The sequence below is a fragment of the Mauremys mutica genome, chromosome 12 (genome assembly GCF_020497125.1).
Source record: "Mauremys mutica isolate MM-2020 ecotype Southern chromosome 12, ASM2049712v1, whole genome shotgun sequence".
In the NCBI taxonomy this organism is placed as follows: Eukaryota; Metazoa; Chordata; order Testudines; family Geoemydidae; genus Mauremys; species Mauremys mutica.
In genome coordinates this window covers 31,087,734-31,157,882 of record NC_059083.1, presented here as the reverse complement: position 1 = coordinate 31,157,882, position 70,149 = coordinate 31,087,734, and the positions used below count along the sequence as shown (strand labels likewise).

Genomic DNA, 70,149 nt, shown 5'->3' with positions numbered 1-70,149 from the left:
GGCCGGATTGTCTCATTCCCAGATAGTCTCACATTACATTGCTGTAAAGCATTGAGTGTTTGTACATTTTCTTCCTTATGCACCAGAATTAACTAGATGCTAAAAAAGTGGGAGCAGGGACTCACTCCACTCTCCACAGAGCTGCCTCTGTCCCAGCAATGGACAGTTTTATCTTCCCCTCTGCCTCTCAAGGAGTCACTTACCACCGTGTCCCTGGCTCTCCATGCCTAGGAATCACAGGTTTGATGTCTGTGATCCTAAGTCAGACTCAAGAGGGCTGGAGAAGAAAGTGCCACAGAGCCAGGAGTGGCTGGGGAAATTCCATGGACTCTAAAGCACAGTTTGACCTTACAGATCCTAGAGCCCTGTTTGCATCTATTGGTGAAATTAGTTCCCGGGTTTTTCTAGGTTAGTCCAGATCATTTGTAGATGGGAAGACTTGTGTTTCTTTCTCTTTCTTTTAGTATAATGATGCTAAAACTTTTGCAAGTAATACAACCAAATAATGAGGCGAGAAATGAAACTGGTTTAGCCGCTACAGAAGAAAATGGGTAGAATAGTGAGATTTTACTGTATGTTTGTTACTAGGGTGACCATATTCCACGTGCCCAAAAAGAGGACACTGACGAGGAGTGGGAGCTGGGGGGTAGAATTGTGGGTGCTGGAGGGTTGCGGGGGGAGTACTCACGAAGTGAGGGCAGTGTCTGTCACTGTCACAGTGGCAGGGCGCTGATACAAGCCCAGAACACAGCAACAGCCATCCGTCAGCACCTGCCTGCAGGACCCGCTCCCCAGGGCTGGGAGCTGGGGCCTGGGTGGGTGGGATCTGGCAGCAATCAATCAGCTACAGATGCAGAGGAATGGACCGATCAGCTGTGGATGCCGGGGAATAGACCAGTTGGGAAGGTGACCAATCAGGGCTATTTCTGAGCTGTAGCCCATCTGCTCTGCAAAACCCCTGGACGTTTGCTGTTATGGGAAAATCACGCTCGGACAGAGAAACGAGTTCCAAAAAGAAGCTCTGCCTGGGAAAACCCGGATGTATGGTAGCTTTATTTGTTACTGAAATATGTTGACGTTCTGGGGAACACCCCACAGACTAACTCCTCAGAGACGACAAAGAACTGACCATCTATGTTAGAAAACTACTATCTGGCCGTCCACCAACAGGAGGAAGGCGGTAAACAAAGACATTTACAATTCATTTGAAAGACGGTTTAGAGCTCACATAGGCCATCACCCAGCAATGACTTTTACACTATAAAGGGTGGGAATATAAAGGGGGAGGAAGGCCTCTGGCCACTTCTCCTCCCCCATCTCTACTCACAGTAGCAAGATCTCTTGAAAGACAACAGGAGCATCATTGAACTGGGGGCAGTGATCCTCGCTGGAAGGCTTCCCAGTGAGCAGGGACTGCTGAAAGCTCTTGGGTGAGAGAAATCCCTTTGCTTGTAAGGGGCATCTACACTCCAAACCTAAGTTGACCTATATTAGGTTGACTTACAGCCGCCACAGTAATTACTGCAGTAGCTGATGTCCACACTACCCTCCTTGGGTTGCTGGGGCGTGTCCTACCGAGGAGCTGTTCCACCGACCTAAGAGGGGCAGTGTGGGGAGCTGAGAGCCCAGTCTGTCATCTCCAGCGGCAGCTCCCTCCATAGGCGCCAACTTCCCCGCTGCCCGGTGGGTGCTTGACCTCCCCCTTCCCACACCTGGCCCAGCCCCTGCACCGCCCTCACCCCACCTCCATTCCACCCCTTCCCCAAAGTCCCCACCCCAGACCTGCCCCAAGTCCATCCCCTTCTCCCAGGTTCCTGCCCCTGCCCTGCCTCTTCTCTGCCTCCTCCCCTGAGCGTGCCGCGTCCCCACTCCTCCCCCTCCCCCCTGGAAAGTCCTAAGTGCCACCAAACAGCTGTTAGGCAGCGGGGGATGGGAAGCGCTAGGAGGGAGGGAGAAGACCTGGGATGTGGCGAGCTGGGAGTGGTGAGGAGCAAGGAGCTTGGCTGCCGGTGGGTTCAGAGCACCTGATAATTCGGCTCCACCCCAGGACCCTAGCTGCCCCACAGGCTGTGGGTGGGCTGCCCCTCCACCACTCCTTGTTTTCTGTAAAGAGTGGGGGAAGCCACCTGGGGCTTTTCACCTCCCTGTTCCCTGCTGGGAGTGAGGAAAAGCCACCTGGGGCTCCTCCTCCCGTCATTCATATTTGGGGTCGGGAAGGAATTTTCCTCCAGGGTAGATTGGCAGTGGCCCTGGAGGTTTTTCGCCTTCCTCCGAAGCATGGGGCAGGGGTCACTTGCTGGAGGATTATCTGCTACTTGAAGTCTTTAAATCAGGATTTGGGGACTTCAACAGCTGAGTCAAGGGAGAAAATTATTTCAGGAGTGGGTGGGTCAGCTTTTGTGGCCTGCATCTTGCGGGAGGTCAGACTAGATGATCATAATGGTCCCTTCTGATCTTAAGTTCTATGATTCTATGATTCCCCTCCCAGTTTGACACCAGACCATTGATAACTATTCAGGGTACAGTCTTCAACCAGTTGTGCACCCACCTTAGAATAATTTCATCTAGACCAGTGAATTCCTCCCTGCTGGTCAGAACTGAGTCTAACCCAGGTTTTCCCATTGTTACTTCTCCCACCATAAGAAAGCAGAAGTTGTCCCTGGCATGTTCCCAGCACTTATTGCACATTGGGTGCTGCTAAGGTGTCCAAGTGCCCAGTTTTTGACCAGAAAGTCCAGTTAAAAAGGAAACCTGCCATTGTCCGGTCAGATCTACTGAGCGGACACCCAAAGTCTAGTTACTCTGGGTGGGGAGGCACTGGGTCATCACCCACACCAGCCCCTACTCAGCCAGGGCTGCCTCCTACCTACATCGGGCGGCTGCGGCTCCCAGGCCTGGCTCCACAGGCAAGTCCCTCCTGACCTGGGCAGGGAGGGAGGAAGAGGAGTGGATGAGGGAGGAGCCTTGGGGGAAGAGGTGGGCAGGTGTGGAGATTCAGGGGAAGAGGTGGGGCAGGGGAGGTTCCGGCAATCCTGCTGGAGTGTCTGAGGTTTTTAAATTGCCAGTTTGGCAACCCAGGTAGCTAGCTGAGAGGCTGTGAAAAATATTAACAAACGTTCAACTATCACTTTACACAGCGGCAGACTTACTAGCTAGCAGAAAATAAATTACAATAAAGACTGGGAGTGGATGGGCCATTACACAAAGTAAAACCATTCCCCCCCCCTCAACCCAGTTCCTTACATCTCCTTGTCAATTGCTGGAAATGGGCCATTTTTATTACCACTACAAACAGTTATTTTTCTCTCCTGCTGATAATAGCTCACCTTAACTGATCACTCTCCTTATAGTGTATATGGTAACACACATTGTTTCATGTTCTCTGTGTGTATATATATATCTTCCTACTGTATTTTCCACTACATGCGTCTGATGAAAGCTTATGCTCAAATAAATTTGTTAGTCTCTAAGGTGCCACAAGTACTCCTATTCTTTTTGCGGATACAGACTAACACGGCTGCTACTCTGAAACCGATTATTTGGATGTGTATCTGGGTAAGGGGACTGTTGGCCTCTTACTGAAACTTAGTGGGGTTTTTGGTTGGCCCTCTCGCCGTACCAAAAGCCAGGGGAAGGGCCAGTGAGAAATCAATACCCTGAGAGTGGTCCCCAGGGCCAATGGGGAGAGGATACTGCTCTAGGGCAGCCTCATTGACAGGGAAGGCAGGCCAAAGAGAGAGTCGGGAGCCCGTCCTTTGTGTGAGCTGGAGCTGCCTGCCAGAGAAGGGCAGAGCTAAGGGGAGAGCAGCAACCTGAGTGGGCTGGAGTCAGAGCAGCAGCCTCCAGAAGCAGAGAGGTGCAGCCCAGGGAGCCGAGCTGAGGCAGAGGGGAGCTGGGGCTGGGGCAGTCTGGAGCCGGGGGCTGTCAGTAGCTGGGAAGAGTGAGGGGGACCCTGGGCAGAGGGCCCAATGCAGTGAGATACCCCCTGCCAAGGGATCTTGCAAGCCAAACTTGGAGGGGGAGCATAACTCTGACAGGAAATGACTGATGCTGGGTAGAAGGGTCCTGCCACCTAGAGCCTGAGGGCATGTGGCCATCACTAGAGCATGTGTCCAACCTGCAGCACCCCTGCAGCACAGCCAGGGCCTGTGAGGAACAGTCTGTGAACTACCCTGACAATCCAGAGACACTGGTTGTGGTTCCCCCTGTGCCCACAGAGCGTGGTGATGTGTTTTCTTTTCACCTTTCCCATTATTTTTAGTTACTTGCTGTTTAATGAATTGTATTTGTTCTGAACTCTATGCAGTGGTCAGTGAAGATGTCAGGGAAGCATCCAGAGCGAAGAGAGTATCCCGCAGTGGGGACACTGTCACCCCTGTCCTGAGTGATCATGACAAGATTGGGGGTCGAGCCCCTCAAGAATCCTTGGCCCAGCCTTGTCCAGGTTATGGGGACTAGAGTGGATGGGGAGTCCTCGAGGTCCGACAGGCCCCTGGGTGAAGGGAGTGGGAACAAGGACTCAGATCCTTCTGCTATTCGATTCCACCAGGGTGGGGTGTATGAGCCAGGAAAGTTCCCCACAACAGTGGGGCCCTTCCCCCGCTTACCTCTGTGCAGGGGTCAGCACCACCATGTTGCACAATGGACACTTGACAAAAATACCAGACTCAGTGATGGACATTGAGGGGGCTCTGGGCTGGAGCAGGGGGTTGGGTGTGTGTGTGGGGGGGTGAGGGCTCTGGCTGAGGGTGCAGGCTGTGGTGTGGAGCTGGGGATGAGGGATTTGGGGTGCAGAAGGGAGCTTGAAGCTGGGACCAAGTTGTTTGGAGGGCGGGAGGGGGATCAGGGCTGGGGCAGGAGTGTGAGGTGCGGGAGGTGTGTTCAGGCTCCATGCAACTTTCCTCAAGCAGCTCCCGGAAGCAGCGGCAGCACAAGTAGGACCCAGAGGAGGGCTCAGAGCTGTGGAGTCAGCGCTCAGGAAGGGAGAACGGAGGCATAGTGCAGAGTCGCTTGGCCACGCCTCCACCAGCAACAGCAAGGACGGGGAGCAGCCCCCATGGACCTCAACATCTTTACTGTGGACACTTGTGTCCATGTACAGACATGTTGCCGACCACTGCCTGTGTGCACATCTCATGGTTTTTGCTAAAGTTAATTAAGTATTTTAGGAAATAGTGTTTGAGCAGCCACCAGCGAGAGTTGCTCGCTGCACTCTGAGGGTATGTCTACACTAAGAATTTAGGTCAATTTAATAGAAGTCAATTTTTTAGAAATCAATTTGATACAGTTGATTGTGTGTGCCCCCACTAAGCGCATTAAGTCGGCGGTGTGCATCCACAGTACCAAGGCTAGGGTCAACTTTCGAAGCGTTGCACTGTGGGTAGCTATCCCACAGTTCCCACCGTCTCCGCTGCCCATTGGAATTCTGGGTTGAGATCTCAGTGCCTGATGGGGCAAACACATTGTCACGGGTGGTTCTGCATACATGTCGTCAGGTCCCCCTCCCTCCATGAAAGCAATAGCAAAAAATCATTTCTCACCTTTTTTCCTGGGATACCCATGCAGACGACATACTATGGCAAGCATCCCCTTGCCTTCCCTTGTGGACGGCAGACAGTACAATAGGACTGCTAGCCGTTCTCATCGTCCTGTGGGCAGTCCTGGCCAACCTAGGTTAGGTTGGTCGGGGGTGCCTGGGCAGACATGGGTGCTCCTGGCCAGCCTCAGTGAGGTTGGCCGGGGGAACCTGGACAAAAATGGGAATAACTCCAGGTCATTCTCTTCTTTAAGTTTCATCTAATGGAGATTCAGTCCTGCCTGGAATATCATGCCAGCTGGAGGCTTCTGCCTCAGGCTGCTCTCCCAGGGCAGCACAACACGGTCGCACCTACCCCAGCCTATCCCTTGCTCCCATGGCTCATGAAGCCTGGACAGTAGTAAGGAGCAGTTCAACTATAGGCTGAGCAAGTGCATAACGGTGGTAGAACGTGCCTTTGGATGTTTAAAAGCTCCCTGGCGCAGTTTACTGACTCGGCTAGACCTCAGCAAAACCAATATTCTCATCATTATTACTGCTTGCTGTGTGCTCCACAATATCTGTGAGAGTAAGGGGGAGACGTTTATGGCGGGTTGGGAGGTTGAGGCAAATCGTCTGGCCGCTGATTATGCGCAGCCAGACACCAGGGCGGTTAGAAGAGCACAGCAGGACGCGCTGTGCATCAGAGAAGCTTTGAAACCAGTTTCATGACTGGCCAGGCTACGGTGTGAAAGTTCTGTTTGTTTCTCCTTGATGAAAACCTGCCCCCTTGGTTTACTCTACTTCCCTGTAATCCAACCGCCCTCTCCTCCCCCCCTTTGATCTCCACTTGCAGAGGCAATAAAGTCATTGTTGTTTCAAATTCATGCATTCTTTATTAATTCATCACACGAATGGGGGGATAACTGCCAAGCTGGCCCGGGAGGGGTGGCGGAGGAGGGAAGCACAGGGGTGGGGCAGTTGTAGGGGCACTCCCTAGAATGGCATGCAGCTCATCATAGAAGTGGCAAGTCTGGGGCTCTGCCCCGGAGAGGCCGTTTGCCTCTCTGGTTCTTTGGTAGGCTTCACGCACCACTAGGGTGACCAGATGTCCCAATTTTATAGAGACAGTCCTGATTTTGGGGGGCTTTGTCTTATATAGGTGTCTATTACCTCCCACTCTCATCCCAATTTTTCACACTTGCTGTCTGGTCACCCTTCGCGGCACTGCTGCGGGTCCCTGTTATAGCCTCTGTCCTTCATGCCTTTGGAGATTTTTTCAAATATTCCGGCATTTCGTCTTTTAGAATGGAGTTCAGATAGCAAGGATTCGTCTCCCCACCTCCCGTTCGGTCCATGCACCTCCCGATCGGTCCATGCTGGAGCTCTTTTGTGATTCTGGGACTCCATGATCAGCTCGCCAGGGTGGCCAAACAGTCTACATGGCCAGTGCATCGGAGTTGAGAGTGCTGTCCAGAGCGGTCACAATGGAGCACTCTGGGATAGCGCCTGGAGGCCAATACTGTTGAATAGCATCCACCCTACCCCAAATTCGACCCAGCAGGGGTGATTTCAGCGCTCATCCCCTCGTCAGGGAGGAGTACAGAAATCAATTTTAAGAGCCCTTTATGTCGACAAAAATGGCTTTGTCGTGTGGGCGGGTGCAGGGTTAAATCGCTCTAACACTGTTAAATTTGACCTAAACAGCTAAACTCATAGTGTAGACCAGGGCTGAGGCCACCAAAAATTTGGTCATGAGAACCCCTGGGCTAGATGCTCATGATGGGCCCGTAGAGCCTGGGAGTGGAACAGGAGCCGGACCCCGAGATGCTGCAGCGCGATCCCTTCAGCGCTAGGACCCAGGAGCAGCCGGGAGGCGGCTCCGGGCAGCGAGCGCTGGGCTCCGGCCCGGCCGCAGGAAGTGACTCGCAGCCGCTGCGGTGACTCTGGCTCCCAGGCTCCTGGCGAGATCCCCGAGCCCCGGGGGGCGGCTGGTGCTGGGAGCCCGGAGCCCTGGCTGCAGCCGGGAGAGCCCCCAGCCCGGCCCGGCCCCTGCCCCGGGGGGCCCCGCTCGGAGGGAAGGTGAGAGAGACCCGCCCCCCCCCCCGGCACCCTCGGGCTGCAGGGGGAGGTTTGGTCCCAGGCTGCTCCCAGCGGAGCTGGCTGCGATTCCCGCCCGGGGCCCGGGAAAGCTGCCGCCAGCCCCGGTGGGGGCTGGGTGGGGGGAGCCCGGCTGGGGGCAGATCGGAGTGGAAGCCGGGGTTCAGGCGTTGCCAGACGGGGCTGAGAGGGGTAATCCGGGGATGGGGGGTGGTGGCAGAGGAGTAAAAACCCCACCTCCCCCCGGCGTGAGCCAGCTGCAGTGGATGCAAAAACAGGGTGAGGGCGGGCAGAGCAGAGGGGCTTTTCCTGCCCCCTTTGGCAGAATCTCAGCTCCCATTTCCCAGGGCCGTGTCCTTAAAGACCGAGTGCATCGCAGAGCCTGGACAGGGCCCCTCTCCCCCCTGTATAAGATGTTACTGAGCTGCTAAAGGAGACTCGATCCAGTGAAATATTTACAGACTCTCCTCCTCCCCCTCCTCCCCACAAATGGTCACACCTCTTTTTAGTGTTTAAAAGAATCTGGTTCACGGTTTATATGCTCTCTTAGAGCTGCCCAGCACTTCATAAATGTGCCTGTTCCCCTGCGTTTGATTCCGCTTGTAAACCAGTCTATGGAGTTTCACGCCTTTAAATTATTTCCCTTTAAAATACTGTATTGTTTTTCTTACTCTGAGCTCTTCATCCTAAACTTCATTAACATTGTGCAGGTGAATGTCATTGTGCCCTGGAATTCATATTTTTAAAGGCAAATAGTCATGGAAAATATTGATAGTTGCTAGTAGCTTGGCAATCACATCTCAGGATGACACTGCAACAGTTCCTGTTTCTATTGCAATATTGTAATTTGAGTTCAGTGCGGACTGATCTCATGGGCTGGTCTCAAAACTCCTTCAGTTTGCTTTGATGCGCCAATGGGGGTTGCCTTAGCCAATTGCTTTGTCTCTCTGTCCAGCACCCCAGTGCTTTATCCCATGTCCCATTTTTGTGTAGAACTTGGTTCCCGAATATTCACTAAGGGCCAGAAGTTTCAAGGTTGAAGGCACCTGGATACTTTGTAATATGCCACTAGTGGCTGAAATCCTTTTAATAATCTGTCCCTAGGGGCCTTAGAGTATCTTGTATGAATTGCTTCCAAAAAGGAAATGTCTAGGGTATTGTTTACTAAGCACAGATATACGATCTCAAGATAGATCGACAACCCCAAGAATTCAAACCCCATGAGTTATGCACCCAAAAGTCTAGAATTTAAATAAAGAAAAAATAAAGTTTCTTTAAAAAAGAGACACTCCTGATGTTGGTTGGGATCTGTCTCCTGAGCGTTCAGGGCTGCTCAAAGCCCTGGTCTGATTTCCAGGCAGGATTCAGATCTGAGCCAGACCCATTCTGAGACCCGAGTCACTGCTGGCTCTGGCAGAGGGTGAGTGTGAATAGGCCAATGAGGTTATAGAATCATAGAATATCAGGGTTGGAAGGGACCTCAGGAGGCCATCTAGTCCAACCCCCTGCTCAGAGCAGGACCAAACCCAACTAAATCATCCCAGCCAGGGCTTTGTCAATCCAGGCCTTAAAAACCTCTAAGGATGGAGATTCCACCCCCTCACCATCTGCCTGCCTGTCTCTGGGGGCTGCAGGGACAGGACACGGAGACTCATCCTTATCTGCTGCCACCAAAGGGCTCCAGTTCTTGCTAAGGGAGAGGAGGATGCTGGTGTGTGCGTCTCTCCCTGCTCATGTTATGAGACCTCTAGAGTTGAGCTCCCTGGGTCAGAAGCTGCTGCCTCCTCCATTTTGACCGGGGACTCCAGACTGAGAAGCTGCTTCTTACCCAGCAGAGGAGAGACCTCTGTTAAAGCCTCTCTGTGCCCAGCCCAGGTGAGGACTTTCTCCGGTGGCTGGGACCAGTCCCTGGGGCAGCCCCTGGCTCTGCTGACACCAGCTCCTCAGCTGGAGCCTGCAGATGATGGAGAGACTTGGGGAAAGGGCTGGAGCCGGGCAGGGAAATGACTCTGCACAAAGGGCCCCTTTCTGGCACCTGCTGGTGAGTTTGGCCTACGTGGAGAGGGGGCTCCCTGTGTGTCTGCAAGTCCCAGAGCTGCTGCCCTCATGGACACAGGCAGGTTCAAACCCTATTATCAGTGTCAGTGGATGATCTGCCTGATGAGAGCCAAGGCCCAGGGCAATGGGGCAGTCGCCCGTTCCCGCAGAGCGAGGGAAGAAGATAAAAGGGGGAGCGGAGAGACTGGAAGGGCAGCAGGAGCAAGAAGTGGGGAGGGAGGTTCCCAGCTCCCAGCCCTGCCCGGCTCCATTCCCTGCACCCCCGGGGCAGTCAGCTCTCCTGGGAAGAAGGGGAGGAGCTAGAGGGGTTATATGATAATATCATGGGGAGCCCCCCAAAGTGGCTCTTTTGATTCTGCTCTTTTTCTAGCATTTGGCGCAGAGATGCTGTTCCCGGGAGGGTTTAAAAGTGTCCCCGGTGGGTTTAGTTCTGCTAGGAGGGGCCTGACCTGGCAGCATGGCAGAGTCCAGAGCGTCTGTCTGCAGGGAGAGAGCCCTGGGGGGAATCAGGGTGTGACATGGACTCAAGTCGCTTCTGTAACCTCCCCAATCGCCCCTCTCGCCCTGACAGGCTGAGGAATCACGTCCGCGTTTCGCTCCAGATCGTCCCGTCTTCCAGGAGAGAGGGAGGGGAAATGGCTGTGATGGAGCCAGCTCAGGTGGGGGATTTGCAGGGAGCTGTGGGGAGCGTGTTGTAGAGGGGGAGGGGCAGGAAAGACACAGGATGAAGCAGGGCCATTGACGGAGGGTGGTGGGGTGGTGGACATTCTGCCATTTCTCAAACAGGACATAACGCCCTCGGCAGGGCCAGGAACATTTTCCAGACTCCCAGGGCTGGAACCTGACCCCACTGGGCAGAGGCTGCTGTGAAATACGCAGGGAAGCTGTTGGGATTCCTGTCCCTGTCCCTGGCTCAGAGCTCTGCTTCCCGCATCAGCCTGTGGCTGGCAGGCGTGTGGGAAGTGAGAAGACCCTGCCCTGCTCCGTGTGCTGGGGGGACAAGGAGCTCTCACCTTCTCCCACCCCCTGAAGCCTCCTGGCTGCTCTGAGCAGGGTGGGAGGGAATTCTGCTTGTCTGGCCCTCCCAGAACTTCGGAGATGATTTTATTTTTTCTTTCTTCCTTTCTCGTGACTAGTGCGATTGTACCTGGGGCAGCAGGTGCTGAGTGAGGGACTCTTGTTGTTTCAGATGCCGGTGACCTTCGAGGAGGTGGCTGTGTATTTCACCCAGGGGCAGGGGGCTCTGCTAGACCCCACTCAGAGAGCCCTCTACAGGGACGTCATGCAGGAGAACTACGAGACGGTGACCTCTCTGGGTAAGAGATTACCATCCCCTCAGTTATTAGAAAATGTATGACGTACATTGCTGAATCTGATCAGGTTCTTGTCAGGTAGACTGAAGGGGAATGGGTTCTATAATCCACAGCTGCCATGTGAGAGAGACCTGCAACTCCATACCTTCACCAGTGGGATAAAGCTGTCAAACCTAATGGATGTGCTGAACCATCCCAACCCCTCCAGGTTTCAAGGGAGAGAAGCCGTGTATTGTCCCATCGATATTGTTTCTCATTCACACAGAGATTCCCTGTTCACCTGCCTCCTTGAGAGTTACTCCAGCTATAGGGAGGGCTCTGCAGGTTTAGAAATAGGCCGGAGTTTAAATCCAGAGCTATGTGTGCCTCAGCAAAGCCCCCAAAGTGCACAGATCCTGGGAACTGCTAGTGAGGGCGTAACAATTCCCCCCACCTCCCCAGACGTCTCCCTCCCCCAAGGGGGCTCAGTGACCATGTTCCCATCCCCTTGGATTCCAGATTCTCCCAGTACAGCACCGGGACATGGAGTGTCCTTTATGACACTCTCTCAGTCCTCCATGCACCCTGATCTGCTCTGATTTCACCCCCTGCACAGGGTTTCCCATTCCCAAACCTGAGCTGATCGCCCGGCTGGAACAAGGGGAAGAGCCGTGGGTGCCCGATCTCGAGACCTCGGAGGAAAGAGAGATCTCAAGAGGCACCCGCACAGGTGAGGACTGGCTTAGGGTATGGGTACACTTGAGAGTTCCAGCGCTGGTGGAGGCTTTCCAGCGCTGCAATTAGTAAGTGTCCACACCTGCAGGGCACATCCAGCGCTGCAACTCCCTGGCTGCAGCGCTGGCCATTCACCTGGGTCTGCATGGGGAATAAGCATGGTGTTGCAGTGCTGGTCGTAAAGTGTGGCCACACACCAGCGCTGTTATTGGCCTCCAGGGTTTTAGGAGATATCCGAGAATGCTTTTAACTAAATTATTCCCTTTGTTTTGTTATGCAGCCTCTCTTTGTTTTGTTGTGAACTCGGAGCTCCACCGGAGCTGCTTATCTAAAGAAACACAGCTCCTGTTTGCTGTGATCAATCTGTACCTGGCTGTGAACAATCAAATGAGATAACCCCCTGTGAATGAGGCAGGCAGGGAGTGAGTGTTTGCTTGACAGAGAAAGGGAGTCCGTTGGGATGCAGGCTGTTTGTAATTAAGAGTTAAGACTAAGGGGTCGGGAACATTTTCTGATTTTTCAAGGCAGGAAGCTAACACATAGTGTTGGCTCCAAAAATCCACTCTCTCTCTCTCCCCTCTGCTCCCTGTCACACTACACACTACACCCCACCCCCCTCTTTTGAAAAGCATGTTGCTGCCCATAATGCATCACTCCCAACAGCACTGCAAATGCTGCAAATGTGACCACACTGCAGCGCTGGTAGCTGTGAGTGTGGCCACACACCAGCGCTGTTCCTTCACAGCTGTACGACCAGCGCTGCAACTCTCAAGTGTAGCCATACCCACAGAAACGATTTGGCTAATGAAGGAAAAAGTTGAGAATCCCAAAAATGTGGTATGAGTAAAAGCCCTCAGTTCTTCTTCATCTCACCCAGAGCAGGGCTGGAGTCAGCAGATATTGCTCACGGCTTCCCACCTGTCCTGTTAGCTGCAGGGGTTTCCTTCCCATCTTTCCATCCCTCTGAGTGTTTGGGTGGGATGTGGAGGCAGAATCCAATTGCTCAGTCTTCGCAGTGTTAGCGTGTTGGGTTTCCCCCTGTGCTATTCCTCTTTCTCCCCAGCACAATGACTCCAGTCTGGATTGTCTCTCTCCCAGCAGGTGATGAGAGAGTGAGTGAGAAGGAGGAGAGGAATCATCATGAGCACATTCCTGGGGAAGTGGAACCACAGGGGACCTTTGTGGGAAGACCTGAAGGGAATTTTTCCCAGTGCTTGGAAGAGAGAGAAACCTGTGGAAATTGGCACAGGTCAGAGGGGCTGCTGGGAAACCACCCAAAGAAGAAAGTGGATGAATCCATTCAATGTTGGGGAGGAGATAAGGATCCCACAGCCCAGCAAACAAATCCCAAGGAAGAAAAACTCTGTCAGTGCCTCGAATGTGGGAAAGGATTCAGTCTGAGATCACAGCTTGTGACACATCATACAGTCCATGCTGGAGGGAAACCCCTTCAATGCTTGGACCGTGGAGAAACCTTCAATAACCGCTCAGACCTCAATAATCATGGGAGAAGCCACTCGGGAGAGAAACCCTATCAATCCCTCGAGTGCAGGAAATGTTTGGATTGGAAGTCAGTTCTAAGTACACAGCAGATAAGCCAAACACGAGAGAGACCCCACAAATGCTTAGACTGTGGAAAAAGTTTCATACAGAGGTCAGACCTTGTTAAACATCAGGGAATCCACACAGGAGAGAGACCCTATAAGTGTTTGAACTGTGGGAAAAGTTTCACATGGAGATCAGCGCTTGTTCAGCATCAGGCAATCCATACAGGAGAGAGACCGCATAAGTGCTTCGACTGTGAGAAAAGTTTTATACGTAGGTCAGACCTTGTTAAACATCAGGCAGTCCACACAGGAGAGAGACCTCATAAGTGCTTGGACTGTGAGAAAAGTTTTATACGTAGGTCAGACCTTGTTAAACATCAGGTAATACACACAGGTGAGAGACCCCATAAGTGCTTGGACTGTGAGAAAAGTTTCATACAGAGATCAGACCTTGTTAAACATCAGGCAGTCCATACAGGAGAAAGACCCCTTAAGTGCTTAGACTGTGAAAAAAATTTCAGAGACAGATCAGCCCTTTTTAAACATCAGGCCATCCACACAGGAGAGAGACCTCATAAGTGCTTAGACTGTGGAAAAAGTTTCATATGGAGGTCAGACCTTGTTAAACATCAAGCATTCCACACAGGTGAGAGACACCATAAGTGCATGGACTGTGGAAAAAGTTTCATAAGGCGGTCAGACCTTGTTAAGCATCAGGCAATCCACACAGGAGAGAGACCCTATAAGTGCTTGGACTGTGGGAAAAGTTTCATACGTAGGCCAGACCTTGTTAAGCATCAGGCAATCCACACAGGAGAGAGACCCCACAAGTGCTTGGACTGTGGGAAAAGTTTCATACAGAGGTCAGACCTTGTTAAACATCAGGTAATCCACACGGGAGACAGACCCCATAAGTGTTTGGAATGTGGAAAAAGATTCAGAAATACATCAGCCCTTGTTAAACATAAGGCAATCCACACAGGAGAGAGCCCTCATAAGTGCTTGGACTGTGGAAAAAGTTTTGTATGGAGGTCAGACCTTGTTAAACATCAGGCAATCCACACAGGAGAGAGACCCCATAAGTGCTTGGACTGTGGAAAAAGATTCATATGGAGGTCAGACCTTGTTAAACATCAGGCAGTCCACACAGGAGAGAGACCCCATAAGTGCTTAGACTGTGGGAAAAGTTTCACACAGAAATCATATCTTAGAACACATCAGAGGATCCACACAGGCGAGAGACCGCATAATTGCTTGGATTGTAAGAAAAGTTTCACAAACAGGTCATCCCTTATTAGACATCAGGCAGTCCACACAGGAGAGAGACCCCATAAGTGCTTGGACTGTGGGAAAAGTTTCACACAGAGATCACATCTCATTAAACATGGGAGAATCCACACAGGATCTAATCTTCTGTGACACACGGCCAGAAAGGGTTAAGAAACTTGCAGGATAATTGACCCAAATTCAACTTTTAGAGACGTTTGAAAAGTGTGTAAATGGTAATTAGAGCCATGCCACATTAGATAGATTAGAGCTTTGAAATGTAAACTTTTATTGTTAAAGACCTGGAAGAACATAGTAACTGTAGTAGAGTATAGTAGTAGAGCTAGGCAACTCTCCAACACCACATTCTACAAGCCATTACCCTCTGATCCCACTGAGGGTTACCAAAAGAAACTACACCATCTGCTCAAGAAACTCCCTGAAAAAGCACAAGAGCAAATCCACACAGACACATCCCTAGAAACCTGAGAAGGGGTATTCTATCTGCTACCCAAGATCCATAAACCTAGACATAAACCTAAATACTTGACACCATGCAAGGCACTGCATTTAGCCGTATGGAGTGGAAATCCATCAACCTCATGAAGAAACTTGCACAAATACAGACAGATATCATCTTCCTTTCCAAATGCAAACGGATGGACATCATACCTAATGGACTAAAGGTAAAAAATCCACTACTATCTACATACTACACAGACCACAGTGAGAGATTATGCCATACTCTATCGAAGAAACTGAGGAACCACCCGATCTAGAAATCCTGGAAGCCCCATCATCTCAGGCATTGGTACCCTGACAGCAGGATTGTCTGGCTATGTGGACTCCCTCCTCAGGCCCTATGCTACTGGCACTCCTAGCTATCTTCGAGTCACCACTGACTTCCTGAGGAAACTACAATCCATTAGTGATCTTCCAGAAAGCACCATCCTAGCTACAATGGATGTAGAAGCTCTCTACACCAACATTCCACACAAAGATGGACTACGAGCCGTCGGGAACAGTATCCCTGATAATGTCATGGCAAACCTGGTGGCTGAACTTTGTAACTTTTTCCTCACTCATAAGTATTTCACATTTGGGGACAATGTACACCTTCAAGTCAGCAGCACTGCTATGGGTACCCGCATGGCCCCACAGGATGCCAACATTTTTATGGCTGACTTAGAACAACGCTTCCTTAGCTCTCATTCCCAATGCTCCTACTCTCCTTGTGCTACATTGATGACATCTTCATCCTCTGGACCCATGGAAAAGAAGCCTATGAGAAATTCCACCACGATTTCAACAATTTCCATCAACCTCAGCCTGGACCAATCCACACAAGAGATCCACTTCCTGGACACTACAGTGCTAATAAGTGATGGTCACATAAACACCACCCTATACCGGAAACCTACTGACCGCTATACTTACCTACATGCCTCCAGCTTTCATTCAGACCACACCACATGATCCATTGTCTACAGCCAAGCTCTAAGATACAACCGCATTTGCTCCAACCTCTCAGACAGAGACAAACATCTACAAGATCTCTATCAATCATTCTTACAACCAAGGCACCCACCTGCTGAAGTGAAGAAACAGATTGACAGAACCGAAAGAGTACGCAGAAGTCACCTACTACAGGACAGGCCCAACAGTGAAAGTAACAGAACGCCACTAGCCATCACCTTCAGCCCCCAACTAAAACCTCTCCAGCGCATCATCAAGGATCTTCAACCTATCCTGAAGGATGATCCCTCACTCTCACAGATCTTGGGAGACAGGCCAGTCCTCGCTTACAGACAGCCCCCCAACCTGAAGCAAATACTCACCAGCAACCAAACAACAGGAACACTAACCCAGGAACCTATCCTTGCAACAAAGCCTTGCCAACTCTGTCCCCATATCTGTTCAGGGGACACCATCATAGGACCTAATCACGTCAGCCACACTGTCAGAGGCTTGTTCACCTGCACATCTACCAATGTGATCTATGCCATCATGTGCCAGCAATGCCCCTCTGCCATGTACATTGGCCAAACTGGACAGTCTCTATATAAAAGAATAAATGGACACAAATCAGACATCAAGAATTATAACATTCAAAAACCAGTTGAACACTTCAGTCTCCCTGGTCACTCGATTACAGACCTAAAAGTTGCAATATTACAACCAAAAAAACCTTCAAAACCAGACTCCAACGAGAGACTGCTGAATTGGGATTAATTTGCAAACTGGACACCATTAAATTAGACTTGAATAAAGACTGGGAGTGGATGGGTCATTACACAAACTAAAACTATTTCCCCATGTTTATTTTTCCCCCTACTGTTCCTCACACCTTGTCAACTGCTGGAGATGGGCCATTTTGATTACCACTACAAAAAGTTGGGTTTTTTTCTGTTTCTCCTGCTGGTAATAGCTCACCTTAACTGATCACCCCCCTTAGAGTGTGTATGGGAACACCTATTGTTTCATGTTCTCCGTGTGTGTATATATATATCTTCCTACTGTATTTTCCACTGCGTGCATCCAATGAAGTGGGTTTTAGCCCACGAAAGCTTATGCTTAAATAAATTTGTCAGTCTCTAAGGTGCCACAAGTACTCCTGTTCTTTTTGTAGTAGTCTATGTTTACCTTTAGCTTGTTAGAGGTTAACAATGTAAACAAACGGTTCCTATCTAGGGTTGTCTTTTGTTAAGTCAGAGATCAAAAGAGAATATTAACATTTAGATGAAACTTGGGTGTAATAATGTCATTGCATGTCTCTTTAAAGTTTGTAGTTAACTGTCTATGAACTGCTTTATGGATAATTACCTTATGTTAATCCTTGTAATTAATTACCTGTGACATTTAGGAAATAGAAGCTTACTTCAAAAGCCTATTGTTCACCCAAGGACTGCCTGCTGAGGAGAGGCTGCAAAAATCTCTAGAAAAATTCTTGGGATCTGATCCTTTTATCTCAGATCTTAAACTTTATTCGGGGCGGAGTTTGAGTCATAAGACAGGTCTCCAGTCCAGCTTCATTGCACTGATATTGAACATTTGGACAGAGGACTAGAGCCTGATGAAAGGATTCTGAAAAGGACTCTTTGCAATTCTAAAGCACCATCTCTGCAGTGAAACTGCCCTCAGGACTCTATCCATGTCTGTCTGTATAATGATCTTTTAACCAATATTCTCTCTCTTTTCTCCTTTTAATAAATCTTAGTTTAGTTAATAAGAATTGGCTGTAAGCGTGTATTTAGGTAAGAACTGAAGTATTCATGAACTTGGTGGGTGATGTGTCTGATCCTTTGAATTTGTAGAACTTTTTATATGATGAACAAGATTTTCAGGAATCACCAACATATTTCACTGGCTGTCTGGGAGGGAGCCCAAGGCTGGGTTGCTTCAAGGGAACTCTGCTTTGGCCTCTGTGTAGCCAGTAAGGTATAGTAGAGTATCAGGCATCTGCAAATCTGTACAGGGAAGAAACCTCTGAGATGTTCTGAGTGTGGAAAATGCTCCATGTGGCACTAACTCGATACTGCACACCAGGGACTCCTCCATACATGGGGGAAATTCTCTCAGTGCCCTGACTAGGTCTGGTCACAATGGTCTTGTTGTTGGGATTAGGCAGCGCATGTCTGTGACCCTCCACCAGATTTCCTGGTGTAAACTCTCTGGCGCTGGCAGAACAGGTGCCAGCACATGCCAGAGCCCCAGACCAATTCACTTGTGTATTAGGATAGATCAAAGTGATTGTTAAATGTATAAGAGTGTAGTTGGTGTTTAAACTTCATGACAACTGATGGGATGTTACTTGCATTGTTTTCACTTAAGTGTATCTTGTTATAATGTAGTAGGGAACATTTCCATTGTGTATACTCCATAACCAACTAACCCATCAAATGAGGAAGATAGCTCGTGGAATGCAAATGGAGAACTTTAACACAAAAGAGCTAATTTCAAAGCAATTGGGCATTGTGCGTGAGGACTGGAGGTCAAAGACTCAAAATGCGTTCCTCACTCTCTGTCATGAGAGGAAAAGCCCATGTGGGTAGTGACCCTGTCAGCCTTTTTTGTGTGTGAGAAGACGCCATAAGTATGGATTCAAGGAAAGAGTCTTTATCTCTGGACTGTTTGGATTCTTACAGGGAAGTGTACCAGATAGAAAGTGGAGCTCCTCAGAGACAATCTGGGTACCCTGAAATGACTTTTGGGAAGCTGGCAGTTTGTTAAATCACTGCCACCCTTTGGAATTACAGACTGTGACTCACCTATGCATATATTTTACCTGCTTTAACCTCTCAATAACTCTCACTTCCTTTCCTTAGGCAATGAACCTTTAGTTAGTTTACTGTAGAACTGGCTGCCTGCGTTGTCTTCGGTGTGGGATGTAGGGTACCAGTTGCTCTGGGGTAAGTGACTGGTCTTCTGGGACTGGGAGCAACGTGATTGGATGTGATTTTGGTGTAAGTGACCTTTTATCACAATGTCCAGTTTGTGTGTGTGGCAAGGCAGACTGGAGAGTCAGAGCGGGCTGTCTGTGAGTCTAGGGTGAGACTGGGATAGTGATCCAGGAGTTCACATTTGTTACTAGTTTGGTGAAATCTAATTGCAGAACACACCACCAGCTTGGGGCGTCTGCCTGGTTTTCTGCCAGGCTGCCCGGAGGTTGGGACTCATAGTTGTGAACCACTCCAGAGAGCGTCACAAACTCAGGCTGAGCATCTTATCTATTCTGATCCCTTCTCCCCTGATTAGCAGAGTGATCGTTAGTCCCTGAGCTCCCCCTTTTGGGACTGGATTGTCTCATTCCCAAATCGTCTCGCATTACCCTGGGCTGTGCTGAAAAGCATTGAGTGTTTGTACATTTTCTCCCTTATGGGCCAGAACTTAACAGTTGCTAAAAAAGTGGGAACCGGGACAGTATTTTAACCTCTGTGCTATTTCAGGGCAATGGGGTGAGTCTGAGGGATTCCCTCCTTCTCCCAGCACCATCACCCTCCACACTCAACACAGCAGCCTCTGTCCCAGCAATGGAGAGTTTTATCCTGTCCCCGTTTTACCCCTCCACCTCCCAAGGTGTCATTTAACACCCTCTCCTCTCCATGCCTGGGAATCACAGTTTTGATGTCTATGATCCTAAGTCAGGGCTGGAGAAGGAAGTGTCACAAACCAGGAAGGGAATCCAAGGGAATCTGAAGGCACATTTTGACCTTTCTGATCTTCTAGCCCTGTTTGCATCTCTTGATAAAATTGCTTCCGGTTTTTATTTAGGCTAAACCAGATCATTTGTAGATGGGAAGCTGGTTTCAGTTTTTGGTTTATTATCATGATGCTAAAACTTTTGTAAGTAACACGATGAAATACTGAGGTGAGAAGTAAAGCAGGTTTAGCCCCTTTAGAAGAAAATGGGTTCACTTATTTTCTGGATTTTGAGTCTTCAGATTCTCTGGAATTTCATGTTATGAATGTGAAAATGTTTTAGCGCCCACCCTGTATTGTGGGTTTTTCTCTGTTCCCGAAGGCTGTTTGGTCACGTACTTGGATATTAAATTAGTCTGCCAGGATGTAGCTCAGATTTATTGAGGGCTTCGTGAAACAAATGTTAATTTGCAAGAACAGTCCTTTTCAATTAAATGTTAACCTTTTTCTACCCCTTGTCAATTGATTTTTTTTTAACAATGACAATTATCAATATCCATCAGCACGAACACTGATGGCATGAGTTAGATTCACTCTCTCAGAGGCAGACACTGAAATGGGGGAAGGAAGTTACCACCTGATCTCTGCAGTGATTGTGGGAGATAGTCAGGAGGGGTAGAGGGTGGGAGATTGGGGGGGCGGGCGGGGAAGAAACGGAGCTGGGAAACTGCCGGGTTTGCTCCTGAGAGTCAGGCAGCTGAGGCTGAGAACTGTGAACTCGCTGCATTAGAGCCAGAGAGAGACTGGAATTCTCCTGCAAGTGTCCAGTCAAGTGGTGCCTGAATTATAAGATGCTGTGAATCCTGCTCAAGAGGAATGCTGTGGGGAGGGGCAGCGTCTCCTGATTGCTGAGAGGACGAGGCTGGGCCAAGCTGAGAAGGAGGCCAGGGATGTCAGGGGACCTGGGCAGCTTTGAAGCCAGGCAGATCCCTATTGTGGAGGTCAGAGGGAGATGAGGAGCCTGACAGCCCAGCTGGTCACCGCATCCCCATCTATCACTATGTCCTGTGTGGGGACGATAGTGACTGTCTCTGCCCCACTCACCCCACCCTGCATCCCTCTAACCTGAGCTCTTTAGATTCCCTGCTCCCGGGGTGTTTGCTTTTGTGACAGGCTCCCAGCGCCTCTCCTGGCTTCTCGGCACTTTCCTCCCAGTGTGTAAATAGTGCTGGTGCATGGGGGAGTTGGGTGCAGCAGTGGGCTGGGCTGGGGAAAGGAGTCTGTCTTCTGCTTTTCCTTTGGAATAATAAAGTATAATGTAGTTTCTCCCACTCCCAGTCTCCATTGTTTTGCATGAAATGGCTGCCAAGTGCAGCGGTGAGGTGAAAGGTTAAAGCAATACAGACGTGGCCTGGGATGGAAATGCACAGTGAGGTCACCCAACCAACCTCATCCCTGCCCTGTCACAGGGTCCTCAAACTTCCCATGGAGATAAAACTCACTGAAAAATTGTGCCTCTCTCTGTGACCCCAGTACAAATCAGGAACAGTCTGACTGGGCTCCTGGGCTCATCCTCCTCTCTCTCCCCCAGGTGCTAGGCAGGAGTAATCCCACTGGAGTCACATGACCTGTCTACACCAGTATGAAGTTGTTGTGAGGGGAGAATCCTACCACTGATCTCTAGGTCTGTTTGCAAGAGATACACTCACACATTGTGCGATCGCTGGGCTTCAGCCCAGTGCCCCTGTTCTCACAACCTCACCAGCTGCCTAATTCTAGCTCAGTCCCATTGCAATCACTGGGGCTAGGGGCTGAAAGATTGAAAATGGGAGGGAATGTTTGTAGGTGAAATCACCAAAATGTGTTTTGCAAGGTTAATGTTAATGGGATCTGCTTCGCTCTCCTGCTCGGACATTTTCTCTGGGGATCCCAGGGACAAAAAGGAGCAGGAGTTACTATCTTGGGTGCCAGTCCCCAGAATGACTATCTACACCAGCAGTTCTCAAACTGTGGGGCACATCTCCCAAGGGAGTCACAGGAATGTGTCAAGGGAGGGTGACCTGTGTGAGTTTTTTTAAAGAGAGCACTTGCTAGCAACCCCGCGCAGCTGGGGCGCACGAAGAAGGGCCATGCACATCTGGGAGGTGGGGATAAAGGGAACAGACAGAGCCCTGCTACCCAGGGTTGGGCTCTCCTCCCCTCACACAATCCCTCACCTGGAGGCAGTGGAGCTCCAGCTGTCAGCCCCAGGTGAAGCAGCAGCTCAGAAGTAGGGGTGGCAATGGGATGATAAGTCTGCTGTGAACAGTGGCATTGACAAAAATCCCTTCTCACCTGGCCACCCTTACTGCTGTGCTGCTGCTGGCGGCAGCACTCCCTTCAGATCTGGGCACCCGGCCAGCAGCCGCTGCTCTCCACTCTGCCTTCACAGAGGGGTGGCAACATATGTACTTGTGGGGCTGGGAGTGTAAATGACAAACGCAAAGAAGGGGGGCCCAATGAAATCAATTTGGGAACCACTGGTCTAGTATGGTCACCACTTCTACAAAATGATGATAAATCTTGTACAAAGTACAAGCCCTGTGAGGTGTCCTGTGAAAAGTCAGTGTCTGCTGCCTGCCCCCCAGCTGGGGGGTGAACCTCACAGAGGAGAGCGGTATAAAAACACAAGGGAGAATTGCCTCCATTTTCACCTCCCCTCCCCCATCTTTTTGGAAGGCAACAAGATGGCTTGGAAGACAGCAGGAGCAGTGGACTGGGGAGGGCGGACCAAGGCTGGAAGGAAATCCAGCCTGGGTACTAAGAACTGCAAACTGCCTGCAACGTTGAGTGGGGTGAGAAAACCTGTTGGCTTTGCATCTTACTTAGGTTGATAAAATTTAGAATTTAAAATGCATGTTGACAATTTGTTTTTGTTGTAACCAAATCAGACCTTTTACACCTTTATCACTTGTAGCCACTTAAAATTTACCTTAGTAAACTTAGTTAGTAAACTTATTTATTGTTTTATCCCAACCGGTGTGTTTTCATGGACGTATTTGGGGAATTTCACTTGAGACAACAAGGCAGTTGCCTGATCAGCATCCTCTGTAGGGATGACAAACTAATTAATGAGCTTGTACAGCACAGTGGATGGACTGGGCAGTACAAGGCTCACATTTCTGGGTGCAAGGCCGGGACTAGCAAACTGCTTTGTTACTCTGTAGTTTACTTCATAAGCCGCTGGCTAGTGGCACTCAGTGCTGCATAGCTGGGAGTAGGGTGACCAGACAGCAAGTGTGAAAAATCAGGACGGGGGTGGGGGGTAATAGGAGCCTATATAAGAAAAAGACCCAAAAATCGGGACTGTCCCTATAAAATCGAGACAGCTGGTCACCCTCGCTGGGAGTGACTTTGCAGGCTAGTGGCTGTGTGGGAGCAGAGCCTGGAGGGGTTTGTTGTTCACACAGGGCAGCAGTGTGAAAGATGCCCTGGGACGGAGAATTCAGCAGTTCAGATTGTACGGTGTACCCTGGGGTATGTCTCACACCCACTGTCTCCTGGGACCCAGCATGGCACCATCGGGCTCTCATCATCCTGATCCTGAAAGACGAGCCGAGCAGAGCTAACCAGAGAGGGGGAACCAGCAGACATCCTCAACTCCACTGGCTTTGGCTAACTCCTTAACTGCCCCTGGGATGTGAGACTTGGGGGTCTGCTGTCACCCTTCCCCTCAGGCCTCATTCTCCTTCCCCACCTGACTTCTGCTCTCTCCTCTCTCTCCTTTTGCCTTCTGTCTCCTATGAGTCTGGCTCAGCCGGTCCAGACAAAGCCACCTTTTCTCAGCTGTGCTTGTAGTCTTGGACCAGAAACGCTGCAACGCGCTGGGTTGATCGCTAGGACCAGGGCCGGCTCCAGGCACCAGCCTACCAAGCACGTGCTTGGGGCGGCACCTTGCAAGGGGGCAGAAATCGGGGTTTGTTTTTGTTGTTTTTGGTTTGGCTAGGCAGCGCTGGGGGGAGGCGGGGACTTGGGCGGCGCGACGTGGCACTGGGGGGGCGGGGACTTGGGCGGCGCTGGCGGGGGGGCAGGAACTTGGGCAGTGCGACGCAGCTCTAACGGGGGCGGGGATTTGGGCAGTGTGGCGTGATGCTGGGGGGGCAGGGACTTGGGCGGCGTGGTGCTTGGGGGGCGGGAACTTGGGCGGCGCTGGGTGGGTGGGGACTTGGGCGACAGGACGCTCGGAGGAGCGGGGACTTGGGGGATGCAATGCGGCGCTGGAGGGGTGAGGACTTGGGCGGTGCGACGTGATGCTCAGGGAGGGGCAGGGCGGCGCTCTTTTTTTTTTGTTTGGGGCAGCGAAAATGTTAGAGCCGGCCCTGTTTTAACCTAAGCTGGTAAAATATAAGTTTAGGGGGTCTTTCATGCGGGTCCCCACATCTGTACCCCAGAGTTCAGAGTGTGTGTGTGGGGAACCCTGACACCAACTCAGTTGTACTGGATGCCATTGCCACAAATGGCGTCTGGTCCAACTGAGTTGGCAACCCTAGCAGCACCCCCTGGCTTGAAGTGTTTTTCATCATATACAGGGCCAGCACAGTGGCTGCATGGTCTCTAGATTATTCTTGGGCATGGTATTTTTGGAGATCTTTCTACTTCATCATGAAATAAATCTTCCCATTCTGTGTTGTAACTTGATCTTTCACCACTAACAGAAATGAGCTGATGCTGAGCTACAGGGGGTAATATTTAAAAATTTGTCAAGGTGGAAAAGTAACATAAAAGACAAAAAGAACCAGAGTACTTGTGGCACCTTAGAGACTAACACATTTATTTGAGCATAAGCTTTCGTCTCTAAGGTGCCACAAGTACTCCTGCTATTTTTGTGGATACAGACTAACACGGCTGCTACTCTGAAACCTGTCATTAGAGACTAAGTATGTTCATTAATTAACAAATTAAGGGGGTGTGTGAAATTAATGATAGCTCAAAAGTAGCTGAGATACCAAACTTTTTTTTTAAACCCTCTTAAAAATCACTTGATAACTAAATGATGGATGTTAGCAACATGGATCTAGACTATAATAAATGTTGGCAGCCAAATCTTACAAATTACTCAGATTGGTTTGGGATTATGTGCCCTGAAGGGTTTATACAAATAGTGATGATAAATACAAAGGATTAAGTTGGAAGGATTTGAGAGAATAAACATCACGTCGATGAAATTCACGGATGGTCCTCAAGTTTGTGAGACTCTGGCACCCTCAGAAATAAAGAGAAAGTAAACAGGAGCTAAGATTACTCACCAGCTGAAAGAGAAGGACAGACAGCGCGGCTATAAAATGGCTGCCTAGGGGCAGCAGTTGCTTGCGTCTGCACAGGAGCAGATACCGCATGTTTGTTTCTTGACAATGGGGAAAGATCCCAGGTGGTCATGCTTTAGCTCTGCTCTTGCAGTGAAGCACTGAAACTTCCAAAGCTGGGCTGGGTGTGGGGATAATTGTCCCCTGAATGTGCATGGGGCAGCAGCCCTGTGTCCACTGGTGTCACAGGGGGCTTGTGCCTGCCTTTCTAATATATCAACATGTGAAGGTGAGGGGCAGAGCATGAATTAGCTGGGGGAGCGTCCATCTTCCCCCAATTTGTGGATCACCCTCAGGCTTAGGGGGGTGATGGGCATCCGGATGTGTAGAGACAGGTAGCAGCGTGCAGGCCCAGAAGCAGAACACAGGGACCTAGAGAACTTTTACCCTGAAAACTTAGGCGCTGAGTCACTTTGAATGTGCAGAGACAACCCAGTCACAAAACGAACATAGACCCATAGTGCACTGTGTCAAAGGGATGCCTGGACTATTATCATAGTGACATCTGTCGGTCTGTGCCCTGATGGTGCTTAGGTCTGAGATGTTAGTGGGGAAACAAATCCCTGGTCCTGCCCCCTAGAGTATTGCCATTTAGGCAGCGGCGGCTCCAGGCACCAGCGCTCCAAGCGCGTGCCTGGGGCGGCAAGCCATGGAGGGGGGGGGGGCGCCCTGCTGGTCCCTTTGAGGGTGCCAGTTAGGCAGCCTTTGGCGGCGCGCCTGTGGGATGTCTGCCGGTCCTGCAGATTCGGCGGCAATTCGGCGGTGGGTTTGCATAAAACAGTAATTAGTTTTAAGATTACAGCTCTAATTAAGTAGAAAGTAATGACCGTTTAAATTTAGAAAATCCGAAATGGTAGAGACGGGGATGATGCAATTCAAATTCAGAGTCCTGTGACACCTTAATGACTAACAAATGTATTTGGGCAGAAGCTTTCATGGGCTGGAATCCACTTCGTCAGATGTGAAAGCTTCTGCCCAAATACATTTGTTAGTTTTTAAGGTGCCACAAGACTTCTCCTTGTTTATGCTGAAACAGACTAACACAGCTACCCCTCTGAATCTTCAAATTTAGAGATGACATAGTGGAAAATTCCATCATCAGAGGGAGGAGCTCTGCTCTGCCAAAAATAACCTAAAAGGGAGGGGCTCTCCCAAAAATGATGTTGTAGGGAGGGGTTCTGCATCTAAAAATAGGTATGGCATGATGGGAGGGGCTCAAAAACTAGAAGCTGATTGGCTGAGAGGAGCTGACCCTGAGAGACCAACCAATATATAAGGCCAACAGCCAGCAGTGGGTTTGATAGTAGGCTGAATGTAGTGGGTTTGGGATTTCGAGAAGAGCAGGAGAAGAAAGACATCTAAGGAAAACAGCACGGCCTGACTGGTCAAGAAGCCGCAAAAGCAACAGCAGCAGCAGTAACAGTAGAATTCTGAGGTTTCCCCAGGAATGAAGAACTGCCTGCCAGCAGCTCTGTGCCAGCAGCAAGAGCCAGCAGTAACCACGGCAGCATCCTCGGCCCAAAGAAGCAAGCGCCGCTGGGAAGAAAACACTCTTTGAAATCAGACAGATCAGAAGGACCAATTAGATGAATCAGAGAGAATTTGAGCACAAATGTAAGTTTGATTCTCTTTCTACCTGTTATTTAGGAGTGTGTGAGTCTGTCTGCAAATAAAGCTGGATGCCTGTGTCTTGAGTGAGATCTCCCCTACTCGTCCTGCCACCGCTTAGCCAGAGCTTACAGGATGGTAAATGTTTAGTGTTAAATGTTAATGTTAATTAAATGTTTTATTTTTAGTTTGCGAATATGATGATGGATTCTCCTATGTGTATACAGACACCACATATATTACATTGTGTTATGTACAGGATTAGATTGCAAGTCTAAGAATCAGGGGCGGCTCTAGGCACCAGCAAAACAAGCTGATGCCTAGGGCGGCAAAATATAGGGGGCGGCAAAAGGCTGGGGCCCCAGCTCATCCCGCCGCTGCGAGCCGAGGAGCGGCCCGTCCCCTGCAGCCGGGCAGGGCCGCGCTACCGGCTCCGCTTGGGGGAGAGGACTGGCCCCTTACCGGTAGTGCGGCCCTGCCTGGCTGTAGGGGACGGGCCGCTCCTCCTCCACTTGTTCATGCGCCGGTCCTTTAAACAGCGCTGCAGCCGCTTGGCTGGAAGGGGGGGCTGAGCTCCGCCCCGCTCAGAGCCGCGTGGTCAGGGGGCGGGGCTGCGAGCTTCGGGCCGAGCGGCTCCTCCCCTCACCACGCGGCTCTGAGCGGGGAAGAGCTCAGCCCCCTGCGGGAGCCATGCGGCTGCAGCGCTGAGCAGGGCCGCTCCTTGAGGTGCGCGGTGAGCTGGGGGTAAGCAGCCGGGGCCAGAGGGGTGGCTAAGGGGGAGGGAGTCCCGGGGACACTCAGGGGGCAGGGAGGGGTCACAGGTTCTGGTCAGGGGCCAGGGAAGGGGGGGCTGGATTGGGGGGGTCTCAGGTGGTTGTCAGGCACCCCTCAACCCCATTACCCCCCAGGCCCAGCCCTGACCCCCAGCTCCAAGTCCAGCCCCTCTGAGGTGGGCACCCCCCAAACCCATCCTCCCCACCCAGCCCTGACCCCCAGCTCCAAGCCCAGCCCCTCTGATCCGGACACCCCTCTCACCTCATTCCCCCCACAGCCCTGACCTCCAGCTCTGAGCCCAGCCCCTCTGATCCGGACACCCCACTCACCCCATTCCCCCCACAGCCCTGACCTCCAGCTCCGAACCCAGCCCCTCTGAAGTGGGCACCCCCCCAAACCCATCCTCCTCACCCAGCCCTGACCCCCAGCTCCAAGCCCAGCCCCTCGGACCTGGGCATCCCCCCCGGCCCCATCCCCCTCACAGCCCTGACCCCCAGCTCCGAGCCCAGCCCCTCTGATCCGGACACCGCTCTGACCCCATTCCCCCCCACAGCCCTGACCCCCAGCTCTGAGCCCAGCCCCTCTGATCCGGACACCCCTCTGACCCCATTCCCCCCACAGCCCTGACCCCCAGCTCCGAGCCCAGCCCCTCTGATCGGACAGTCCCCTGATCCCATTCCCCCCACAGCCCTGACCCCCAGCTCTGAGCCCAGCTGCTCTGAGGTGGGCACCCTCCGACCCCATCCCCCCCCACCCCAGACCCCCAGCTTTGAGGCGAGCCCCTCTGAGCCAGACAACCTCCGACACCATCTCCTCACAGTCCTGAGCCCAGCCCCTGTGAGCCAGGCACCCCCCAGAGCCCAGCTCCCCACCCAGCCCTGGGCAACAGCAGCACCACCTCCAGGCAGTGACAGCCCATTGGGACCAACCATCACCATCACCCAGCAACAGCCCATTATGTAATTGCAAATGTAGACAGACCAGTAAAGCATTTAATGTTTTTAAATAATGTATTTGGTGTATTTTCAAATTATTACAAATTAATTTTCACTAGTTATTTTTTACATTTCCAAATACATGTTACTATAGTATTGCAACTTTTTTTTATGGAAGGGGGCCCCCAAAATTGCTTTGCCCCAGGCCCCCTGAATCCTCTGGGCAGCCCTGCCCAGTGTGTGTGAGGAGCCAGGGAGGGAGGGAAACGGGGTCCCCTGGAGCCGAGCCCGGGCTGCGATGGCGGTGAGGGGCTCCTGGAGTGTGTGAGGAGGTGAGCGGCCGGCTGGGCTCGTCGGTGCTGAGCAGGTAGCCCCCCAGCCGGAGATCCTCGCCTTCCCTCCCGCTGGGGCTGGGCCAGGGCACCGTGAGGCTGAAGAGCAGCAGGTCCAGGGGGCTCTCCAGGTCCTCGGCCGCCAGCATGTCGGGGGTGAGGGCGGTGAGCACGAACTGATCCACCTTGGCCACCAGCAGTGCTGCGAAGCCCAGGGAGGGGGCTGTGTTCTTTGCGCCACCCCGTAGCCGCACCGCCACCTGGAAGTACCCCCGCTCCGTGCTGCCCAGCAGCTCCACCCGCATGGGGACGGAGTCTCAGCTGGGCCAGGGCTCGGCTGCAGTGTGCTGGTAGCGGATCCCACATTTGGGGGGGAGCCTAGTGCGGGGGCAGCAGGGGGCGTGAGTGGGGGGGCACTGGTGGGCAGGGGGGTGCTCATGTCAGGGGGGGGGGCAGCCAAAAATTTTTTTGCTTGGGGCGGCAAAAAACCTAGAGCCGGCCCTGCTAAGAATACAGCCTTTGTGTATGTGGGATCTTTATGTGCATGTTACATTGAAATGACTGTATTTTCTGCATGTGTTAAGATATTCTATGTAGCCTGTGTAGTGGGGTGGCTGCCCCACTTTGGCCTGGGAGGGCCTAGAGCAGCCTTGGAGCGGCTGCACAGGACCCAGCCAATGGAGAAAGAGCTCATTAAGAGCCAATCAGGAAAGGGCTTGCTGGAGCAGCCCAGATATAAGGGGTTGCTCAACAGAGCAGAGCTCAGTCTCTCCCTGGAGCAGGGGTGGCCAACCTGTGGATTCGGAGCTGCATGTTGCTCTTCAGAAGATAATATGCGGCTCCTGCTAGGGGCCAACTCTGGGGAAAAAATGGTGGGTGCTGAGCACCCACCGGCAGCCCTGTCAGTGCCCCCTCCCTCCTCTGTGGCCCCTGCCCGCTGTGATCAGCTGTTCTGCGGCATTGAGGAGGCTCTGTGGGGGAGGGGGGGGAGAGAGGACGCAGTGCACAGCCTCCCCCAGCACCTCCTCCTGCCTCCCGCTTGCTGTGATCAGCTGTTTTGCGACATGCAGGAGGCTCTGGGTGGGGAGGAGTGAGGACACAGTTCACTTGGGGGAAGGGGCAAGAAGAGGGAGGGTGGGGGCTTGGGGAAAAGGGTTGAGTGGGGGTTGGGGCCTGGGACAGAGCCAGGGGTCCAGCACCCCCTGGCTGGCACCAGTGTCTCCTTGAATAAAGCACACGGTGACAAGCTGGTGTGGAAATTTTTAATCAAAAATTTTCTTACACCATCTAACAATGGGATTAATGTGCAAACAGAAAAGAAAATACCCAGATGAAAATCGAGGCTTCCAATAGGAGTGGGAGCATAAGTACTTTTTTGTTGAACGTAAATGATAAGGCCATGTGTCTTCATTGCCAGACGTGTGTGTGTCAGTTCAAATCTTCAAACTTGCTGCATCATTTTGCTTCTAGCCACTCACATGTGGATCAAGAATTCCCACAAGGTTCTGAACTCCTCACTTTAAAACTGAAAACTTTGAAAAAAACAAACGGATATAGAAGCCCAGTTCTTCACCAGATTTGCCAAGCAATCGCAGACTGTAATGTTAGCCTCCTATTATGTGGCCTGGCACACAGCCCATGTGAAAAAGCCCTACTCTGAAGGAGAGTCTATAAAAACATGCCTCACTGATGTGATTTCAATTCTGTCACCAGAGAATGAGAATCTGCTGAAGAAAATGGCTGTCCTGCAGCTTTAACGCCACACAATAGAACGCAGAATCTCAGACCTGAACAGTGACATTGAATCGCAACTGCACTCATAACTTTAGCAGTGTGAGTATTTAAGCATCACTTTGGATGACTCATGCCATGCACAGGATAAATCTTATTATCGGCAATTGTCCGCACTGTGTCTGATGACTGTGTTGTAAGGGAAGAACTCCTCGATATCGTGTCACTAAAGGACAGAACTCGTGGACGAGATCTAAAGGAGGCGTTGATGTTGGTAGTTGCAAAAAGCCACTTGCCTTTACAGAAGCTCATTGCCATTGCAACAGATGGGCTTCGTCCATGTAGGGATTTGCGAATGGATTAGCAGGGCTTTGTAAGTCTGACGAGAGCTTTCCCGAATTTTGGACATTCATCGGGAGCAACTGGTATCTAAAAATCTCAAATTTGATCATGTCATGAAACATGTCTTGCACATTGTTAAATTCATTCTCTTGAATGCACTTAATCACAGACAATTTCAAAATCTAATTGAAGAACTGGATGAAGAAAACTCCACTGATGATTTGCCATTTCACTGTGCAGTTCGATGGCTCTCGAGAGGTAAAGTTATTTCCCGTTTTTTCAAGCTCCTGGAACTAGTAAAATTGTTTATGGAGGAGAAGCATAGAATATACCGCAAGATTACAGATCCTGGATGGGTTCTAGACTTGGCATTTCTTACAGACATGCTGCTGTATTTGGATAAACTAAATGTGGACTTACAAGGAAAATTCTGGTTGCTGTCTGATCTAGTGCAGGGCGTATTTGCGTTCATGAACAAACTGCAGTTGTTTCACAGATAACTGCTTGAGGGAGAGCTGACCCGCTTTCCCTCAATATCACAACTTCAAGCCAGATCAAAAGAAGATGCAGCAGAACCCCTAAAACGGAGCACAACTAGGTATGCGAGCATGATTAAAGATCTTAAGGACAGTTTTGAGGAAAGATTCCGAGATTTGCAGCAGAAAAGACCTCAAATCAGATTTCTGATTGACCCTTTTAGTGCTGAAGCCAACTGTCTGCAGCCCCCTTTGGTTGCTGATGAAGCAACATCCCAGATGGAAATAATAGAACTTTTGGAAGATGGCAGATTGAAATCTGTTCAGAAGACAGAGGGGAAATCTGTACCAAAGATAATACCCCAACATCCGAGGTGCAGCCCTAAAATTAATTTTGATGTTTGCCTCGTCCTATCTTTGTGAGTCTGTTTTCTCGACACTCAAACATGTGAAATCCAAACACTGATCCGTTTTGACAGACAGTCACTTAAGAGAGTGGCTGCGTGTGAGCACAACTGAACACAAACCAAACTTCAAGGGAATTGTTGAAAGCAAAGATTGCCAGAAGTCCCACTAAGTAAGTAAAAGATTAAGTTATTATCGTTAGCTATACATTACAAATGTATAATAAATATACATGATCAACTTATATAATGATTATGTGTGTGCGCATATATATATATATATATATATATATATATACCTAATCATTACATAGTACTGTGGCTCTTTGGCAATGTACATTGGCAAATTCTGGCTCCTTCTCAGGCTCAGGTTGGCCACGCCTGCCCTGGAGGGCAAGGGAGAAGAATTGACTGGATAGAGCAGTGCTGAGCAGGAGAGAGCTCCACCCTGACTGGCTGCCAGACTGGGACCTCTGATACCAAGCGCCAGAAAGGTGCTGGGGCTGCAGGGAAGTGGCGCAGGGAAACAGACAGTAGGGGTTGCAGGACCCAGAGTAGTTTGGGGCGGGGGGGGGAGCATGGCCAATCCAGACTGAAGTTTGCCCCTGAGGTGAGGGACTAGACTTTGGGCTGCTGAGGCAGGTGCAAGGACTGAGGACTCTTGGTCCCCTGGATTGTATTTCCCCCCCCCCGCCCGAAGGGTTGAGTTGGGGGCACAGCCGGATGGCCGCCATCCGGGAGTGACATGGTTCCACCACAGGCAGTGCAGAACGTGGAAGTAGCAGACTGATGGGGGTTCGAGACACCACCTGATAGGAGGTACACTCAACTGGACTGAGCTAATTCCCAGAGCAACCAGCAGGAGGCACCACAGTGGTGAGGCTGCGCCCCGTTACAGCCTGTGTCTTTTATTTTGTTACACTGCTTTAATCATATGATACTTTAAATGTAATTCTATTGCTTTTTACTATGTTCTATACATTCTTTACTCCTGTTGGAATTCTGCAACTTGTGCATTTGGAGCCACAGTACTGTTGCAGAATTCCAACAGGCATAATTCTGTCTGGCTTTATTAATTACATTGTAGCCACTTATTTTCTATTAAATAAATAATTCTTTTGTTTTTGAAGAAATATTGCTTGTGTGTCCATCCTCGAGTGGAAGGCTGCATCTGTGTCCTTTCAGGGGTCAGCAAGACGAGTCTGGGGAGCCTTCTGCGGGTCAGAGACAAGCCCCCTGCTAATACACTGGCAATTTCTTTATGGCGGGACTCAGGGTGACCAGACGTCCCAATAAAATCAGGACTGTCCCGATATTGAGCAGTTTGTCCCGTGTCCCGACCATACTTCGTCCTGATATTTTGTTTCCAGTGCTCCCCCACTCCCCCATTATTGCTTAGGAAGCGGTGACCAGCAGGGGAGCACCTTTTCAATTGTTACACTCACCCATCCGAGTCTTTGGTGGCACTTTGGCGGAGGGTCCTTCAGTCACTGATGGTCTTCGGCAGCATTTCGGCAGTGGGTACTTCCTTCTTTGGTGGCAAGATTTATTACCCACCCCTGAAATGCTGCCGAAGACCGTCAGAGACTGAAGGACCCTCCGCCGAAGTGCCACCGAAGACTCGGACTGATGAGTGTAACAATTGAAAAGACGCTTCCCCTGCGGCAGTTCCGATATTTTGGAATTCGCATCTGGTCACCCTAGGCAGGACACAACCTTGTTACCCTTTTGTTAAATTAGACACATTTGTAGGTAACATAATTGGTGTCTACATTTTAAGGGTAAAAAATTGGCAACCCTGGGTGGGCTCAAGGTACTATTTTAAACCTGAGTTTGATAGCCTTATTTTAAGGACCTGGAGGGTATAGCATTGCCTACTGGCTAAAAGGACGATTGACACCAAGCAGTATTTTTTCTCTTTCTCTCTCTTCTTTCCCTCTTTTCCTCTTTTCTTTTCTTTCTTTCTTTTTCTGACAGATACATACACATATTATATTACATTACATTACACATTTCATTACATACATATACCCGCTCGCAGGCAGCCATGTGCAAGTTTGAATGGTAAGTAAAACTTGTCACTCAGGAGTGGCTGAAATATCTTAATTGTACTCAGATTTAATTACTACCTGGCTGGATTTGACATACACGCACACACATCTGGCAGCCTTTAGGTGTGGCTGGATTGAACAGATGTACACACTCACACATGACACACATGCAATACCCAATACACATATACACGTACATACATAGACAAACACATCTTCCCTTTCTTTCTTCGCTTTTTACCTCTTTCCTTTCTGACATTGACGTATAAACACACATATGCACGCATGTAAAAACCAGTACACAGACACATATGCATATCCACTTGCACATCTGGCAGCCGTGCAGGTTTGAATGGTACATAAAACTTTTCACTCAGGTGTGGCCAGGATATGTTAATGGTACTCAGGTTAAATCTCTACCTGGCTGGATTTGACATACACACACAGTCCTGGCAGCCTTTAGGTATGGCAGGATCTATATAAAAATATGTGTGTATGTGTATGTGTGTGTATGTGTATATATATATTGTGATGGGGCAAGGCCAGATGGCTACAGTAAAGTAGTGAGGAACAGGTGTGTTAGCCCCAGGCTAAACAAATCCCTGGTACCATGGTAACCAAATGGCAGTTGCTCCAGGTTAATCAAGACACCTGGGGCCAATGAAGATCTTTCTAGAAGGCAGTGGAGATAGTGACATTGATTGGGACACCTGAAGCCAATCAAGGGCTGGCTGGAACTAGTGAAAAGCCTCCCAGTTAGTCAGTGAGGGGCGCGTGTGAGGAGCTGGGAGCAAAAGGCACAAGGAGCTGAGAGTGAGAGGGTGTAGCTGCTGGAGGACTAAGGAGTACAAGCGTTATCAGACACCAGGAGGAAGGTCCTGTGGTGAGGATAAAGAAGGTGTTTGGAGGAGGCCATGGGGAAGTAGCCCAGGGAGTTGTAGCTGTCATGCAGCTGTTACAGGAGGCACTATAGACAGCTGCAATCCACAGGGCCCTGGGCTGGAACCCGGAGTAGAGGGTGGGCCCGGGTTCCCCCCAAACCTCCCAACTGCTGATCAGGAGGAGTTGACCCAGACTGTGGATTCCACCAGAGGGGAAGATCACTGAGGTGAGCAAATCCGCCAATAAGCGCAGGACCCACCAAGGTAGAGGAGGAACTTTGTCACACACACACACCTAAAAACAGGTTCTGTTTGAATAAAAGCATACTGAAAGGTATGTAACTAAAGGTAAGTGAAAGCTTTCAGTTGTAAGATATTAAGGGAATTTAAGGTAAATAATTCTATGATCATAAGAGTGAGCCCTGTTTCGACTGATACGCCTGAGAAGGGTTAATATAGTTACAGTGGATAGTACTATGATGATAAGAACACTCAAAAGCAAAACTTTGTTCAAGTGATCACAGCTATGGAAGGAGAGGGTGATCATAAGAAACAGCAAAGAATCCTGTGGCACTCTTTGCTGCTTTTACAGATCCAGACTAACACGGCAACCCCTCTGATACTTGGTGATCGTAAGAACTCTTTTTTATTTATTTTCTGCTTCTGGAGCAATTATTAGAGGACCCGAATGGAAGGGGACCCTGATTGAAAGACAGGCAGATTTTGGGGGCGGGGACCAAGGAAGAAGAGGAAGGCCTTGGGAGTCAGGGTTTATTAGGACCTCGTTGCTAGGACCACTACAGTCCTAGGTCCCAGTGGTGGGATTGGTAACCGTGTAAGAAGCAATGAAGAGTCATCCAAATAAATGGACGATTAGAGTTTTAGAAGGGTCTGGCAGCCATGCAAGTTTGAATGGTAAGTCCCAATTAGTGCCCTTAAAAAAAAAGTTATGGGTTTTAAAAGGCACTACCAGTATTATCCTTCACCAGAAGGTCTGATATCATGCCCCCCCCCCAAGGCTATACTTCCTTTGGTGAGTCCGTCTTTTAGAAACTCTGTCCCTCCACAACACCGTGACATCTGATCCTCAGCTGGACCCTTTCCATTTGAGAGAGAGATGCAGATGGCTCAGAGGTGCCATTGCCTCTCCATATGCTCAGCACTAATCCTTGGGATCAAGGCCCAGGTAACACAATATCCTCACTGGTGATGGCAGCGATTGGGTGACCAGGGCCAGTCACTGTGACCTGGGCAGGGAATGTCCTGAGGCAGAAGGAAAATAAACACAGACTCCACTGGTGCTGTCATCATATTTCAGACCATTTCAGGAGTGAAAGTAAGTAGAGGGACTTACTGGTATGTTGGCTCCCTCCTGGGCAAGGTGTGTGTGGGGGAGTGGCTCTGACCCCTGGAAGGGGCGGGGCCTTGGGTGGAAGGAGTGGGGCTGGAGATCACCCTCCCCCAGCCAGCCCTTCATGGCAGCGAAACCTGGGGCTGTGGTGGTGGGCAGACGGCACCCCAGGGCTCCAGCAGTAATTTGAAGGGCCCAGGGCTCCCAGCTGCTGCCCCTTCCTCCCCCCCCCATCACAACAGAGCCAGGAGAGAACCCAGGAGTCCTGATCTCAAATACCCTACTGCTGTCTAGTAAACAGTTGTGTAACCTCATGGAAAAATGTTTGTCAAGCTCCCTCCGCTAGTGGCTGAGCCACAGAAACAATAGCAATTAATCCTGAAACTCAAGTAATAGAGGAGTGATTTTTTTTTTTAGGGGTGGTTTTGTGGTTGAAGGTTATACTTTTTTTCAATGCTTTATTTCCTTCAGACCATAATTAAACCATTACAATCTTTAGCTTCTGGTGTGACATGCAGGTGTTCCACATTGTAAACATTTGTCACACGTTTCAGTTGCTGGTATCACACACTGGCAGGTTTGGAGGTTGACAGTTAGAAACGGGCTCCATGCTACAGCTATTTAATCACATTGCGCCAGTGGTTGCAGCTGGGTAATGTGCGCTGGTGAGATGTGGAAGATTTCACTTTCAAGAGCTTCCCATGTCTATGTGGGTGGGGCTATGGATCTTTTTCTTAAACCTTGACCCCAGAATTCTGTACACCTTCTATCAGTCTGCTTTGCGGCCTGGGAGGCTGATCTCAGCACAGACAACTGAGAGAATCTGGGTTCTGGGGTCATCGCTGGGAGCAATGCTGTTGCTGTTGCAGGTGGCTAACTCAGAGCTGATTTATCCATTGTCACCTTAGGCCTCGCCCACCTGCTCCATGGCTCCAGTCTTATCTGAGAACTTGGGCCCCCGGGGGTCTTCTGAGTCTGAAGCTACTCTCAGCGACTGCTCCAGAGGATGGAGCTTCAGGCATCCTGTGATTTTTCTGGTCTGGGTGGAGAACGACAGGCAGACAAACAGCACCTATCCGAGATGTGAGATTCTCCCAGACAGAACAGGCACCTGCTATTTCCATCTGTCTGTGGGATGAGACCATCCCATGATGGCATGGCTTGAAGCCCATCTCAGAGTCCACCACATTGTATGGGGGAGGGGGGCGTCTGTACAAGAGGGAGTTCCAAAGAGGGGGTTTGGTCACAGTTTTCCATGCCTGTGAGGATTTCAGGGTGTAGGCAGATGAAGGGGAGTAATTTAGAGGAGTTCTGAATTTTCAGACGTTTTTCGGAAGAATTAGAATGCTGGAGATTGCTCAGCAGATCAGATTCCACTAGGTTCTAACTCACTTCCACAGATGGTCAGAGGGACCTGAGGGAATGGCATGAACGCTCCCCCTTGTATTCCCTTGCACAGGAGAACAAGGAGGCTCAGGGCACATGCATGGCTCCAATATATAATGCTACCTAAAGGAATCTAGCCTCATCCACAGGGGCACATGCACACTTAGCATGGGCTCCACATGGACACATACTTGCAGGAGAATCTCCTGATTCAGTGAAGAGCAGCTTGTCGTCTGGTGAACTAAGGGAATGCAACAGATCCAAGGGCTGCCTGATTGCTCCTTTGCGGTCTCTCACTCACACACCTCTCAGCTAGTTTCTTGCCCCCATTTCCATACCTTCCTGGAATGGAAGCTGAGGAGCAGGCAATACAGACAGCTGGAGCCCTGGACAGGGGAGCAGACAGTGTGGCTTTGACAGAACACTGGTTCTTGTGGTGACTCATGGGCATGTACAAAGTGGGGGGAGGCAAGCAGGGGCAGTCAAGGGGTGGGGGCACAGGACTCTGCTGGGCCGGGATGGGAGATAGCTCCCCAAGCCCTGGGGCCACGGGGGGACATCCAGCTCCTCTGGCTGCCAGGGAAAGCAAGCTCCACAGACCCCAGGCAGAGGAGGGAAGAGCCAGCTCCAGTCCACCAGCCCTGGGGCCATGGTGGGGAGAACCAGCTCCTCTGGCCATGGGGGTGGGCGGGAGCCAGCTCCTTTGCCCGCAGGAGGTGTGTGTGTGTGTGTGAGTGGGGGGGGGGGGAGCCAGCTCCTCCAGCTACAGGGAGAGGGAGAGTCAACTACTCTGGCAGTAGGGAAGAGCCAGCTGCTCTGGCTGCAGGGGGCACATAAAATGCCCCTCCAAACACAGCCAAATTTTTATTCCTGTGCATGCCCCTATGGCCACTCTTCTCCTCCAGCCAGCTACGTATACCCATGAAGACCATGTTCTTTCTCAAGGCAGCTAGTTCCAGGTGAATGGGCCTCCACTATGAAACGTGGTGGGTCAAGCCACTTCCCTTTGCTGAAGCATCCTCTAGTGCTGGGCTTGAGCAATGGCTGCAGCCTCTTTACGCCACTTTGGGGTGTCTGGAGACACCTTCACTGGGCTCAGGTGTGTGTACTGTACTGTACTCCTGGGTGAACTCTGCACCCCAAAATGACCAATTCTGCACATTTTAAAATTCTGCAAAATTCTGCATATCTTATTCCTCAAAATAACACAATAAAATCACACCAGTTTCAATTATTTTAGTAATTAATTTCAAAATACTTGTAAGCAGATATGTCAATAACACAGCCCAGATAATCTTCATCCAAGAATATTAAAGGCACTGGCACATGAAATTGCAAGCCCATTAGCAAGAATTTTTAATGACCCTGTAAACTCAGGGGTTGTACTGTCCGACTGGAGAATTGCTAACATAGTTCCTATTTTTAAGAAAGGGAAAAAATGTGATCCGGGCAACTACAGGCCTGTTAGTTTGACATCTGTAGTATGCAAGGTCTTGGGAAAATTTTTGGAGGAGAGAGTAGTTAAGGACATTGCAGTCAATGGTAATTGGGACAAATTACAACATGATTTTACAAAAGGTAGATCGTGCCAAACCAACCTGATCTCCTTCTTTGAGAAGGTAACAGATTGTTTAGACAAAGGACATGCAGTGGATCTAATTTACCTCGATTTCAGTAAGGCATTCGATATGGTTCCGCATGGGGAATTATTAGCTAAATTGGAAAAGATGGGGAGCAATATGAAAATTGAGAGGTGGATAAGGAACTGGTTAAAGGGGAGACTACAACGGGTCAGGCTGGAGGGACGTTACTAGTAGAGTTCCTCAGGGATCGGTATTGGGACGAATCTGATTTAATCTTTTTATTATTGACCTTGGCACAAAAAGTGGGAATGTGCTAATAAAATTTGCGGAAGACACAAAGCTGGGAGGTATTGCTAACACTGAGAAGGACCGGGATATCTTACAGGAAGATCTGGATGACCTCGTAAACTGGAGTAATAGTAATAGGATGAAATTTAATAATGAAAGGTGCAAGGTCATGCATTTAGGGATTAATAACAAGAATTATTGTTATAAGCTGGGGACGCATCAGTTGGAAGTAACAGAGGAGGAGAGTATCAGAGGGGGAGCCGTGTTAGTCTGGATCTGTAAAAGCAGCAAAGAGTCCTGTGGCACCTTATAGACTAACAGACATATTGAAGCATGAGCTTTCGTGGGTGAAGACCCACTTCATTGGAGGAGGAGAAGGACCTTGGAGTATTGGTTGATCACAGGAGGACTATGAGCTGCCAATGTGATATGGCCTTGAAAAAAGCTAATGCGGTTTTAGGATGCATCAGGCGAGGTATTTCCAGCAAAGATAAGAAGGTGTTAGTACCGTTATACAAGGCACTATTTGTATTTCCATCTGTTTCCATCCATTTGTATTGTATTTGTATTTCCATCTGTTTCTTTCTCTGACTTTCCCCAACCCATCTCTATTCCTTATCACAGATCATTCCACCTCAGGTTCCCAGATCTTTCCCAAGAGTTTATCCCTTAATCTCTTGCTGCTCACCCTGAGCATTTCCGTCCTCAGGATGGTTCTGTGTTCACTCTTCATTTGCGCTTCCTGCCACTTTCTCCAGGCTTCTCTTTTTACACTGGTTTTACTTTATTTTTTTCCTTTTTTATTCTTGCATTTCTTCTCTCCTTTAAACCTGCCCTGTGCTTGACTCTCCACATCTTCCTCCAGCTGACATCACCCCACCTCTATCTCCTTCCCACCTAGGCATCCCTTCCTTCATGGCTTGTAGGTCACACTCCCCAGTCCCTTGCTCTCCCACTCTCAGGATCCCTGCTGTTACAGATCCTCCAGATTCTCCCCAACCCTCCAAATACTAATTAATCCTGTGCCTCTCCCACCCGCATATCTGCCTGACCCAGCCCAACTGTTAATTCTCCCCCAACTCCACATCACTTCTGCCCTCAGACCCTTTGTCAGTTCTGACCCTACCCAGCCCCACATCTGCTCCTCAGGGCTCCTCTGCTCCTCCTGCAGCTCCAGGGGTTCTTCACCCCTCCCACTTCCATCCCTGGTGCTGCACGGAGGGGGGAGGAACTTCCAGGGGTCATAGAGCTAAGAGGCCAGAGGGTTGGGTTGACTGGAGTCCTCCAGGCTATAGGGGTTAGGATGACTTGGCTAGAGAAGCCCATTTTTTCATGTTCAGTGGGCTATTCCCCCTATGTCTCAGTGACACTGTCTAAAGAGGGTTCCAAAGAGGATGGGTCTAGACTGTTCTCAGTGGTACCAGATGACAGAACAAGGAGCAATGGTCTTAAGTTGCACTGGGGGAGGTTTAGGTTGGATATTAGGAAAAAAAATTCACTAGGAGGGTGATGAAGCACTGGAATGAGTTACCTAGGGAGGTGGTAGAATCTCCTTCCTTAGAGATTTTTAAGGTCAGGCTTGATGAAGCCCTGGCTGGGATGATTTAGTTGGGGATTGGTCCTGCTCTGAGCAGGGGGTTGGACTAGATGACCTCCTGAGGTCCCTTCCCACCCTGATATTCTATGATTCTATGACCCAGGATCCCCAGAGTCCTCCTGGATCACAGAGTACAATGGAAAACAAGCTGCACAATCCCTGGGGTAATGGCTTCTCTGCCTCTCTCTCTCCCTGCTCTCTATGGTTTGACCAGGGGCGGCTCCAGGCACCAGCACACCAAGCGCATGCCAGGGGCAGCAAGCTACAGGGGCGCTCTGCCGGTCGCTGCGAGGGTGGTAGGCAGGCTGCCTTTGGCAGCATGCCTGCGGAGGGTCTGCTGCTCCCACAGCTTCGGCAGACCTCCCGCAGGCGTGCTGCCAAATCCGCGGGACCGGAGACCTCCTGCAGGCATGCCGCTGAATCCATGGGACTTCCCGCAAGCAAGCCGCCGAAGGCAGCCTGCCTGCCATGCTTGGGCGGCAAAATACCGAGAGCCGCCCCTGGGTTTGACACTGCACAGAGTTGAGACCAGAAGCAGCCTCCAGGGTCACAGTGATGGCATGATAGAAAGTCCACAGAGAGAAGTCATAGAGACACGGGTGTGTGAGGCTAGAGAGGTTGATCTCAGGGTCCCCAGTGGGCTATTCCCCCCTCCCTTGTGTGTCTCAGCGACACAGTCTGAGCCGGGATCCCCCCACCCAGAGCCAGCGTCGGATTCTCTCCCTAGGGATGGAGCCTGGCGGGAAAGTGAAGATTGGAGCCTCATCATCAGCATTTATAAATTTCATGTGCCCCCAGTTACAGTCCAGATAAACCCGGATCCTTCTGGGGACCTGGCTCAGGGAAAGGGGGGTTTCAGGGGAGGTGAGAGCCTGGAACTGATCTCTGCATCGCTGCACAGCCCAGATCCCCCCCTCAGGGTTGAGGCTGATCCATCCCTTCCTCTTCACAGAGACTTTTGCCACCCCCACAGCCCAGTATCCTCCACACTCCACCTCCACCTCCCAGCAATGTCTCCCTGAGGTGAATCCCTCACAGCCCAGCACACAGAAACAATAGTCAAATCTTTCAGGGTTGTTGGGCAGTTGCTGCCGTGTGTTTCCCCATCTCACACTTTTCCGATCCTCGGACAGGACAAGTTGGGGATGAGCCGTGTTTGGATCCAGAGTAACATTCGCTGGGGAGAGAGAGAGAGAGAGAGAGAGAGAATCAGAGCGTTAGGGGCAGAGCTCAGCCCTGGGGGAGGCCGGGACCATTTTTCACACTCCCCAGCAGTCCTGTTCTGGGCACTTGAGCAGAGATGTTACTGCAGTTCCTCACTTTGTTTCTCAGGCCTGGTCTACACTACGCGTTTATACCGAATTTAGCAGCATTAAACCAAATTAACCCTGCATCCGTCCACACAACGAAGCCCTTTATATCGATATAAAGGGCACTTAAAACCGATTTCTGTAATCCTCCCCGACGAGGGGAGTAGCGCTGAAATCGGTATTGCCATGTCGGATTAGGGTTAGTGTGGCCGCAATTCGACGGTATTGGCCTCCGGGTGCTATCCCACAGTGCACCATTGTGACTGCTCTGGAAAGCAACTCGGATGCACTGGCCAGGTAGACAGGAAAAGCCCCGGGAACTTTTGAATTTAATTTCCTGTTTGCCCAGCATGGAGCTCTGATCAGCACAGGTGGCCAAGCAGTCCCAAATCCAAAAAGAGCTCCAGCATGGACCGTACGGGAGATGCTGGATCTGATCGCTGTATGGGGAGACAAATCTGTTCTATCAGAGCTCCGTTACAGAAGACGAAATGCCAAAGCATTTGAAAAAATCTTCAGGCTATGATAGACAGAGGCCACAGCACAGACTCAGCACAGTGCTGCGTGACAAGCGTAACGGAAAGCCAAAAAATCAACTGGACACTCATGGAGGGAGGGAGGGGGGACTGAGGACTCCAGCTATCCCACAGTCCCCTCAGTCACTGAAAAGTATTTGCATTCTTGGCTGAGCAGCCAATGCCTGAAGGGTCAAAAACATTGTCACGGGTGGTTCAGGGTATATGTCATCAATTTACCCCCTTCCCCCCACCCCCCGTGAAAGAAAAGGGGAAAAAATTGTTTCTCGCCTTTTTTCAATGTCACTCTATGTCTAGTGCATGCTGCTGGTAGACGGGGTGCTGCAGCGCTGAACAGCAGCATCCCCTCCCCTTCTTTTCCTGATGGCAGACGGTACAAAAGTCTTGAAAACCGTCCTCATCATCCCGTGAGTGCTCCTGGCTGGCCTCGGTGAGGTCAGCCGGGGACGCCTGGGCAAAAATGGGAATGACTCCTGGTCATTCCTGGCAGACGGTGCAGAAAGATTGAAATCCATCCACATCATAGCAGCTGGAGGCTGAGCTCCTCTCCCCCCGCCCCTTTCATGTCTAATGAAGATTCTGTACTGACTGGACTATCATAGCAGCGGGAGGCTGCCTCCCCCTCATTTTATGTCACTAAAAAGTCAGTGTTTCTTATTCATGCATTCTTGATTACTTCATCACACAAATGGGGGGACACTGCCAGGGTAGCCCAGGAGGGGTGTGAGAGGAGGGAAGCAACGGGTGGGGCTGTTGCAGGGGCACCCCCTAGAATGGCATGCAGCTCATCATTTCTGCAGGATCTCTGGGGCTCTGACCCGGAGCAGCTGTGTTCTCTGGTTCTCTAGTACACTTGCCCCATATTCTAGGCAGGAGTGACTCTATTTTTAGACAAAACATAAAGAAGGGAATAACCTGGGGAGTCATTCCCATTTTTGTCCATGCGCCCCCAGCCGACCTCTACGAGGCCAGCCAGGAGTACCCATGACAGCAGCAGATGGTACAAAAGGACTGATAACTGTCATCACCAATTTCCAGTTGCAGATGGTGCTATAGCCGGTAACCGTCTCTGCTACGTTGCAAAGGCAAATGAATGCTGCTGTGTAGCACTGCAGTACCGCGTCTGTCAGCAGCTTCCAGTACGCATACGGTGACAGTGACAAAAGGCTAAACAGGCTCCATGGTTGCCATGCTTTGGCGTCTGACAGGGCAATCCAGGAAAAAAGGGCGTGAAATGATTGTCTGCCGTTGTTTTCACGGAGGAAGGATTGAGTGATGACATTTACCCAGAATCACCCGCGATACTGTTTTTGCCCCATCAGGCACTGGGATCTCAACCCAGAATTCCAGTGGGCGGGGGAGACTGCGGGAACTATGGGATAGCTATGGGATAGCTACCCACAGTGCAACGCTCCAGAAATTGATGCTAGCCTCAGTACATGGACGCACACCGCCGAATTACTGTGCTTAGTGTGGCCGCGTGCACTCGACTTTATACAATCTGTTTTTAAAAAACGGTTTCTGTAAAATCGGAATAATCCCGTAGTGTAGACATACCCTCATTTGCTTGCAGAAGCTTCAGCTCCCTGCTCCCTCTGCTGGGGCTGCTCATTTCCCAGCAGCAGAGACACAGCCAGGAAGGTGTCAGAAGCTTTTGGTGAGGAGGGAACAGAGGAGGCAGGTACCAGCTTTAAATCCCAGAGAGAAGCTCCCTCTCCTAATGAAGCCTCCACTCCCAGGCCAGGGAACTGAGAGGAAGGTGCAGTGTGGGGGAAGAGCCGCTTAACACCAGAAAGTAGGAAGTGGCATTTGTTACATCCTTGGGGGCAGCCGGTTTAGGAAGAAATCACTTGAGGCCAGAGAGCAGACAGCTAACAAAACCTCCATTTTATTTACAGACACAGAGCTCACCTGACCAGCTCATGCTGGCTGGGCTATCCCCTAATAATCTAACTCAGTTGCCATAGGAACAAAAACCATGACAACCAAATATACAATATATTCCTGCCCCCCAATAAGAACATCCCCTAAATAAAACATACACTAGACTAGAGAAGAGGGGTAGACTGCCTCCATTCCCGGCTAAACCCTGGGGATTATTTTGCCCCATAACCGTGGGTTCACCCTAGCTAAAGATCCAGCCGATGAGGAGGCCTTCTGTCTCTAGGTGGATTACGGCGAACTTCTGGTGTTGTTGCACCCGAAAGTACCATGGGCTCAGGCCTGACAATGGGCTCAGGGTTCACAGCACGAACGGGTGAGGAGATGGTATCAGCTCATGCTGGGCAAAGGGGTATCTCAGCCACCGGCAGAAATGGAGGACAATCAGGAATAGGTGATTCTTGATTCGGTGTCTCACCAGAAGAGGTGAAGTCAGACCACTCAACTGCAGATGTGTCCTGAGGACTGGCATGACCTGGCAACAGCTGATCTACATGTCGCCGCCAGGTAAGATTCTCTGCGGTCCGGACTGTGTAGGAAACAGGTCCTGTTTGAGTGATGATTGTGGCATGGCCCCAATTAGCTCCGGAAGTATAATTCCGAGCCAAAACTGGCTGTCCCGAGCTAAAGGTTTGGTCTTTTGCTCTGGGTGCCCGTCTGATGACTTGATATTGCTGCTGATGTTACACAATTTGTCGGGGTTCAGAAGGTTTCAGCAGATCAAAGCAAGTGCGCAGCTGTCATCCCATCATTAGAAAGGCCGGGGATGCCTTGGTCGTAGCATGAGGTGTGTTTCGGTAGGAAAGTAAGAAGGTATCCAGACGCTTTTGAATGGAGTGTTGTCCCCTTGCTGATTTCAAAGCTTGTTTCTTTGTCTGCACAAATCTTTTAGGTAATCCATTGGTGGATGGATGATATGGTGCTGAAGTGATATGGTATATCCTATTTGCCTTCATAAAATTTTGAAACTCCTGAGAGACGAACTGCGGTCCGTTGTCGCTCACAAGTTGTTCTGGCAGACCGAAATGACTAAAGAGTCCCTGTAGTTTTTGGATAGTACTCTCTGCAGCAGTGGATTGCATTATAGGCACTTCTGGCCATTTAGAATGGGCATCTACTGCCACCAAGAACATGCTTCCTTCAAGGGGGCCAGCGAAGTCAACGTGAATATGTTGCCATGGGTTTTCAGGCCAGTCCCATGGGTGTAGGGGTGCCCACTGGGGTGCATTCCTCATACCCTGACATGACATACAAGCTTTTGCCTTCTCTTCAATAGCACTGTCCAATCTAGGCCACCAAAAATAGCTTCATGCAATTTCCTTCATGCACACTATTCCACAGTGACCGGAATGTAGCTGTTCTAACATCTGTGATCTCAGTGGTGGTGGGATAATGGCACGTCTCCCCCACAACAAACAACCAGATTGGACCGATAATTCTGTCCTCCTGTACATGTAGGTAACAAGGTCAGGTGAGACCGGAGAGGTTTGTCAAGATTTTCCATGCATCACCATGTCCATAACTTGGGACAATACTGAGTCAACACGAGTTGCCTTCTTTATCTGAGTAGCAGGGATGGGTGTATTCTCTACCTGTTCAAAGTAGAAGATTTCCTTTTGACTGGCAAAGGCAACCTTGAGAGGCCATCTGCATTGCCGTGCAGAGTGGATTTCCGATATTTGATTTCATATGTGTGTGCTGAAAGTAACAATGCCCAATGTTGCATACGACTAGCAGCTAATGAGGGAATGCCTGTGTAGGGTCCAAAAATTGATGTCAGAGGTCGATGGTCTGTGAGAAGAGTAAACTTCTGCCCAAACAGGTACTGATGAAACTTCCGAATTCTAAAAACAATTCCTAATGCCGCACGTTCGATTTGGGTATAGTTAGTTTCTGCTTTGCTTAGAGTGCGTGAAGCAAAAGCAATAGGTCTCTCTTCTCCTGAAGGCATAATGTGTGACACGACTGCTCCCACTCCATAAGGGGAGGCATTACAGGCCAATTGTTGGGGTAAGGATGGATCAAGGTGCGTTGGAACTTCAGAATTTAGCAATGCATCCTTAGATTTGTTAAATGCAACATCACAGGCTTCAGTCCACTTCCAGGCCTTGTTCTGCCCAAGGAGCTCGTGAAGTGGTTTTAGCAGTGTGGCTAACTGTGAGATGAACTTTCCATAATAGTTCAGTAGTCCTAGAAACGAGTGCAGCTGGCTTACATTTCGAGGTGGGGGAGCCTCCACAATAACCTTAACTTTTGCAGGGGCCTTATGAAGACCGACAGCATCAATGATGTGTCCCAAATATTCAACAGAGGGCTGGAAGAATTCACACTTGTCTTTGCGAACTCGTAGGCCATACTCTTCCATTCTTTGTAGGGTAGCCTCTAAATTCTTCAAGTGATCCTCTTCATTCCTTCCAGTGACCAGGATATCATCCAGATAGCACTGAACTCCTGACAAGCCACACAAGATCTGGTCCATAGCCCTCTGGAACAGGGTGGGAGCAGATGTTATTCCGAAGGGTAGGCGACAGTATCGATAAAGCCCCTTATGAGTCACAATAGTCAACAGCTCTTGGGACTTTTCATCGACGTGCATCTGTAAATATGCTTGACTCAGATCAATCTTACTGAACTTTTGTCCCCCAGCCAGGCCTGCAAAGAGGTCATCAATGCGGGGAAGCGGGTATTGCTCTGCACACAACACTGGGTTGACAGTGACGTTAAAATCACCGCAAATCCGGAGGGAGCCATCTTTCTTCACTATTGGAATGATAGGAGTGGCCCATGGGCTATGGGTAACTGGTATTAGGACTCCATTGGTGACCAGGCGCTCCAGGTCTGCTTCAACTTTTGGCATATGGCACAGTTCGGGCTTTCAGATATTTTGGTGGACTGTCAGGTTTAATGTTCAATATCACAGTGATTCCCTTCATACTTCCCAGATCCTCTCCAAAAATAGCAGCAAATTTCCTTAGTATAGAGGATAGACTGGTTTCTTCTTTAGTCATTCGGTGCACTTCTGCCCAGTTCAGCTGAATCTTCCCAAGCCAAGACCTACCCATTAAGGCTGGGTAATTACCTCTCACCACAAACAGTGGCAATTTAGCAGCCTGTCCATTGAGCTCCACCTTAACATCAATAGTGCCCAACATGGGCGCAGCTTCTCCCGTATACATCTTCAGAACAGTTTTTGTTGCCTTAAGCGGAAGATGCTGTAGCTTTTCTTTATACACAGTCTCGGAGACCAGCGAGACAGCTGCACGAGTGTCCAGTTCCATGTGTATAGGTTTGCTGTCCAACAACGGGGTTACCCAGTAGTCATGTGAGCCCACTGCCAAAGACAAAACATGCAGTGGCACTTCCTCTTGCGATGAGGTGTCACCTTGATCATCCTGGGTCTGCTCTAGGGTATGCAGGGTTCCCCTGTTTGTTGGCCAGACCACAGGCCTCTTTCTTTTGTTTACAGGCATACTCAATGTGTCCCTTTTTGCCACAGTGTTGACACACCAGGTCCTTACACCAGCATTCTGATGCCTGGTGACCCGGCCAGGGGCGGCTCTACAAATTTGGCCGCCCCAAGAAATCATGCCCGGGAGGCGCCCCCGAGCCGCGGGAGCAGCGGACCTCGCGCGGGCATGACTGCGGAGGGTCCGCTGGTCGCGCAGCTCGGCTGGACCTCCCGCAGCTGCGGGCGGTTCGCTGATCCGGCGGCTCTGCTTGAGCTGCCGCAGGCATGCCTGCGGGAGGTCCAGCCAAGCCGCGGGACCAGCGAACCGTCCGCAGTCATGCCTGCGGGAGGTCCACTGGAGCCGCCGGCCGAGCGTCCCCTCCGCAGTCATGCCTGCGGCAGGTCCGCTGCTCCCGGGGCTCCGGTGGACCTCCCGCAGGCATGACTGCGGCAGGTCCGCTGGCCCAGCCTGCCGCCCCCCCGGGAAAGGGCCGCCCCACGCGGGCGCTTGCCCCGCTGGGCTCTGGAGCCGGCCCTGGACCCGGCTTACCACAGTTCTAACATTCCTGACTCTGCACAGTTTTGTTGGTAGATTCTTGTGACATTTTTTGCAGGGGATGCACCGATGTATTGCGCCTCCCTTGTAGCCAGTTCCATGGAGACTGCAATATCAACGGCCTTCTGTAAAGTAAGCTGAGCCTCTGTCAGTAGGCGCTTCTGTATAGCTTCACTGTACAGGCCACACACTAACCTGTCACGCAGGGCATCATTTAACATCTCTTTAAATTTACAGTGTTCTGCTAGCTTTTTTTAGATTGCTACAAATTGTACAACTGTTTCATCTTCTTTTTGGTCTCTTTTGTGGAACATATATCTTTCAGCAATTACCAGTGGTTTTGGGGAAAAATGGGACCCCAGGATTTCCACAATGTCACTGTAAGATTTAGTCTCAGGCTTAACAGGGTGTAGTAAGCTGCGTTGCAGGGAGTAGGTTTTAGCCCCTAGAACACTTAAGAATATTGGCACCTTCTTCACTTCTGTAATGTCATTTGCAATAACAAAAAGCTCAAAACGCTCAGTATACACATGCCATTGTACTATATTCTCATCAAAAGGTTCCAATGGCCTGGTCAGAGTAGCCATGATTTTAGTTTCACTTTCACAGTCAGTGCAAACAAGCAGTTTTTGTTTGTTTATTTGTTCTTTACCTTGACTTCTACTTCCTTCTGTTGCTGGGGCAGCACAGGTATCCCATCCTCGTCGCCACTTGTTATATCCTTGGGGGCAGCCGGTTTAGGAAGAAATCACTTGAGGCCAGAGAGCAGACAGCTAACAAAGGTACCATTTATTTACAGACAAGGAGCTCGCCTGACCAGCTCAAGCTGGCTCAGCTATCCTCTAATAATCTAACTCAGTTGCCATAGGAACAAAAACCATGACATCCAAATACACAACAGCATTGGATGAGGTAGCTCCATCACTAACCCAGAGAGAAGGGAGAAGCTGCCAGCATCAGAGGGAGAACATCTTCCCAACCCAGGAAGCAGGGAGAGCCCAGCCCTGCCCAGAGGAAAGGCAGGATGTTGGAGAAGAGCGATGGGGAGTCGAGTCTCTGGGTAAAGCAGAGGGGTGTGTTAGCTGACCTCAGGGGAGAGAACTGTGTTCGGGTGCTGCTCAGTGAGAATGAGTGGGCATGAACGCAGCATCAGCTCATCAGTGGGCCTGAACGCAGCACTGAGTTTGTTGTTAGGAGTGTTTGTCTTCAGTTTGGGATCTCCCCAGGAGCACTGGAAGCTTGAGAGATGTTGGGGGGGGGACACCCCCTCCATGGCCACGCCCTACTTCTACTCTTCCTGCTGAAGCCCCGCCCCCTGCCCAGGCTGAGAACCTTGGCCCCTGTGGAGTGCCCCTGACCCGCCACCTGGCCGGGGCAGAGGTCTGGGGGCACAGAGAACAGCCCTTGGCCCCAGTCCCCACTCTCCAGAGTGTGCCACCCAGGGCAGGTAGAGGATCCAGGGCTCCCCAGTGCAGCTGCCTGGGTGGCAGCCGGGCTCTAGTTTTTGGCCTGACCAGGAGGCAGGGCCTTAGGGGAAGAGGAGCAGGGGTGGGACAACTGAGAGGGGCCAGCACTGGGAAGAGACTGGAGCTGTGGGCAGGGGAGACTAATCAGCTGCCCCAATATGAAGCACAGCCGCTGCCTGCGATGCACCATGCCTGCCCAAGGCTTGAGGTTTCGGGGGGGAGTAACTTGGCCCCCTGCCACCAAACTATGTCCATGTTAAAAAGTGTGTGTTGGGGGGATGTTGTTCCTGTGCCCCGGATCTCCTCACTGTTTAATGGGTTATTTTTAGGGCTGTGTGTGTCATGGCCACTGTCGGTTTGGTTGGTAACTTTAGCTACATTATCATGAAGATGTTTTCACTGTGTTTTCTCATAATTTAAAGACAATCTAAGCTGCAAACTCACCCAGTCTGTGGGCTCCTAGGGGTTCCACTCTTTTTGTCTCCAGTTCATATGGCAGAGTGTCTGGAGAGGGAAAGGATAAAAGAGACAAGATTTCAGGCTCTCATATTGATAACAACATCCTCACTCTAAACTCCTAGAGCTGTGTTTTAATTATGACAGAGAAACAAACTGAGACACATTCAGGTATTTAATATAAGAAGGTCTGAACCCTTCTATTTCCTCTCTCATTCAGGCATCTCCCAGCAATAGAACCAACATGATCATCCATGAAGCCTCACAACCATCCCAGGACACACAATCTGTCAGTGAAATTAACTTTTCCCATCCCCATCCCCTCCCACCCTTCAGACTCCAGTTGGTTTGTCTGTCACTTACTACCTTTTGTCATAACCTAGACCCAGATCATGCAAAGGATTTGGCATAAAAGTAACTTTACTCACTTTGGTCCCTTTGACACTAACAGTGGCCGGTGCAGACCTTGGCACAGGCTGAGGAAGTTCTGAAGTCAGCCAGAGCTACATCCCTATGATAATGGCCCCCATGTGTCTTGGCCACTGTGCAGAGTGTCAGAGGCCCAGCTTTACACTGCCCACCTCCCTCTATTCCTCATCCACAGGGCCGGCTCCAGGCACCAGCCTACCAAGCACGTGCTTGGGGCGGCACCTTGGGAGGGGGCGTCGTTCGGGGTTTGTTTTTGTTGTTTTTGGTTTGGCCACGTGGCGCTGGCGGGGGGCAGGGACTTGGGCGGTGCGACGTGGCACTGGGAGGGCGGGGACTTGGGCGGCGCTGGGGAGGGCGGGGACTTGGGCGGCGCAACGCGGCACTGGGGGGGACTTGGGGGACGCAACGCAGCGTGGTGCTGGGGGGGCGGGAACTTGGGCGGTGAGGCTCTGGGGGGGCAGGGACTTGGGCGGTGTGACGCGACGCTCGGGGAGGGGTCGGGCGGCGCTCGCGGGGGCAGGGCAGCGCTCTTTTTTTTTTTGCTTGGGGCGGCAAAAATGTTAGAGCCAGCCCTGCTCATCCACCCCATCCCTCTTTCACCCACCCTCACCACCCCCACTCCACTCCCAGCCCTCTCAGGAACCCGCCTTGTCCCTGCAGCTGCTGGGGAGAAGGCACCAGAGGCTCCTGTGCTGGAGAGAGCTCTCACTGTGGAGGAGGAGCTCGCTTCTTCCCTACAGCCCCTTTGGGCCAGACTAGCTGCCGTATGGGACCCAAGCGCAGTGATGGGCTGGGTCCAGTTTTTGGACAGACCAAGATTGAGTGTTTATATTGACTGACTTAGCTTTGGCCTGGACTCTGGTCAGCAGTTTGCTGGACATAAGGGAAATGTTGCCTTAAGTGACAGTGTTATTAAGTGATGTGTTCATAAGTTGCTATGTGGGACAAAGAGATGTTTTGACCACACGATGTAACAGACACCCAAAATGTACTGTCAAGGAGAAGTTAGCAAAGTCTACAACATCTATGGAGAGAAGAGAATAGAGACATGAAAATAGCTTTGACAGCAAAAGCCCTATCTTTAAAAAGCTCATGCATATGTAGTGTATGAGTTATAAAAGGTACTTAATATTCATAACACTCAAAGGTGATTGGAAAAGAAAATACAGTTACTTTTTCCATAACTGGTGTTCTTCAAGATGTGTTGCTCATGTCCATTCCACAGTTGGTGTGTGTGATCGCCACATGCACTGGTGCCGGAAGTTTTTCCCCTAGCTGTACCCGTAGGGGAGCGCCCCTAGCGACCCCTGGCGTGGCACCTCCATGGCGCGGTATAAGAGGCACTACGCGCTCCCCACACTCTCGGTTCCTTCTTGCCAGAAAACTCCGACAGTGGAGAAAGATGGGGGGATGTGGAATGGACATGAGCAACACATCTTGAAAAACACCAGTTACGGAAAAGGTAACTGTCTTTTTTTCTTTGAGTGATTGCTCATGTGCATTCCACAGTAGGTGATTCCCAAGCTATACCTGTTGGAGGTGGGTAGGACTTCACAGATACTTGGGATGGAGCACTGCCCTGAGAAACCCGGCATCCTCCCTGGTCTGGGAGATGATCGCATAATGCGAAGTGAACTTGTGGACTGATGACCATGTTGCAGCTCTACAAACATCCTGAGTAGGGACCTGAGTTAGAAAGGCGTCCGACGAGGCTTGCGCCCTTGTCGAGTGTGCTCTCACAATTGGTGGCGGGGGGACTCCTGCGAAGTTGTAACATGTATGGGTACACAAAGTGATCCTGCTGGAGAGCCGCTGAGTGGAGATCGGTCGACCCTTCATTTGTTCAGCCGTGGCGATAAACAACTGTGTAGATTTCCTGAATGGTTTTGTCCGTTCCAGGTAAAAAGCCAGGGCCTGTCTCACATCTAGCATGTGGAGATGGTGCTCCTCACTAAACACATGAGGCTTGGGACAGAGGACTGGAAGGAAGATGTCCTGGCTCATATGATAGGCTGAGACCACTTTGGGGAGGAATGAAGGGTGTGGGCGGAAAACTGGACTTTATCTTTATGAAAAAACGTATATGGGTGTTTGGAAGTCAGGGCCTGAAGCTCCGAGACTCTCCTAGCCAAAGTGATTATCATGAGAGAGGCTACTTTCCATGCAGGAGAAGGAGGTGAGGGCTGCAGGCTCTGCGGCAGGGGTGAGAGGTGCAGGCACTGGGACAGAGTTTGGGTGCAGGCTCTGGGGTGGAGCAGGGGGTGCAGCCTCTGGAAGGGAGTTTGGGGGCAGGAGGGGATGTGTGGGAAGGGAGTAGGTCTGGGAGGGAGTTTGGGTGCAGGCTGTGGGCTGGTGCCAGAGGAGAGGGTGAGGGGTGCAGGCTCTGGGCTGGGGATGCAGGAGGAGGGGGTGAGAGGTGCAGGCTCTGGGACAAAGTTTGGGTTCAGGCTCTGGGCTGGGGCGGGGAGCAGGCTCTGGGAGGGAGTTTGGGGGTGGGAGGGGTGGGAAGAGGGTAGGGGGTGCAGGCTCTGAGAGGAAGTGGGGGGTGCTGCGCTTACCTGGTGCTCCTAGGCAGGGTGGTCTAGGGGGGTCTCTGTTTGCTGCTGCCCCCAGGCTTCACCCCTGCAGCTTCCTATTGGCCACAGGAGTGCTTGGGGCAGGGGCAGCGTGCGGAGACGCAGCCCCACCCCACCCTGCCCAGGGGCCACAGGGAAGGGCCGGCAGCCACAAGGAGCAAGCAGGCAGGAATCCACTCAGCCCCGCTGCGCTGCTGGTGGTGGGTGGGGCCCCTGGGCCATTTTAAATTGCCTCGGGGATGTGCAAGGGGAGTGCTCGGGGGCGTGGGAGAGACACGGCCTCAGACATTGCTGGAGCTGGGCCCTGGGCCAGGAATATTCCTGGTGCCCAGGCACCACGAGTGCATATAACTTGCCGCCTATGTGTGTGGCCTTACACAGGTGGGTGGAAAGCCGATATGCTTGCCAGGTGCACTTTGACAAATGAGGGTCCTAAACCCTGGGCTCTGAGATGAAGGTGGTAATCCAGTATTAGCTGGAGGGGAGCAGCCACTGGTGAGACGCCACAATCAGCGACCCATTGAGAGAACTTTGACCATTTTGCCAGATAAGCCTGATGCGTGGAGGGCCTCCAGCTTTCCAGGAAGACTTGCTGGATGTCCTCCGAACAGCTCCTTTCCTCTTGGTCTAACCACTGAGCAGCCATGCCGTGAGGTGGAGGGCTGCAAGGTTGGGGTGGATGAGGTGACCTTGGTCCGGAGAGAGAGAGTTCGGGCACCCTGGCAGCGGCCACGGGTGGGGCAACGGACAGGTCTGTCAGAGTCCTGTACCAGTGTTGTCTGGGCCATGCTGGGGCAATCATGAGGATGTGAGCCTTGTCCGTCTTGATTTTTTGCAGGACCTTGCTGATCAAGGGAATTGGAGGAAAGGCATATAGCACCTGGCCCAACCAGGACAGAAGGAAGGCATCGGAGATCAAGCCCTTGCCCAGGCTCCTCCTGGAGCAAAACTGGGGGCACCTGCAGTGCCCCACGTTTGGAAGATCATGTGTGCCACCTCCGGGTGCAGTGGCCACTCGTGCTAGGAGGAGACGTCCCTGCTCAGGCGATCTGCTCAAGAGTTCCGGATGCCAAGTAAGTGGTAGACTTCCAAGTCGATATTGTGGGTGATGCAGAAATCCTACAGCAGGAGGGCTTCCTGGCAGAGGGCTGTAGAGCAGGCTCCACCTTGCCTGTTGATGTACAACATTGAGGCCGTATTGTCCATGAGAACTCTGACTACCCTGTCTGCAAGGTGTAAGTGAAAAGCCATGCAGGCCAGACGGACTGCTCGGAGTTCTTTGACATTTATGCGTAGGCCCAGTTCCTGCACAGACCACAAGTCTTGGGTCTGGAGGTCTCTGACATGGGCTCCCCGCCCCAATTCCAATGCATTGGACACCAATTCTATGGTGGGGGAGTGGCATGTTGGAGCATGTTCTCTGGGGTGGTCCACCAAAGGAGGGAGGCGAGTATGGTCTTGGGCACGGTTTCGAACCCTCCGGTGGAAGGGAAGCTCTGGCCGATGTTGCATCAAGAATCGCGCCTATTCGTTGTATTGGTACCAACGTAGATTTGATGTTGTTTACCAACAGTCCCAGTGTGGTGCACATGGACAGCAGGAGCATTACCTGATCCTGTACCTGCAACCTGGAGCTGCCTTTGACCAACCAGTTCTCAAGATAGGGGAAGATCTGGACCCCCCGATGTCTGAGGTAGGCTGCCACCACAGACATACACTTTGTGAAGACTCTGGATGCTGTTGAGAGGCCAAATGGGAGGACGATGAACTGGTAGTGTTCCTGTCCTACCATGAAGTGGAGGAAACATCTGTGTCCCTCGAATATATGAATGTGAAAGTACTCATCTTGGAGATCGAGGGCAGCGTACCAGTCTCTGGGATCCAGGGAGGGGATGATGGAGGCCAGGGAGATCATGCAGAACTTGAGTTTTACCATGTAATTGTTTAGTCCTCACAGGTCCAGGATGGGCCTGAGGCCCCCTTTGTTCTTCGGGATAAGGAAATAGCGGGAGTAGTAACCTTTGTTCCTGAACTCTGCAGGCACCACCTCCATTGCTTCTAGGTGAAGGAGCTGCCTCACCTCCTGCTCGAGCAGACTCTTGTGAGAGGGGTCCCTGATGAGGAATGGGGAGGGACAGTGGAAGGTGAAGTAGAAAGAAATTGGAAAGTATAGCCCTGGGAGATGGTGCTGAAGACCCAGCGGTCTGAGGTCAGCCATGACCTCTCCGGGAGGAATGTGTAGAGACAGTTGGAGAAGGGTAGGATGGGTGAATCCCTGGTGTAGACTAGTAAGTTGTCCCCGGGCGTCCCATCAAAATGTGCGCTTACCCGCCTGCTTGCTCTTAGACGGGCCAGGCTGGGGGGTGGACTGAGACTGCTGCTGTGAATGCTTGTTATAGGTTCTAGATTTCCTGTAAGAAGGTTCATGTCTGGAGTGGGTGGCTTGCTGGGGGCTTAAATTTGGTCCTTGTTGGGGCCGGGACATAGAGGCCAAGAGTCTTTAAGGTCATGCGAGAGTCCTTCAGACCATGTAATTTTACATCTGTTTACTCTGCGAATAGGGCCTTGCCATCGAAGGGGAGGTCCTGCAGGGAGCTCTGTGCCTCATTGGACAGCCCGGACAAGAGGAGCCACAATGCCCTCTGCACGGACACCGCAGAAGCCATGGTTCTTGCTGCCATGTCTGCCACGTCCGTGGCTGCCTGAAGGGCTGCTCTGGCAGCAGCGGTGCCCTCCTCCACCAGGGCCTTACACTCCTTCCTATCACGTTCCTGGAGGGAGTCCATAAACTTAGGCATTGACCACCACAAGTTAAAATCATATCTGCCCAGCAGGACTTGGTGGTTTGAAGCATCATCTAATTATGAACCAATTGGCCAGAACCATTCTCACCCCTCAATCTCAGAGGCTTATCCCAATTCCCTGCACACACACACCCCGGTGCCCCCCCAGATTCCTTCTCGGTACCTTTGAACTGCCTCACAGTCTCCATTAGAGCAACAGTTTTCTGGGAGAAATCACTGAGCCTTTTTTCCAGCCCAGGAGAAATCTTCACTGGCTGCTGGAACTTCCCCTTCTCACACCTGGAGAGAAAAAATTTCACATGGTTCTATTTCATTTAGTGACGCAATATAAGTGAGTCGCTGTTCTAAGAGGCCTGGAGTTACAATTCCTCTACTTCTCCCAGCCTTAGTGCAGGTGCAATGCAAGCCATGGCCGTGCAACCTTCCCCTCAAAGGACCAGCTCTGGGGATAAAAGGGGACGTGAGTCTCTATAGCAAGTTCACTCCTTGGCCTCCATGCTCTGAGGGACAGGAGGTTTCCTTGTTAAGTGTTGTAGAAATCTGTCAACAAGGAACTAGACTGAGTCCCCTCCTCCCCAGCTCATTCCACACAGGACTCCAAACAGTCCTCAGATGGAAAAGACTCTTGACCACTGCTGGCCTGGGCTGAATGGTGACCAGGGCCCCAGCAGTGACAGGCCCATATTCCATCCCCACAATCCTGAGGCAGCTCGTCCCCGAGGGATATGACATCTCTTGGAAATACTGGAGGTCAGTTTTTCCCACTGAATGGAGAATTCCAGAGTCTTCTATAAAAGGGTGAGAACCTCATGATGAAGTTGATCAGAGAGATTCGTATCCAATATGTGACCTTCCCCACACATTTTGCTGTAGAGCCCTGGGGAGATGTGGCGCTAATAGCACCAACCACCAAGCTCTTTCCCAGCGTTGTGAAGTGTGAGGGGGAGTGAGAGAGAGACACGTACCTGCTCAAGGTGCTTCTGACATCCTAGAGGAGAGAGAGGGGGAAAGAATTTCAGTCTTACCTGACACATACTTAATTTTCCAAGGAAGTGATTTTGAAATATGGTGAAGAGAGGCCCTGTCCTGCCCACATTGCCATATATTCACTGAAGTAATGGGGCTTTTGTCTCTCTTAATATCTCTGTGTCTGTGACTCTGCAATGACCAATAATCATTCACATTTCAGGAATGCACACACTGAGTTACACTGTGATCTCTGATTGCTGGATTCTGTGCCCATATTTTAGGATCTGTCCTGTCCCTGTGGTGGGATTTGCAGCATTTCTAACAAAGTCTCACCTGCAGGAATTCACTCGCTGGCTTCTTATAGTTCCCCTCCAGGTCACTGATCAACTTGCTGAGACAGGAAATCTCCTCAGAGAGTTTGGTGATATTTTCCTTCTGTATCTTCACAATCACCTCTTCCAGCTTTTCCAGCTGGGCCAGCAGAAGTCGCTCTTGTTCCTCCAGGAACTGCCGCAGTTGCTGAAATTCAGACACAGTTTTCTGCCTCTCCTTTTCTATGTGTTTCTGTAAAGCAACAGGGAGAGGGCTGGTCAGGGACATGGCAGCAGGCTGGGGTCCTTCCATCAAGTGCTGAGTGTGCAGAGGGGAGAATTTCTTTGCAAACCCTAAAATTTCTGACACTTGACTCTCCCCTGTGGTCACTTGGGAGAGGATTCTCTCTCATCTTTTTCATTTCTCAACAGTGTGTCTGAAAAGGGATGTTTCCATGACTGACGTGGGTAGGACATTGTGTTATCAATGGCCTCTGAGCATGGAGACCCAGAGCAGCAGGAGGCAGGATTCCACATTACACTGACAGAAGTTCCAAGGGAAAAAAGGAATAAAAGAATTCACCAAAGCAAGAAATGATGCAGACACAGGGAAAGTCACAAGGGCTAGAAATTAACTCTTTCATTGAGACGAAAGCTAAGATTCTGCACATGAACCCAACATAGAAAATCTAGGATCGTGGAGAAACACACACAAGCCCACGTTCACCAAGACCACACGGGAGTCTTCTTCCAAACAGACCTCCCGCTGCCAGTCCCTGCCAGTTAGTAACAACAGGTCCACCTACCAGATACTTCCGGTTTTCCTTCTCCCCAGTCTCTTTTAATCCCAGCAGCTTTACTCTCTCTTTCCTCAGAGTCTTCAAATGGTCCCGGATTTTTCCCTGTAGAAACAGAGATGATTTGGGAAGTTTTATTCTGAGGGCTGAGAGGGGTGTGTAAGAGGATGTTTTTCCATCCAAACCCAAGGTGAATGTTGGTCCTAATTGCTTGATGACACTAGGGGCACCAAAGAAATTAAACCTAACAATGAAGACTGGCAGTGTGTCATATTCAGGCTTATTACCAGTTCAGATTCAGTTTTTTTAGTAATTAGAGAGAGACCTCCATTATTCAAGCTTGATTGGTCTTTATTAATTAATTACTATTGTGACGGGTTCGGTCACAGAAACCCCTTTGGGAACTGCCACCTGATGTGCTGGGACTACCTCTGAGCCTGTTTTCCCTGCCAGCTTGGGACTTCAGTGCCCTGCCTGGTTGTGCCAGACACACTAGCCTGCTACAAACACAGACCCAGGTCTAAACCACGTCCCCCAAAAGCTGCAGGTTTAACTGAAAACAGCTTAAGAAGTGCTTCTGTCTCCAACACCCAGATACCCAGTGTTAGGATATACATATTCAGGCCTGTCTGTAAAGGCCTATACTTTAAGAATTAGGTATAAATGTATCATTTAGCTAGTTATAGGGGTATAAAGGAAAGAATCTGTGTAAGGGCCTTCTCTCACTGTGACAGTCTGAGGCCTTGGCTACACTTGAGAGTTGCAGCGCTGGTGGTGGCTTTACAGCACTGTAACTTACTCCCAGGGCCGGCTCTAACAGTTTTGCTGCCCCAAGCAAAAAAAAAGAGCGCCGCCCTGCCCCTGCCCCCCAGCGCTGCGTCGTGTCCCCCAAGTCCCTGCCCCCCCCAGCGCCGCGTCGCGTTCCCCAAGTCCCCGCCTCCCCCGCGCCACGTCGCACCGCCCAAGTCCCCGCCCCCGCCAGCACCGCCTGGACAAACCAAAAACAACAAAAACAAACCCCGATCGCCGCCCCCTCCCAAGGTGCCGCCCAAGCACGTGCTTGGTAGGCTGGGGCCTGGAGCCGGCCCTGCTTACTCCCCGTCCACACTGGCAAGGCACATACAGCGCTGTATCTCCCTGGCTACAGCGCTGCTTGTACTCCACCTCCACGAGAGGAATAAAGAGTATAGCACTGCTGCTGCAGCACTGGGGTGCCAGTGTAAACAGCAAATAATCTTACTACACTGTAACCGATCTCCGGAACCTTCTCATAATCCTTTTAAGTAAAGATAACTCTCTTTGTTTTGTTGTGATGCCTCTGTTTATTTTGTTGTGAACTCTGGGCTCCGGGACCTGCTTATCAAAAAAACAAACACAGCTCCTGTTTGCTGTGAATGAGCAGAGGCAGGCAGGGGGCTCCCTTTGGAATGCCCACAGCTAGTGTTTGCTTGAAGAGAGGGGGAAGGAAGGGGCTTGAGGAGAGAAGCAGCGCGGAGGGCAGGAGGGGTGGGGGTCTGTTTCAGAGCGGCTGCTTATCTGATCTGTGAGGAAAAAAACAGTTGCTGTTTGCTTTCAGTGAGTGAGCGAGGGTTGGGGGAGGGGGTCGGAACTTGCAAGGCAGCTGCTGACAGAGTGTCGGCTCCAAAAACCCACTCTCTCTCTCTCCCCCATGCTCCCTGTCACACTCCACCCCACTCCCCCTTTTGAAAAGCACATTGCAGCCATTTGATCGCTGGGATAGCTGCCCATAATGCACCGCTCCCAATGCCGCTGCAGATGCTGCAAATATGGCCACGACAGTGCGCTGGTAGCTGTCAGTGTGGCCAGACTGCAGCGCTTTCTCTACTCAGCTGTACGAAGACAGCTTTAACTCCCAGCGCTGTACAGCTGCAGGTGTAGCCATACCTTGAGATCCTGTTCTTAAGCTAAGGCCTTTGGCTAAGCAGTGGGAGCAGCCACAAGCTGGGAAGTGAACGGTCACATCCTCACATTCCAAACTAGTCACATTGAAATAAGGCAATCTGGGGCTGTTAGAAAGGTTATCTGAGCTATCACCTCCAGAGAAAGGGAAGAGCCTAGAAGATGTAACAGGAAATTTAGTTTGATAGTTCTCTTTGGTAAGAACTCACTTATCACTAGACATAGTTGGGAAACCCTTATGTCTTTATAGATGTAGTTGTGAAATCCTCACATCTGTCTTGTTTTGTCATTATAGTTCCCACTTTGCCATTGTTTATTTGCATGGTCTCTGGCTGGTTCTGTGATTGTTTCTGTCTGCTGTATAATTAATTTTGCTGGGTGTAAACTAATTAAGGAGGTGGATATAGTTGGTTAAAGAATTATGTTACAACATGTTAGGATTGGGTAGGTAAATTTCAGTAGAATGATTGGTTAAGGTATAGCTAAGAATATTATTATATAAATTAGGGGGAAACAGAAAGTAAATTGGGATTCAAAAATAAGGAAAAAGGAACTTGGATTTAAGCTTGATGGAAGTTCACCCCAATAAACATCGAATTGTTTGCACCTTCGGACTTCGGGTATTATTGCTCTCTTTTCCTGGGAGAAGGATCAGGGAAGTGAAGGAATAAGCCCTCTAACATCTAGTTCCCAATGGGATCAAAACCCCAAATAAATCCGTTTTACTTTGTATAAAGCTTATACAGGGTAAACTCATAAATTGTTTGCCCTCTATAACACTGATAGAAAGATATGCACAGCTGTTTGCCCCCCCCCCACAAGAATTAATTACCCGGTACTTGCTCTGGGTTAATTAATAAGTAAAAATTGATTTGACTTAACATAAAAAATAGGATTTAAGTGGTTCCAAGTAATAACAGACAGAACAAAGTGAATTACCAAACAAAATAAAATAAAACATGCAAGTCTAAGCCTAATTCAGTAAGAAACTAAATGCAGGTAAATCTCATCCTCAGAGATGTTCCAATAAGCTTCTTTTACAGACTGGACTCCCTCCTAGTCTGAGTCCAGCAATCACTCACAACCCTGTAGTTACTGTCCTTTGTTCCAGTTTCTTTCAGGCATCTCTTTGGGGTGGAGAGGCCATCTCTTGAGCCAGCTGAAGACAAAATGGAGGGGTTTCCCAGGGGCTTACCGTATATAGTCTCTCTCTTGTGGGTGGAAACCCCTCTCTCCCCCTGTGTAGAATTACAGCTACAAGACAGCGTTTTGGAGTCACATGGGCAAGTCACATGTTCATGCATGACTCAATTCTTTACAGGCCAATGCCATGGTCCAAATGCTAGTTTGAACGTCCTCAGGAAAGCTCAAATGTGGATTGGTGTTGTTAGGCCTGAATAAAGATGTAGCACAAAAACCAGTTATGTCAATCTGACTGAAGTCAGCATGTTTCATAAAGCCCTGGGAAAAAGTGAGATACGAAAGGGAGGTGCATTCCTCAAGTTACCAGCTGCGTTAACTCCTGTCTTCCAGTGTCTGGTGCTTGGCAACTATGCTGATAAGAAAGTTGCTGGGGCATCACAACTTGCTTACATTATAAAGAAAGACAGATGTGCTTTGTTATTAGGGTTTGTTACTAACCAAAGGGGGGTGGGATATGGGTTGTGTGAAGTGAATAATTTATGACGTAATAAAACTGTCTATATAAGCTATACTAAGCTGTAAAGGGGGGGGCTGGTTCTTTTCGGATACGAGCTGTTCTTTACTGATACGTGCACTTATCAATAAAGAACTTTTGATCGGACCTTGCTGGTGTTGCCTGGTCTCTCTGCGGTCAGACAACGAACTTCGCTGTTGGGGTTCGAGTCCCCGACATCTTTGGCGACTCCGCCGGGACTCTGTCTGACTCTCCGGCGGGGGATCAGACTCTGAGGCAACGCAGCGCGCATCCTCTGATTTAGAGGAGCCTTGCCTGGTAATCTGATCTCTGCGTCGGCGATAAGGCGAGTTCTGTGAACCAGCTGAAGCTCGTAGAAATCCAGCAACATCCACCTACCCGTTGAGTAGGGTTAAGGTTGCCTGGGTTAGAGTCCCAGTGCAGATTGTCGGGGTTAGAGTCCCTGACAACTTAGGTCTGGGTTAGAGTCCCAGTCCAGGTCTGGGTTAGAGTCCCAGTCCAGGTTTGCACAGGATCCAAGTAGTCTGGGTTAGAGTCCCAGCCTGGGTTTGAGTCCCAGTCCAGGTGTTCGAGTCCCCTGGAGAGGTAAGTGAGCGCTCGACGCGGGAGGTGGGGGTTAGAGTCCCTTTACCTTGACGCAGGGAAGAGGGGTTAGAGTCCCCTTACAAAATGGAACAATTTGGCAATAAGTGCCTGGGGGACGCCCCATTGTCTCTAATACTTAAAGATTGAAAGAAGATTTCTGGAACCAGGTAGCTTTTGGAGCTGTATGTTTAAAGCTGTATGGAGAGCTCTTGTAAAAATCCCCCAGCATATGCCCCAGAGCCACACTGGGAGGAAGACTGTCCGTGGGGACGTCTGTCTCTCTTGGGCTCACGCCATCTGAATTTATTGACTGTGCAGCAAGATATGATGCATCGTGGTAATAGGAAATAATGGCCTTGGTGTGTGTGTGTGTGTGTGTGTGTGGAAAATGGGGGAGGGACAGTCTAAATATTCCACCTCACCCCCTAAGGGTACCCCAGCATGTTACATGTACGTACATTATGGTCTTAAAACCTGCAGGTATTTAAAGAATTGGAATCTTTACACGCGTGAAAATCTATCTAAACAATGCCCATTAGAAGGTACCTTCAATCTAGATAAGATCATATATCTCAAAGGAGCTTTTAATCACCAAAGTAAAGCCTCTGACACAGTGTGAGCAATTTGTCTAGGAACGGGTTAATTTGAAATTCAGCTTGCCTTGGTGAAACTGGAGAAGCCACGGGCTGGAATCTGAACTGAACTCTCTAAAAGAGACACTGCAGGAGATTCCAGGGTGTAAAAAACAGCTCTCCCAAGAGCAGAAGCATGTTGGAAATTCTGGACAAGCTGTATACAGGATAATCTCCCGTCTGCCTATTCCCCTTCTCTGAACGTTATACAGACGTGGCCAGTTTGGACATGTGTGAGTATTAAAGTGGCTTAAGGGTTAAAGTATTCATGTTCTTCCTGAGTAATGTGGGAGCGTTCCCAACACTCTTCATTGTTGTTTTATTATTTTTAATTAAGCTTTAAAATTTGATTATATGGTGTGTTTCCCCAACGTCCTGCAGTAGATAAATTGGTAACAAATTTGTCACAGTTTGGTGAGCAATTGAGAATAGGGGAGCCCTATAGAATTTACACCATCTATCTGTTTTACCCTTGTTTTGTGTTTCTTTTGTTTGGTACTTTTGGTGTTATATGTTGAGGATTGCATGATTAAAGGTGAGCCTACTCTCAGCTGCAGTAAGTCTGAGAACTGGAGAGGGGTTTAGCATTTTTCTCTCCACCCTGGTTGACCGGAAGGGTGGCAGGTGGATCTGCCCCCAGTCGTAGCAGGACTGGGCAATAGAGTAGTTGGAGAAAAAGGGCCGAGATGTGTACTTGATAACTAGAATTGAGCAATTAAGAGCATGGATCATGAACCAGGCGGCAACTCAAACCTGCGCCAGGGCAAGTTGCAGGCCTTGAGACAGGATTTCCAGTTAGAAAAGGAAGCCCTGGCTAAGCAAGTACCAGTCCTTCAGGGACTTGTTAAAATTTAACCATTTGTGCTCAGCATATGTCGTAACAGCAGTGTGTTTGCTACAAGAGGAAATTAAATAGTTCAACGCCAGTGGGCCATGTGTTTTGCCCAGGTGGCAAGCCTCACAGGGGAGGACTCAAGTAGTTTTGTGAGTAGAAATGTTTTAGGGAAAGGACCAGACGGGTGGGGGCTACTTAAAAAGCCCACCCTCCTAGCTAACTGGTAGTGCAATACGTTGGTACCCATGGAAAGAAACGGTTCAGGAAAAAAAAAAAAAAAAAAAAAGGATCGGGCCCAGGCGGCCAGGCAACAGACAGAGAGCTTGGAGAACAGGTTGGAAACTTTTAGGGTGTAGTGAAAAAAAAAAACAAGAACAGGGTAAGTAAGTATACGCATGTGGGTTCAAATACTCAGAAGAATATTTGGAATGGTGATCTGAGTTGGTAAGTGGTTGTTGAAAGGACAAGCAAGTGATTTAAGGCACAGTGAAAAGTTAACTCTATAGTTGCTGGAGGGAACAGCAGTTGAATTTTGTAAATGTACTAAAGTAAAAAGTTCTTGGTGTCTTTGAAATGTTTGTAAATAAATTCAGGCAAAGAAATTATTAGATTGCAATCATTTGGCTATGAACAATTTTGTTAAATTAGCTGAAGAATGTATCCAGTGCTATGTAATTAAAATTGTATTAGGCTCTAAGAGCACTGTGAGTGATGATGTTTTCTTTCAGTGTTTACAAGCAGGAGTTACAAGTAAAAAGTGAGCCAGCAAGCATCTGTATTAATGCAAATTATCTAATTAATATGGGGTAATTCCCTTGTTTTGCCTAAAATCAACAAGAGTATTTGTATATTTTTAGTAATGATTGCCTGCCCAGAAGAGGTAGACTTCTGTTTTGTCTTTCAGATAATCAGAGAACACTGATGCCGGCTGAACAGCATTCAACGTACCATGATTTGCTGGCACAGTAAAAATTGTGTTTTGTGTTCTATGTTCTGTCTTGTGGTGTTGTCTTGTGGCCAAAATTGATGTGTTTAATATTTTTATGGGATGGTCTGATTTAAAATCAAGCAGCAGTGTTGGATTAAAATGCAGATATTTGTTTTGTTCAACTTAGAATACAAAGTGTTTGGATACACCAGAAAAATGTGATATACTAAAGTCTTATACATTTTCTTAAGTAAGAGAAAGATACTACATTGGCCAAAACTTTTAATTGACAATTGTTATTGAAATTTGCATATTAACAGTCTTTGAAAGCAAGGGCATGGAAAGTTAACCCACTCCCCATATTGTACATGGGATCCTTCTGGCTACCTCAGACTTCTAGCCAGAGGGCTGGGGATGGTGGAAAGCTATTGGACTAGAGTTTGTATTGAATGAACTCATCAAAGTGGGTGTGCTTGTCCTGGTTTGTTGTTTTAAAGCTCTCTAATAAGGTTATTTTAGTTAAAGGGTATATGTGGCATATATTAGATAAGACTAATGTACTGTATAACAGCAATGTGTATGTGTTCATTGTTAACACCAGGTGTATACGTAAAACATGAAAGTTTTTTTTGTAGGTTAAAAAAAAAAAAAAAAAGCTGAGAAGGGAAGCGAAAAAAAAAAACAAGTTGACTGAAAAAAAAAATAGATAACATGCTCAGTTTAAAGCTGAGACACTGACTTTGTTCAAGGACACTCCTCACAGCTAAGACTTGGCTAACCCTCAAAAGGAACAAGGGGGGGACTTAAATTTGCCCATGCAGCTATAAAATTTGTAAACTCTGCAAAGACACTAATGCAATGTGTTAGGTTTCTTTTCTCACAGGTAAAGAAGAAACAACCCAAAGATCCTAGCAGCCCTCTCACCCCTTGGAACCAGGAGACTGGGTCTACATAAAGATCCTTCAACGAAAGACTGCCTTGGCTCCATGCTGGAAAGGCCCGTATTGAGTCCTGCTGACTACCAACACCGCTGTGAAGTGCCAAAGACTGACTGTTTGGACCCAGGATTCTCTCTGCAAAAAGACCCCTCCACCTCAGAAGAATTCTCCTACTGATGATAAGCCTATTTTTTTTTCTAGTTCTATTGTGCTTCTGAACAGCATGGCAAAAGGACAAGGTAACGTGCTGGTTGAACCTCTCCCTTGTCCACGGACAAATCTATTGTGCCTTTGAATTTTTCTAAAAGAAGCAAAACCATTACAGGGTGATGTACTCATCATCTCTTCCCTGTAGAATGCTAAACTACATCTGTTTTGGGAAAGAAGAAAAAAAAACACTCACTCCACTGACATTGCCAAAGTCCAGGAATTCCTGACCAAAAAGAACATTAAGAACTGACCCTGGTGAAGAAACAAACAATTACACACTGGCAGGAAGAAATTTGTGGGACTTATGTTTGGAACTGTGGTATTAATTGGATTTTGGGGTTTATTCTACAGGCTGTGCCCTGTGTTTTGGATAACTCCTTCAGCATGTATTGCCCTCCCTCATTGCATTTTGAATAGCATTGTCCTTATCCAGTTTTCAGATCGCTTTTACATACCCAGATTGCTCACAAGGGGCTGCCATTATATTTCCTCTGGAAAGAAAGAGAATTGACCAAATCCCTGTGGTCTAGGCCAATGGTACACTGCCATTTGGAATATTCTTAAAGGCCAAGAAAATCATGAGAAATTGGGCCAACTAGAAAAGGCCACTAGACTTATTTTTGATGCTCAGCTATCTTAAGTACAAGCTGGAGTTGGTGAGTTACATGTCATTTCCACCCTTAGTTCTGTGACCCAGAAGTTACTGACAGAGATGGTACTAAATATCACTGAGGCTGGAAAGGCATTGCAGTGGGATCTAATATGTTTAAATTGATCCTGAGCACTGGACTTGGCCCACTGCCCTTACAGACACACAGGAGTACCATCTGATCTGTGGTCATGAAGACATACTTGGACACTTTCTGGATGGAAGTGTGGACATTCACAGTGCTCCTTCCAAGCATTTGGACCGGTTAGGGTGGGTGTGGGCTCCCACATACCAGATCCTGCCGGGTCCATGGGGAGGAGGCGTGTGGGACTGAATTATTTACCGAGACATCTGGGACATTAGACCCCTTGGTATACCTAACTGATTTATAGTCAGTGCCCCAGACCAATGAACTGTTACCCCTGAAGGCGATTTGTAGCTTCGTCTGCAACTGAAGAAACCGTAACCCGGTTGTGCCCTGCCAAGCGATCATTTGTTGTCCCAAGAGTCCCGTTGGTCCTCTAGGGACAAAGGGGGGATTGTTAGGCCTGAATAAAGATGTAGCACAAAAACCAGTTATGTCAATCTGACTGAAGTCAGCATGTTTCATAAAGCCCTGGGAAAAAGTGAGATACGAAAGGGAGGTGCATTCCTCAAGTTACCAGCTGCGTTAACTCCTGTCTTCCAGTGTCTGGTGCTTGGCAACTATGCTGATAAGAAAGTTGCTGGGGCATCACAACTTGCTTACATTATAAAGAAAGACAGATGTGCTTTGTTATTAGGGTTTGTTACTAACCAAAGGGGGGTGGGATATGGGTTGTGTGAAGTGAATAATTTATGACGTAATAAAACTGTCTATATAAGCTATACTAAGCTGTAAAGGGGGGGGCTGGTTCTTTTCGGATACGAGCTGTTCTTTACTGATACGTGCACTTATCAATAAAGAACTTTTGATCGGACCTTGCTGGTGTTGCCTGGTCTCTCTGCGGTCAGACAACGAACTTCGCTGTTGGGGTTCGAGTCCCCGACAGTGTCTATCAAGGTCCATTGTTAGCTAAGTACTCCCAATTACTTGAATAACCCCTTCACACTATGTTGACCAAATTTGCCTTAGATGCTTTCTACAGCAAACACTTTAAATATAAGCACAGAGCCAACACCCATAACTTCAGATATAAAAATGACACATGCATACGAATAGGATGAATATATTCAGGAGAACATAACCTTTGCAAAGATATGTTACGTGGCATATCTAGCATAAAACATATTCCATTTATATCATATTTACATTCATAAGCATATTTCCATAAAGCATTATGGGGTGCAACGTTACAACTAGTACAGTACAGAACAGGAAACTGGGGTCACATGATAGTGAATCACTTAACATGGTTTTCAGAAGATTAACAAAGTGATACAAATCCCAGAAACTACCAGGGCTCGAAATATGGGCTGGGATTCTCCAAGCAGCCCAACTCCCAATTGAATTCCAGCCTTGAAGCTCTGGCGATTGCACTGGTTGGACAGACCTCGTCTAAGCATTAGGGCCAAACCCCATTAGACAAGCTGATTTTTGGTAAGAACGGTAGGGGTTTGCCCTAGTGCTGTCTTGAATGCTTTTAGTAGAAATGCCTTCTGGATAGCTACCCCTTACTGTCCCACTGCCTAGTAAAGGTCACAGAAGCAGTAGATTCTGGGAGATTTTAAAATGCTGCATTGTGGGACTAATGGAACCACTTTGGCTGGTCCTTGCCCACATACACAATAAAGCAGATTAATGACACTGCTCAGAACCATCCAAAGGTGAGTTTTGCTGCAATCAAGCCTAATCCTAGTTGTATTTGGAATGAGCCTGCACTCTCTGGAGCCGTTTTGTGTGTGGACTCAAAGTGCTTGGGGTCCCACACAGTGGTTAGCTCAGTGATCATCTCTAGTGCAGGCCAGTATCTGAGTTTAACCCCTCGTGGAGCAACACAGGAATTCAGAATCCCAGTGAGGAACCTCCTCTGCCTGCTGGGCTCCTCTGGGACCTTTATTAAGGCATCTTTACCTCCTAATGGCTGCACTTCATCACTGCTCAGTGCTGCTGCTAGGGTGGCAGCATTGCCTAGTGGTTTGGGCACTGGATTAGGTCTTGGGATACCTGGGTTGTATTCCTAACTCTGCCACTGACCTGCCATGTGACCTTGAACAAGTCACTGCCCTCTCTGTGCCTCAGTTTCCCTTCACACCCCCTGTCTGTCTTGTTTAGTTAGTCTGCAACCTGCTCAGGGGCGGGATTGTCCCTCAGTGTGTTTTGTGCAGGGCACAGATCTCATTCCAGGGATGTAAGGGCTGCTGTGATCCAAATAAAAATAATTACAATGACAAACTATGATACAAATCAGTAATAACTGCCACAGCTTGTAACTTCCCCTTCTCCTGCCTGAAAGCAGCACTCTCACAGCTCTTGTGATTTAAACCTCACTGATCATTGAACAGCTTCTATTTCATAAAAAGTTCCCTTATTTCCCCAGTGGAAGCTGGGTTTGACAAGGATTCAGCTTCTCAGATAAAAGTTTCCCAAGTCAGGTATCTTTAAAGACTTTTGTTGTTGTTGCTGTTGTTGCCTTTCTTGCCACTCTGCCAGAGCTGCAGGTACACTTGTGACAGGCAACTTGTAGTGAAATTAACCTGGAATGAAAATCCAAAGTTATTGCCCATTAAACTTGACAGCAATTCCCTACCTTGTACTCCCGGGCTGCTTCTTCTGTGGGAACCACCTTGTGAGCTCTGTGAGTCGGGGATAGATAGCAAACCAGACAGATGGGGGTTTGGTCCTTTTCACAAAACAGTTTCAGAGCTTCCTGGTGTTCCTCGCACAACCTCTCTCCTCCTGCTCCCTTTGCTGCCCGTAAACTCAGCCGTTTGGCTATTGCTACCATGTTTGCCAGCTGCCTGTTGGGCCTGAGGTTTCCCTGTTGCACAGTTTCTCTGCATTGAGGGCAGGAGGCGGCTGTATCTTGTCTCTCCCAGCATTGCTTGATGCAATCTCGGCAGAAGTTGTGCCCGCAGTCTATAATCACTGGGTCCTTAAAATACTCCAGACAGATGGGACAAGTAGCTTGTTCCTGCAGACTTTCCATGGGATTCTCTGCGGCCATGGCTGCCTCTGGACAGTGTAACAGGGTTAGTCTCACTTTTCTGAGCTCAGAAATATGCCCCGCCTGCAACACAATTGGGTGTCGCTGTGTTCCCCTTCCTGGAACTGACTCAGGCTGTTTGCTGAGCTGGGGCGAGCCCACTGATAACGAAGTGGCAACTGGTGCCAGGAGGGTGAAGGGGGGCAGGGGGAAGAATGGAGGGACCCCGGGGAGGCACCTGGGGGCACCCAGCTTTAACAATTAAAATCTGGGGTGGAATGTGATCACAACGTGCCACCCTCCATGTGCCCCTATGT

General features: G+C 49.8%; 3 protein-coding genes and 1 long non-coding RNA gene across 7 annotated transcripts in view; 3 read left to right on the top strand and 1 right to left on the bottom strand.

Annotated features, from left to right (window-relative positions):
* Positions 1–28, top strand: part of LOC123345520 (zinc finger protein 420-like) — a 5,546-nt gene extending 5,518 nt beyond the window's left edge. For all 3 annotated transcript variants that reach the window (XM_044982495.1, XM_044982494.1, XM_044982496.1), the window contains exon 3: positions 1–28. This exon is cut by the window's left edge. The gene's annotated coding sequence lies outside the window, so the exon portion shown is untranslated.
* A 10,911-nt stretch (positions 29–10,939) lies between these two features.
* On the top strand, positions 10,940–15,104 carry LOC123345522 (zinc finger protein 850-like). 2 transcript variants are annotated; one of them, XM_044982498.1, is made up of 3 exons: positions 10,940–10,989; positions 11,582–11,695; positions 12,802–15,104. In XM_044982498.1, the coding sequence occupies exons 1-3, from the start codon at positions 10,956–10,958 to the stop codon at positions 14,664–14,666; spliced, it is 2,013 nt and encodes a 670-aa protein (XP_044838433.1). In that variant the 5' UTR covers positions 10,940–10,955; the 3' UTR covers positions 14,667–15,104. The 2 variants fall into 2 exon arrangements, with proteins under 2 accessions (XP_044838433.1, XP_044838432.1); XM_044982497.1 differs by having other exon boundaries at positions 12,799–15,104.
* A 26,022-nt stretch (positions 15,105–41,126) lies between these two features.
* On the bottom strand, positions 41,127–69,880 carry LOC123345542 (zinc finger protein RFP-like). Its single transcript, XM_044982518.1, has 7 exons — positions 69,437–69,880; positions 58,342–58,437; positions 57,558–57,788; positions 57,221–57,243; positions 56,419–56,534; positions 50,435–50,494; positions 41,127–41,910 (listed from the first exon to the last, which is right to left on the bottom strand). Exons 1-7 carry the CDS (start codon positions 69,851–69,853, stop codon positions 41,399–41,401), a joined length of 1,455 nt encoding a protein of 484 aa, XP_044838453.1. The 5' UTR covers positions 69,854–69,880; the 3' UTR covers positions 41,127–41,398.
* On the top strand, positions 49,225–54,576 carry LOC123345556. Its single transcript, XR_006572813.1, has 3 exons — positions 49,225–49,584; positions 50,667–50,735; positions 54,290–54,576. It is a non-coding gene; the product is annotated as an uncharacterized LOC123345556 (long non-coding RNA).
* Positions 69,881–70,149: the final 269 nt, after the last annotated feature.

Bases quoted from the DNA above. Each gene is read 5' to 3' on its own strand.
- LOC123345522 (XM_044982497.1), top strand. From the start codon at position 10,956: ATGCAGGAGAACTACGAGACGGTGACCTCTCTGG. The intron at 10,990-11,581 runs GTAAGAGATTAC...CCCCCTGCACAG, and splicing joins CGAGACGGTGACCTCTCTGG to GGTTTCCCATTCCCAAACCT. The intron at 11,696-12,798 runs GTGAGGACTGGC...TCTCTCTCCCAG, and splicing joins CTCAAGAGGCACCCGCACAG to CAGGTGATGAGAGAGTGAGT.
- LOC123345542 (XM_044982518.1), bottom strand. From the start codon at position 69,853: ATGGCCGCAGAGAATCCCATGGAAAGTCTGCAGGAACAAGCTACTTGT. The intron at 57,789-58,341 runs GTAGGTGGACCT...GTTGCTTTACAG, and splicing joins AGGAAAACCGGAAGTATCTG to AAACACATAGAAAAGGAGAG. The intron at 41,911-50,434 runs GTGAGTTTGCAG...CTCTCTCCCCAG, and splicing joins CCTAGGAGCCCACAGACTGG to CGAATGTTACTCTGGATCCA.